Raw genomic sequence first — 63,090 nt, 5'->3', positions numbered from 1 at the left:
AAGGGTAGCTGTACTCGTAATAAAACTTGATGACAATAAAGATAGTACATGCCTACGCTTTCACATGCAGTCACAATGATGAAGAAGTAGATCAGTTTTATGTAGATGCTGAATTAGCGATGAGAAAGGTGCGCACTCAGTATACTATAGTATTGGGCGACTCCAATGCAAAAGTCGGGGAAAAGCTGGCTGGTGAACAAGCGATTGGCAACTACGGCGTTGATTCTAGGAATGCCAGAGGAGAGATTCTGGTAGAATTCGCAAAAAGGAATAAGCGTCGAATAATGAGCATCTTTTTCAGGAATCGTAGCAATAGAAAGTGGACCTGGAAAAGCCCTAATAGTGAAACAAGAACTGAAATTGATTTCGTAATTTCTGCTGATCCCAGCATAGTGCAGGATGTAGAAGCGTTAGGCAGGGTAAAGTGCTGTGATCATAGGCTAGTGAGGGCTGGGATTCACCTGAGTTTCAAGAGACAACGAGTAAAATTGATCATGAAGAAACAGGTCAACGTAGAGGCACTAAGGGTAAAAGCAGACAAATTCTCTTAGAACAGAAAGAGATGAAGATGACATAGACGTTATGAATGAAACATAACTAGGCTGGCTTCAGAGGCAGCAATTGAAGTTGGAGTCAAGGCACCAAGGCAACGAGTAGGCAAGCTGTCCCAAGTAACTAAGGACCTAATAAAGAAACGACACAGAATGAATGTGTCCAAATCAAGATGCAAGATATAGTTCGCGAAACTGTCAAAAATGATCAACAAGGCGGAAATAACTGATATTCGAAACTATAATGTGAGAAAGACTGAAGAAGCTATAAAAAATGGATGCAGCCTGAAATCAGTGAGGAGGAAACTTGGCATAGGACAAACCAAGGTGTATGCACTGAAAGACAAGCAGGGCAGTATCATCGGCAATCTTGGAGATATAGTAAAAGCAGCGTAAGAATTCTATACTGATGTGTACAGTGCACAGAGGAGTCAGGATCCATCAATAAGAAACAGTAATGAACAGGATACGGAAACTCCTACTATTACTAGCGCTGAGGTAAGAAGGGCCTTGGAAGACATGAAACGAAGAAAAGCGGCAGTAGAAGATGGAATAACAGTCAATTTAGCCAAAAATGAAGCGGACCTAACGCTTGGAAAACTGGCGGCTCTTTATACGAAGAGTCCATCGAGTGCAAGGATCCCAGAAAACTAGAAGAATGCAAACATTTTACTAATGCACAAAAGGCGAGACGTTAAAGAATTGAAAAATTATAGGCCCATTAGCTTACTCCCATTATTATATAAGATATTTACCAAAATAATATCCAATAGAATAAGGGCAACACTGGGCTTTAGTCAACCAAGGGAACAGGCGGGCTTCAGGAAAGGATACTCTACAATGGATCACATGCATGTCATTAATCAGGTTGCTGAGAAATTAGCAGAATGCAATAAGCCTATCTACATGGCTTTCATAGATTACGAAAATGCATTTGATTCAGTACAGATACTAGCAGTCATAGAGGTATTACGTAATCAAGGAGTAAAGATCGCTTACGTAAATACCTTGGAAAATATCTACAGAGGTTCTACAGCTGCCTTAATTATACAGAAGAGCGGGAAGACACCTATAAAGAAAGGGGTCAGAGAGGGAGACACAATCTCTCCAATGCTATTCACTGCGTGCTTGCAAGAAGTATTCAAGCTATTAAACTTGGAAGGCTTAGGAGTAAGGATTGACAGTGAATATCTCAGCAACCCTCGGTTTGCCGATGACGTTGTTCTATTCAGCAACAATGCAGACGAGTTACAACAAATGACTGAGGACCTTAACCGAGAGAGTGTAGGAGTGTGGTTGAAGATTAATATGCAGAAAGTAAAGATAATGCTCAATAGATCAATAGCCGGGCCAGAGAGCAAGAGTTCAGTATCGCCAGTCAGCCTCTAGAGTCTGTGTAAGAGTAAGTTTACCTAGGTTAGTTAATCACAGGGAATCCTGATCAAGAGAAGGAAATTCCTAGAAAACTAAAAATGGGTTGGATCGCATACGGAAGACATTGTCAGCTTCTGACTGGACGCTTACCATTATCCTTGAAAAGGAAGGTGTACAATGAATGCATTTTACCGGTACTGACATTTGAGGCAGAGACTTAGAGACTGACAAAGAAGCTTGAGAACAATTTAAGGACCACGCAAAGAGCGCTGGAACGAAATTGCTAGGCATAACGTTAAGAGACAGAACGAGACCAGTTTGAATCATAGAGCAAACGGGTAAAGCCGAGATTCTAATTGACATTACGAGAAAAAAATGGAGCTGGGCAGGTCATTTAATTCGCCAGTTAGATAACCGTTGGACCATTAGTGTTACAGAATGGGTACCAAGAGAAGAAAAACGCAGTCGAGGACGGCAGAAGACAAGGTGGAGCGATGAAACTACTAAATTCGCGGGGGATAGTTGGAATCGGTTGGCTCAGGACAAAGCTAATCGGAGATCGTATGTAGAGGCCTTCGTCTTGCAGTGTACATAAAGTCGGCTGATGATGATTACAGATGTGGTCCTTCATATACAGCAACACATATTTAAGTGCTCTGCATCGGTGCATTTCTTCACATCTGTAATTATACAAATCTTCTAAGACAAAAAGATGGCACGGCTTTTTAATTGTCGTTTTATCAACAGGTTTGAATACCTGTTGGAATTTTCCGGAAGCTTATTGCTCCCACGAGTATTTACTGGACCTATCGGCATACCGTCGCAACGGTTCATCGCTAGATGATAGTTACAAATGACGAATAAGATGTCATTGCTTAATCTTTATTTTTTGCCCTGAACACGTCTGTGAATTCGTGCAGCTGGTCATTGGCATCGACGTATCCTTCAATGCAACTTCCTGCAGAGTGCAATAGGCAATTAGGCGCCAGTAATCTTTTTTAACTCCCACGAGATCGGCTACAACATTTCCCCGTTCGGGGAACACCAACTTTGACGAGTGACCTCCGATAAGAACAAAGACAAGCTAGAGTAAGGGCTTCAAAAAATCGCGTCCCACGCCAAGTAGGCACCCTTATCGCTCTTATCAGCGCTCCTCGTTCTGTGTAGCTGAGTGGCCTTTTGTTGAATGGGCTTTTGTTTCAGTGATAACTCATTACACCAAAAAACCACGTGCTTTGAGCACATAGCCTTATGCGTTCATGCCAGCACAAAAAAAAACAGTTATGTGGCGCGCATATCTCCTGCTGTTTTTCTTTTCTCAACTATGTTCCTGCATTTCTTAACATGACTTCGATGTCGAACACAGCGATTTACATATTCATCTTGGCGTTCTTCAAGAGTGGTGAGTACTGTTTTTGCATCAGTTATAACCACGAAATGAAAGACCTACGGCGCATTTTAATTGACACGCTTTTTGGCACTATTTGCTTGACACTTTTGATGCTCAAGAATACTATAATGGACGTAATAAGAACACCTTTGCACTTTTACGTTTTCCCACAGAAGAATAGTAATGTTCGCACCAACATGCAAGCATGTTTTCCCCGAAAAGCGATATTCTGGTACATTAGGCTCAGTCTTCACTACGGTTTGAGTTTCTCACGTACGCGAAAATTGCTCAACTTGAATATACTCATTAAACACTACGCTTTTTCCAACTTTACTTTTACTGTACAAACTTTGGCAATGTAGATCACCCAGCCGACATTGGTGAGTTATTGTAAAAAGGCCACTTAGACTTTACAGCAAAAGTGACCAAACATCCTGACGGCTACTGACGCTTCTGAGCAAATACAAAAGTTCGCTAACCTTAAAGTGCTCTAAATAAACATTGATGTGCCGCTGTCGCCCAGTCGCTAATGGCGTTGCGATGCTGAATTTGAGGTCGCCGAATCAATCAAGACTCCCGCATGCAGATGGGGACGGAATGCAAGAAAGCTCGTGTAGCATGCAATGCATGCACGTTCAAAAACCTCAGGTGACCAAAGTTGATGCCGAAGTCCCCCCCCCCCCCCTCCACTACGACATTGTTCATATAAGATCGTCATTTTGGTACGATAGACCCCCGAAGGTTAAATATTTAGTTTAAGTAAGCATTCTTGGAAATCGCGCGTTCGTCCAACTTCTGAAGGCTATAATGGATATGAGGCGTCATATAGCGAACAAAAATAACAAATTCAGAGACATGCGCATATTATATATATATATATATATATATATATATATATATATATATATATATATATATATATTCTGAACGTAATTTAACGCACTCGTATTCAATAAGGCCGCACTCATACGTTACATTGCTCATACTCCGCAGAACGTAAAATATACACGTGTGTTTCACAAGTCAAGACTTTCAATAAAGCGAGCGTGTTTCTTCTAGAGGTGCGCAACTGCGAGAGCATCCTAGGCGGCCCGCGTCAAGATGGGCAAATAAAGAAAACACGACCTAGGCAAGGCCACATAAACAAAATCAAAAAGGTATAGGTTTCTGAAAAGAATACATATGCCTCACAACCTAGGACAAATGGGAAGGATAAGAGTGGGCACATTTCACAAACACGCACACATATATACACATAATGCAAACAATACACAAGCACAGCTTCAAGAACAATCACGCCGCTTCTGACAGCAACGTGACAAGATAAAGCGATGGCAAGCATCGAAAACAATGATTGAATAAAGTGAAGGCTGAGGGGCCATAGCTTCTGCCAGGCTAGCCCTCCAATAGAACTGCCGATATCATCGCGGAGTCATCTTTGTCTAGCTCTATGAACCCAATAGGGATAATTTTACATGGATTTGTGATATCATCGTTCACATGATGCGTTACTGCATAACTGACCAAGTGTGGTGCCCGCACTAAACATAATGCTTAGCTCATGCAGAGTCGATGGTAATCTTTTTTAATGTTTTTCAGGCTAATTCTTCCTGACTTACACGCTTGAATAAAGAGCAGCTCTGCTTGGAAGACAAAACTGGCTGAAGCAGTATATTTAGCACTTACGGAGCGGTCTGTTTCAATACGCTCAAATGGACAGGCTGAATAGCCAGAACAACTATCAGGTGTGTAAGTTAAGATGGAGCATAGGCCGCATGAATAGTAAGACTGTGGAATTTTCGCCGAATAGTGGCACTATATATGCCTGCGTGCTTTTAAATAAAGTGCGACGAAAGGGCCATGTCTCGCTGCAATTTATACAAAGGCATATCTTCGAATTGGCTTGGAGCGTTTCGGGCTGGCGGGGAGGAATAGCTAATCAGGCTGTTTTATTTTTTAAATACTAAACGAGCAGCCCACTCAGTGACCAAGAACGCCGCAATCAGTGGCTCTGGCGTTATGTTGCTGAGCATGAGGTCGCGGGTTTGATTACTTCTTATACAGTAGGTTGATTCTTGCTATGATCGCCTGGAAAAGAAACGCTCTTGTTTCAGCTGCACGTTAAAGGACGCCCTGGGTGGTCGCAGTCAATGCAGAGTCTTCCACTAACGCGCGTTCCTCCTAACCCACTGTGCTATTTTGCTAGTGTGAACGTCATATTTGAAATTTTGGGCGGCTAAATATTACAGGAATCAACTCAATAGCAAATAGCACCACATAAAATTTTTCTAGGAGACAGTTTTTTCAGGATACCATAATATGAAGATAAAGGAAGTGCAATTGGCGGGCATTCTTCCTCCGGTGTGCATGGAGTGAACGATGTAGTTTCCGTGTTACTGGAAGCCAAGGCACGGCTTATACGCTTGGAACCAAGAACAGTTTTGTTCAGCAAGTGGTTTCATAATTGCCCGTAGCGTAAAACCTAACATTACGGACAAGACAAAGAAGGGACAGAGCTAAGTACACTTGGCTGACAGTGTCACATGTTGCGAGAAGCAGCCAGGGATCTTGTTAGCTATTGATCTTGCGCGTAAATTTATGCTGCCTTATACAAGCAAACATTCATACCCCACAACCTTCCTTATTGTATTCTTTATTTATTTCGTTTCTTCCTTGCGAAGCTGTTTGCCAAGTCTGCCGGCCACATTCCATCGAAGCCTGCTACGGAGCGATCGCTATGAGCCTTCTGCGCGATTTGGTGAAACCGCCGTTTGGAGAAATTGAGCTCGATGCCAGTATGCAAACAATCTGCAAAAAGTGAGAGTCCTGAATGCTATGTGTACAGTGATTAGTATGCTAATTATATATTGAAGAAGTGTAGGTATAGATTTGTTTCTAATAGGCTGCAGCCTATCAGCGCGCAAAGAACAACAAAACTATGAAGTGCCTCTTTGTATCTGTGTCGTGGAACATTCATCTGATTGTTTTTCTTTTCTTTTTCGTGTTCACTCATAAGCCCAAATGAAGATCATTTTTTCAGCATGAGTTGATCATGGGTAACGGTGTGTCGTTTTCATTAGCTACATGACTTCTGGTCTGGTTCTTCTTTTGCTGGCTATGAACCGTAAGTTGAATACCTGAAAGGAACTTATAAAAGTGCAATAAAACGTACTTAATTTAGGGTGTGCAACGCCAACATATTACATTGTTTAGTAGCTGCAATAATATCAAGTTATCTGGTGAGGAGCTTTAAGAATTGCGTATGAATTGGCGCTCCAGGAGGCATTTCAACAAAGGTATGTAAATGTGAATATTTTCAAAGCAAGCTCCCTTTTATTGAGATGCAGTCTTTTGCTCACAGAATCCCCTGTGACGCGTTTCGTACCAGTGAGCCATCTAAAAGAATACCTAGCTTTTCGCTCTAGAATCGTGTGAGTGTTTGCTAATGCTGAAGGAAATTTACAGCCGCTTCTTGAGTAGACTTCAGTCATGTGTCCTACGACAGACACTTCATGAAATGTGGCAAATTAGTTACGACAAAATTGGATGCTACTGTCCGCTGGACGGCATTTCTTTTCTTTCATTACTCTTTCTCAGCCTGGTGGATATCTACACAACGGATTCGTGATATTTCTTTGGCCCTGTCCTTTGATTGGTGGAATAATCCGACCTAGCTTTACAATCTGCTACTTTGCGGATGACTCGGGTGGTCGAGTGAACAACATAGAAAGGCGCTGGTTCCATGTTGGATCTCTAGACCATAACGTTTGTTTTATATGTGAAGCTTTCTTTCTGAGAAACCGTATAAGCTGTTTCAGTCGCTTCATGATGTTGCATGATGGATGACACTTTCTTTTCTTACATTTGATGAAGGAAAGCTTTACCGGAAAATAGCCAACATCATGCACCTTCACACTTCTACGTTTGCCTTGTTTGGTGCCGTGGGCTTTATTTTGCTCTAAAGCTGAGTTGTAGGTGTATAAGACACATTGAGAGCATCTCTGCAGCTCAATGTCTACTATGCTCACTCTCAGAAAGTACGACCTGTTTCATTTCGAGGGGTTTTGATCGCACGCTGTCAGCTCGTGCTCACATGATTCATATTTTTGCCAGTTTAGTACACGAAAGAGAAGAAACAAGCCACCACAAGTTATCATTCAGCCGCGCTAATGATTGTGTTCACTGTTGTCTAAACTTTTGTCTATGTCGTACCACGGTGAATTCTACTTGCATTGTTGGAGATATTGTGAGAACACATACAGAAAAAAACATTTGATTTGTACAGAGACTAGAATAGGAGGGCAGCTTCTTTTTTCGTCAGTGTTGCTTCTTTTTCAACGATAACTCTATCTGTTTGCAATTATATAAATATCAATACTAGGTGCGATGTGAACTACCACTATTTATTCAAAAACTTTTTCCAGACGTTTCCCCAGTGTGTCCCGATGCAAGTCCCTTGTAAATGACTGCCCAAAGGAGCAGAGAGAAAATTTCACAAATCTAGAAAACATCTACCGGGGTTTTCACAACGCTGTCTGCACTCAAGATTCTTTTGACGGTAAGGTAATTTCTTCCTCGCTATAGGCAAACTTAGTTTCCTTAATTAAGACGTCATCTTTTTACTCGACGGATCTCAACTCATGAATAAAAAATAGTGTGCACTGTGGTTTTCTATGAATGCTACCCAATGATCCTTTTCTAATACGTCAATATTGAAATTGCAAGGTTTCAGAGCCGCAAATGATGCTCACGCAAGGATCGCTTGGTTGCATACACGTACTTTGGTAACGGCTTCATTTGCACTGGTCAAAGGTAACTGGCATTATGCTCACTGCAATATCCATACGTCACTGCACAGTCTGTATGGGATGGTTATTGCACATTTCGCCATCTTTTGAGCATCGCATGGGTTTTCAAACTTTTTCATGGCACCACGGGTTCTATTTAGTTCAAGCAGCATGAGTGCCCTTGATATCTATGGAGCTCGACGAAGCTGCTGACAATTTAGCTTGCGTACCAATGAAGATTAGTTCGAAACACTGCTAAGCAGAAAAAGAAAGGCGAGAGTGATGTATTTTTAAAATCTTGATGAGCCAGAACAAAAATGGGCATATTCTTTATAATGATTTTGCCGCCCTGCAACTCGTTCCCTGTACAAATATTATTGTGCAAACATGCTGACCCTGTGGAGCGTTTGCCCCTAAAATTGGGGACACTAAAAATGTACTGTAAAATAAAATATCAGTGATACTTGGACGCCATGGCCTCAGTTCCAGTCAACATGCCCAGTGATTCTGCTGCACACCTCGCTAACAACGCGTCGGTATTTCAAGATTTAAAGGGGTCCTGAACCATATGACAAAAAAAGAAGGATCGCATTGTGTAAGAAATCCTTCATTAAATTTCCATGAAAGTGAATTTGTATTTTTTAAACAACTTCATAGTGTAGCATTACATTACAGGCTTTTGCTGTTTGCCTGAGCACTCATAATGACGTCATCGAAGGGAGAGCACGTGGGTATAGGTTGTAGTACTTAAGTTTGTGTATGCCTACTAATTAAGTTAGTTTTGAGTTCAGCGCTGTCCTGTGTGTTTCCTGCCTTCTGTCTTTGTCGTCCTGCGCTATCCCTTTAAGATGTTCAGGCAGATAATCACCGGAACGTGCGAGAGTAAGTCCAGAAGTGTCTAATTGCATTAAAAATAAGGAGACATGTTAGAGGTCTGACTGTCTGAGGGGAGACCGGGTGACATCACAGGGCATTAGCCATATAAACTTTGTTTTGCATACTATTAAGTAATGCGGTTGCAATATGTAAATTCGCAGGTCTCCGCAGTCTGTGGGATTGCCTCGATCGGCCACGCAGAAAAAGATGCGACAAGGACACTGACACCTTATTCAGTACCAATTCTCTGTTCTTACACTGCCAGTAAGTTCTCTTTTCTTTTTAATGCGTAAGCGTTTCAATGGTTACCCAACGAGAAAACAGTCCGTCCGTCCCTCTTTTGCGTAAGACAATTGTTTTCGAGATAAAGCCAGCCTGCTGTGGAAGAAGACGACGACGAACGCACCAGCAGTGGCACGAGCGCGAGGGGCAGTATGGGAACGCTTCTATGACAAGTGGCATCGGAGCCAGCTGTGAAAGACGACAACGACGAACACGCGAGCAGTGGCACGAGCGCGTCTCTGCGACAACGTGACGTGTGCAATCAGTCATGTGTTATTAGGCACACCTTTAGTAAGCCGGAACTGTGGAGCAGTCGGGGCTGCGGATCATAATCATCAGCGCACCCGGCGCCAGCACCTGCAGTAGTTTTGCGTGCCGCATCAGTTCAGGTTGCAACGCCTTCCGCAGCAGTTCGTGTTGCCGCAGCGCCGTCGCATTTACCGCAATGGCGCCAAGACAACCGTACCCACTGATCAATGCTAGAATGACCAGCATTGTTGAGTGTGAGCCCTCAACACCGCGCCATTTCTACGAAATGCTTACGCATCATTAACATAAGTTCCTGGGGAGATTCTACATAAATTCTTTTGGTGAGGCTCCGGTGTATGTCTTGGGTGATGGTCGTTTGTAATTTTAAGACACGAGGACTTACGTACCCAAAGGTATCGAGCCTATGTTTCGTAAACGAGAACTTTCGCCAAGCCGCATAAAGCGCGAGACACATGGCGCAACCTTGTGTGCGATCGGTCGTACGTGACTACCGTGATTTTTTCTTAGATACGTAGATTTATTGGAGACTTACTTATACGTATGTTTAAATATCTTGTTGCGAGGTTTTGTGTATACGTGCAGTGAACTTCGTTTCCAGTGGCACTTTGTTGCCCTTTATCAATCTGTATCTTCGCATTTGTATATTCCATTGAATCTTCGCATTTCGAATGTACGAGGGCGAGTCAAATGAAAGTGAGCCTACCCACCCCGCGCAATCATGGTTCTGTTCATTATCTGCAAGGCCTGCGCGTAGCACACATGCATCTCTCATTTACAAAAGTGACACGCAGGTGCGAGGATAAATGTTCTTTAATGCTCTCATACACTGTGTTGAACATGGTTGCGTGCCGTATAGGACTCTTCAGAAGTTGAGCAGCGTGGTGCCGTCAGGTTTTTGACAGCTGAAGGTGTTTCCCAAAAAGAAATTAGTCGCCGTATGGCTGCCGTGTGCATGAAATATTGCAGTTCATTGGCCACTGTGAAGCGTTGGAACAAACGGTTCAAAGAAGGACTTGAAATTAGCAAAGACGATCCCAGACCGGGCCAAAGCCATCGTGCAATCACCCCTAACAAAATTGCAAAGGTTGATGAGCTGATGAGACAAGAACGGAGGATAAGCATCGATGAACTGGCAGAGCGTGTGAACATCAGTCACGGTTTCGTTCACGCCATAATTCATGAACATCTCGGTTATGGGCTCTTGTGTGCGCAATGGATGCGCAAGATTTTGAACCACCGCCAGAATACGGGGAAGGTCAGCGCTGACTTTACTCATCTGATCCGGTATCCCAATAAAGGTGAGGATTTCTTGTCTGCAATTGTGATCGGAGACGAACCATCATGTCACTACTAAGAGCCTGAAACATGACGGCAAAGCTTACAATGGAAACATTCAAATTCACCTTCCCAAAGAAAGCAAAGGCCGTCATTTCCGCCAGAAAGGTGTTGTTGACTTTTATTTTTCGATCGTGAGGGGCCATTACTGATAGAATTTGCTGAATTTTGAGAGACTATCAATTGTTTCCGATATTGTAAAACGCCGGATCGGCTGCGTGTCGCAATCAAGAACAAACTACGTGGAAAATTGACGAATGGGGTCATCTTGTTCCACGACAATGCCCGTTCCCACGTCGCTGATGTGGTTAATACAAAACTGGCAAAGTTCAAGCTGGAAACGCTGCAACATCCGCCATACAGCTCAGACCTGTCGCCTTGCGACTTCCACATTTTGGGGCAACCGAAAAAACAGCTCAACGGAACCAGATTCGTCTCGGACGATGTCGTGAAAGTGAGTTGCAGACGTTTTTAAGCAGCAACCCAAGGATCTTTATGAGACGGGAATTGCGCGACTCTTTAGTCAATGGGACAAATGTCTAAATGCTCATGGGGGCTACTTTTAATTAAAGTACTCCGTTTGTTATGTATGCACATTGGCTCACTTTCATTAGACTCGCCCTCGTATATTCTGCAGAACTCCTGCTTTTTATACGTAGTCTCTGTTGCGACTATAATTTCGGTGCAATTGCTCACGATACACGACCAGTGACAGCTGCTGCTGCTGCGTAATACATTGGAACAAATGGCAGCGTCATTGAGATTTTTCACTGGCCGTTGCAAGTGCACAAGAATGTAAACAAAGATGTTGAATGACAAAGTGTCATTAACATATTTGTCCTCAACTTGTTCATTTCATGGCCTTTACATTTTTCATATCAGCGGCATGCACTGCTTTGCTGGCTTCGAACTGGTGTAGTTCTAAAGTTCGTGTGATATTTTCTTTACTTATTAAATAGCCAAAATACATGGAAGCATTGACATCAGTTATGTTGGGCACAATTTTTGGCACATACGAGTATATTCTTTTATGAAAAAATACATATTTTACTTGTATTTACAGTGCGTAGCGTTCAACAATTCGTTTGCAGCATCTTTGGCAATGACAATGCAGTTATTATTCGTGTATTTGATCCCTAGGCAAATTGTTTAAGAGGAAGCTTTAGCTCGGGCCTAACTCCGACGCGGCCTATTCAGATACGAGTAAAACGCAGAAACGGTTTTCTGAGATAACTCCTGAATTGCTTTTAATGAAATTTCTTGCATTTGAGAGAGTGTGTTAAAGTCTAGTCTCTGTTGGAAGCGGAATTACGATTTAGGGCCTGAACATTGTTTAAAATATTTTGAAAAATTCGACAGTTCGAAAAAAATAGAAGCACGAACTTTAAATAATAATAGCTCTGCATCAAGAACAGATATCGCGGTTCTGTAAACGGCATCCATTACACCATTCAAAGCGGACAAATTCGATATGTCAATTTGTACCTTACGTGAATTGGTTATGTTATGTACAAGGGTTCTGCAAAAGCCGTATTTCCATAATACTTAATTTTTTGGGACTCATGTGTAATATATCAATTTTTTTTCGCTGTAGATGTACTATTATGTGCAATTCACAGAATTGTAATATCAATTTTCATTGCTGATTTACAGAGTTGTAAACTTAATTGTGTCGTTTTCTGAAAATTTTCGATTTTTGCCATGTTTCAATAAAATATTGACGACCTAAATCGAAAATTCGAAACGAACAGTCACTAGAATTTACGTTTTCTTTTAAGTGCAACAAGCCTCGTCAAATTTGGTGCAGTGGTTGCCGAGAAAAACAAATTCTCCTTCTACGTGTGTTTAGATAGGAGCATCTGACCTAATGTTTCCTCTTAAGGAGGAGGTCCACCTGGAACGTGAGCCGCCCCCCCCCCCCCCCCGAACGAAATTTCTCGCTACGCCACTGATTGGATGGTACCGTGTTACACCTGACTTCGTAACCGTAGTTCTGGTTGCCTTTCGCTTATTCTTTGGAAAAATTATTGCAGTGCGACTGACACATCCCGGCGCGTTTTCAATTGTGCAAATGTTTCAGGACTTTGTCTAGCGCCAACGACATCATGAAAGAAGCGCATGTCATTTACATAAGTGTCTTGAAGAAAGCTATTGCCCTCAAGGAATGCTAAGGATTGTACAATTAGCTGTCGTATATCTTACGTCATCCTTTCAGTCACTTTTTGCAAGACAAAATCTGCTTATATAGTAAACAATATAACAGATCGGTAGACTTCATCGATACAAAACTGTTGAAAGGCTTCATGCTTCTTTTTGCAGCGAGCTGCGTAATGATCCAAAAATCTGGCAAAATCGCAATGCAAGGCAATTATTCCACCTCAAACGCTGTCTCTTATGCTTTCAGTGAAGTTCAAAATATTCTATAGCCTTAACCAATCTACGCCATAACCTGTTCAAATCGAGTAAGTCCATTATTGCCAGCTTTGTGTGAAATTCAACAAAAGCACTGGCTTTCTGGATTAATTTCATCACTCCAATCTTACATTATGCCAATGAGTATAAATCTAGTTTTAATGCCTACAAATTAGCCACCGCGGTCGCTTAGTAGCTATGGTGTTAGACTGCTAGGCACAAGGTCGCAGCATCGAATCCTGGCCACGGCGGCCGCATATCTAGGCGGCGAAATGCGAAAACCCCCGCGCACGTTAAGAACCCTAAGTGGTCAAAATTTCCGAAGGGCCCCACTACGGCGTCTCATAATCAGATCGTGGTTTCGGCATGTATAACTTTATAATTAAATTTTTTTATGAGTACGTATTCTTTGGAGTGCACCCTAGCAAATCTGTCACACGAAACGTGTAATGCCATGTATCTGCACAAGAATTTGTAATTTGCGAAGACATTCAATCGCTATAATGGTGTAAATGTAGATGGCCGGTAGCTTTATAAGCCATAAGGAACAATTGAAAAAGAGAATAAGAGACAATGCCCATATGATCAGATTTATCCATACCATAGAGAGACAGTAGAGCTGACCTAACTGAACTTTAGGGGTGGGCCAACTTTAAATTGGGGGATAGACCAACTTAAGATTAAGGGGTGGGCCATCTGTAGTTCGAGGGTTAGACGACTTAATATTTCCGGGGGTGCGCCGTCTTAAGTTTGTGGGTGGGCCAAATTGAAATTTGCGTGCCCATTTAAATTTGGGGGCGCGCCAACCTGAAATTGAGGGATGGGCCAAATGAAATATGGGAGGGTGGGCAAACTTGAAATTTAAGGGTGGCCCAGACGAAATTTTTCGGCGGGCCAAATTCAAATTCGTTGGGAGTGCCAGCTTGAAATTTCAAGATTAGGCGAACATGATATTTGGAGCAGGGCCAGCTTCAAATTTGGTGGCGAGCCTACTTGAAATTTGGGGCTGGGCCTACTGAAATGAGGGGGGGGGGGGGGGGGGGGGGGTACGCTTACGCATACTTAGGCAACCCCTGTGGAGTTTCAGCATAATTTTTCGGTAAGCTACAGTTTCTCAAAAAGTGTCGATATGCAAAATTAGGCGCTAATGAAGGGAGAACTAACCCACGCATCTAACTACTACTGAATAAAATGTGCGTGCTATATGAAGGCCACTTTATTTGCAGGACGGCTCGAAACTACAGCGCGTGTCTCGAAGAAGTCACAAGAGACTGCCCTCCGAATTACGACGAAGGTAAAAAGGCGCTGAAGAGGATAACGAATGGAACGGTGGATACTTTGTGTTCGTCGTGGAGAGACCTCCAGGCGACACCTTCATCACTACCGGAAGGAAATACTGCAAATTTTACGGATCTCTTCGAACGTCAACATACACTTAAAACGAGCCGCGGTGATGCCACCACGGTACATTCCCTGTTCAACGGATCAACAACGATGACAAGCGAGCTGCCGCACATGTCTGTAACATCACAAATTTCCTCGGAAAATGTCACTGCTGGGAATCCATCCTTGTGCTTGGACGCAGCAGGAACTTCTGGCACAAAGTGCAATGACTCTAACGTCGTGGCGCCGTCAAGTGCTACATCTGTGTCGGCCATCGCTTTCATGTATTGTGCATTTGTTTGCGCATCTTCATGGCTTACCCTACTAAACCTATGAAGCAGTTTAAAGGCATTATTTACTTTCCTTGCCCTGGCACACGCATTACGCGCTCATTGTGCATCAGCACCAGTACAGGAAGACATCAGTGGCAGAATATCGAAGGCTGCACAAACCTTGTAAATGCCTTTCTTGCGATCCTGTAAGAGCATTTCTGACACCTGTACTGAATCACGAAATTTGGCGATTGCATATCGAACACTAGGCTACAATTGAGAGGGGTTCCCGGTACTTCAGATAGGATCTTCAACCTTTCATTATTTTTATGACTGCTGTTGCAATTACCCTAACTCGCATATTTAACCGAATGGGTGGCTTTTCACGCTTTATTGTAGCTTGCCTTTGATGTAAAAATGTCCATGCTGAAGTTTTTCGGCTACATTAGTTTTGAATGTAAGTTTAACTAAGAACTGTATTATTTTTTTTTTATTTTTCTGATTATTAACAAGCTCTGGTCCTGACTCCGACTGGGTTTCTAATAGCGTTGCGTGCAAATAAGCAAGGGTTTATGGTTCGCTGATTACTTCTGCACGTTTCCCTTTTACTGTACTTTTAGATGCCGTAGTAATAAAGTATTCAAGTCAACCCTTTTTAAATATTGGTATTCAGGCGATTACGGTATGAGCACTGTTAGAAATATTTAATGCCACATGTGTAAAGTTTCAATTGCTTTAATTTCCCATCATGTGCGTTACACCACACGTAGGCTTTGAGAAATATTTATTTAATGTTTCTAGACTCCACACGGAAAAACCATGGTTGTCTTGTTGTCGAGTGCGAAAATTGCGGCAAGAAATTATATGAAGCCGGCGGAGACAGCTAGGCTAGTGACTTCTTTTACAAAATGCCTCTGTTTAGTGGAGATATAAAAAGAACGGTTGGCGCAATTATTCGGCTTTCTGAATATGTGATCATCATCATCAGCAGCAGCAGCAGCAGCATCAGCAGCAGCCGAGCTACGTCCATTGCAGCGCAAAGTCCTCTCCCATACTTCTCCAACTACCCCGGTCCTGTGCTAATTGTGGCCATGTTGTCCCTGCAAACTTCTTAATCTCATCCGCCCACCTAACTTTCTGCCGCCCCCGGCTACGCTTCCCTTCTCTTGGAATCCAGTCCGTAACCCTTAATCACCATCGGTTATCTTCCCTCCTCATTGCATGCCCTGCCCATGTCCATCTCTTTTTCTTAAATTCTTGATATAGGATACGTTTCTATAAATATATAAATTCTCGTGTACCTTTAGTACTGTGCCGTAACAAGTTACCTCTCTGCGATGGCAAGTAGCTGCAGCTCTCAAACATTAATCAGCCAATTGGCTCATGACTTTATTTTGATCGTGCATATCGGCCACACGAAAAGGGAATCAAATAAACAAAACATGTATGATACACCACTCCTATTTATTTATTTTTTAAATTTTTGCTGCCACATTAACGAGCGAGGGATCCCTCGTGTTGGTTGCCCAGTGGCTTTGGTGTTGCGCTGCTAAACAAGAGATCGCGGGATCAAATCCCGGCCAAGGCAGCCGCATATTGATGAGGGTAAAATGCAAATATGACCGTGCACTGTGCATATAGTGCACGTTAATGAACCTCAAACGGTCGAAGTTAATTCAGAGTCTCTCCCTAAGGCGTGCCTCATAATCAGAACGTGATTGTGGCACGTAAAACTCCAAAACATAAAGAGCGTGTGGTGAGCGAAAGGAAAGCTGATTTTTTTTTAACAGCTGGCCATTTGCTTTTGAAGTTTTGCTGGTCCGTAAAACTTAATGTGAACAACATACTTTAAGCCCTGCACCAGCTTGTGTGTCTTAAGCTTTTGCGGTTATGTCCAGTTATGTCCTCTTGCTATTCTGTTCTGCTCGTTACGTAAGCACCTGAGATACCACAACAAATATGTCCCAACTAGGCCAGTTTCGAATCGTTTCTAAACATGGCCTTGTAAGCTGATGAAATCAAGTGTACGTTCTGAGTAACCTTCTGAAAAAGCCTACACTTTATACTGTGTCCTTAATAAGCAAATATTGCTGACTAATTACCTATATCTATTTGTTTGTTATTATTAACGTCATATACAGCCCATATATGTTTGTACAGCACATCTCAGAACATGTCCCGCTTTCATTTTTGCTGTAGATCTTTTACCACAGTTTAAATGAAAAAAAGACGACAAAACTTGTGAGACCGCGTGGCCACGCGCTGCCAATCAAGTGCGACTCTGCCACTGCTGCTGTCAAACACACCGCCGACGATAGAGAAGCACAGCTGTTGCAGCAATCTGACGGGCTGTTTTATCAGTATGTGACCTATCAGTGCCTGCTGGCGGCGAGACAGGAGCGTCTGGCAGTTTGTGATAGCGATAAGTGGTCTCCGACAGGCAAGTTGCCAGGAATCGTCGCGGCACGCACTCTGATAAGCCGCACAACACGAATCTGAACCGGGTGCAATTATGACGGCCGGCTCGAATATAGCTGGCATGTCAGGTTTATAAGCCAGCCTGTCCAATGTGCTATGCACGCCCTCTTCTTCTTTTAATCATTGCTTCCCCTTTCTCTGTCTCAAGTGTAGGGCAGCAAACTGGGCTCAGTCCTGGCTAACCTCACTGCCTTTTATTTGTCATTTGCTCTCTCTCTTTTTGTTACGCACGGGTCCACGGCGCCGAATACTGGACCAAGTTTTCCATCCTTGCAAGTGATGGTGCCTCAGTCGTCGAGTATTTGACACTCGCCAGAGGTAGCACTTCTCTTGCAAAAAAAAAATAACAATAAGATAGGCCCCTGCCTAGCGCCGATACCATATCTACCTTTCTCCAGAAATTTTTGTCTAACTTAGAACAGTAATACCAAGGCACATGCTATTTAAAACACGCTCACCCTCTTTGGCGGCGTGTAGCTTCGGAGTTGCGCTCCTAAGCCCAACGATGCGGTCTCAAACCCCGGTCGTAGCGGACACATTTCAATGAGGCGAAATGCAGAAACACCCAAGTGCCATTTAACGCACTTGCTGCGAAATATGCAAATTCAAGAGACGTTAGAGAAAACTGCCTGCAAAAGAAAAGGTTCCTCTATTTGATTTTGCTGTTAGGGGAATAATTCCACAAAAAAATGTCATGAAATATATCCGAAATCGAAGCAAGGTTGTATACGACGTATTCATATTGGAGACCAAGCGCGAAAAAACGAGGCGCAATGCTTGTATCTTCTTTAATTATGCCTCGCCTATCAACGCTTGGACCTCAAGTTAAATACATGGCGAGGGCCGGAGACACGACCTACTGAACAAAGCGCGCTCAGCTGAAAAGCATAACATGAGATTTCCGGCCGTAAAGGCACTGTTATGGCGGTATTTTGCGACGCACAGCTGTCGTCACGTCAGGAGCGTCCGTCCCATGATGAACAATCGGCGTAGTGCCACCTAACCCCATGTGTTCACAGCAATATCAGTTTTGTCGACAAAGCATCTAACCACGGACCAACTTTACAAATTGTTTTGTTCTCAACACTTCAGCCCTAGCATTATATGACGAGTCAGTCGAAAAATTCCGTGCGAAGCCAAAAAACCCCTCTACCAAAGAGGGCGAGGATGCGAAGTTTGAGCCCGTTGTCCACGATAACAAAAGGCGTACCAGAGCAAAACATTCTACGAAGCCTTCGGCTTTCGTCGTTCCCATACGCGATACGTTAAACAAGACGTTAAACTTAGGCCAGAAATGCCTAAATCTATACTGATCTGTTCGAAAAGAGAATATTTTCTTTGCTTCTTGGCATTTACATGAAAAAGTCTGCTGGGCCAGATTTCATTCCAAATGCATTTTTACAGCTCTATGCAGAATGGTCGCGAAGTCGACTTTGCAAAATCCCTTGACAAATCAGGAGAAATCGACGGAATTCGGCTTGACATCTCTAAGGCATATTATCGTGCTCATAATGAACTAATCGTAAACCTTTTAGACTTAGGAGTTAAACTGAAAATTGTGGGATGGATAAAAACGAACCTGTCTCACAGAACAGAATTCCTAGAACTGAACAATGCAAAATCAACTGCTTTGTGCATAACTTCAGGCGTTTCTCAGGGATGCGTGCTGGATACAGTTATGTGTTTGTGCGACATAAAGGATGTGGCACGATTCGTCATATTATTAGTTTACGTTTATTTGAGGAATATTGTTTATATTTACTCGGATGTAAACTGCGGCCAGAACCAAATTGCACTAAATTCTCTGCTACAATTGTGGCGGCCTGCTGCGCGAGAAATCAAATGAAAATTCAAGACATAATAAATTCAGCTGAGTAAGAGAACTAAAAGCCTGTTAGGGGTTTACTATGACATTGCGAAAATGCACAAACAGCAGGAATTGAAAAAACAGGGCAGGTCACCTCAATTAAGTAAACTGAAAAATGATTAGGCATGGATTTTCGTCTTCGCGAGATTTTAATCTTCCACTGCATGCCAGATATTTGATGTGGCATTGGCCTCTCCCCAGACAGAGCATCGTTTCTATGCTCACCCAGTGGCAGGAAGATGCCCTATCGGACGAGGTTTAGGCACTTCACTTCATTCCGAACAATAGGGCTTCATGTGCGCGACTTCTGGTGGACGTTACCTCGTCCCGGAGGAATGAAGACTATCAGTGATAATCTCATAGTTCACGTCGCTGAGGCGTCGTAGAGTCTTGTACGTGTCAACGTACCTCCTGAGTAAGTTTTCTGAAAGCCCTGGCGGGCCGATGGGTCTCACCTGGCTGAATCGTGACGTTTCGGTGCCGTAGATTGTAACGTCGAGCGTCGTGTTTTTGTTTTTCGGTGATTCTGACGCGCGCGAGCTGTCTCACTTTTTCAGCCTTTTGAACGATAACTTTCCTATTTATTATTCCTCTTTGACTCGAGCCAGTGTTCGCGTGTAGCCGAGGTGGTCAGGTGTCGGTTCATCATGACAGGCTTGTAAGACCTCATGACGAATAGAGGTCGTGACAAGTGGGCGGCTGCTCCCGCTTGAAGAAAAGTTCTTCTTGTAGAGAACATTATTACGGAAGCAGAATGATAGCTTACTGCAAATGTTTTGGGCGCGCATGTAATCCGGCCTTCTAAGAAAGCAATTATTAGAATGAGCTTGGTGCCTTCTCGCTGCTGACGAGCAAAGGTGACCATGCGTAGATTTTTATAAGAGCCCTATCTTTGACGCATTCTGTGACTTTCTACTTAGCCGGTGACCTTGAAAGGCAGTTGGCGTCTGAGCCTTCTCGTCCGGACTTGTACACTACTTTCATATGGAATTCTTAAATCCTTAGGCTCCAACGTGCTGGTCGACCGGAGGAATCCTTCCAGTTCATCAGCCAGCGAAATGAGTGATAATCTCTGACAACACTGAAGGAAGGCCATAGAGCACCCGAACACATTACTTTCCTCTGGTTGGGTAATTAGACTTGGCACTCGACAGCGTCCCGCTTGCGTATCCAATGACTCTCTCGGATAAGTATTGCTGGATGAGTCTGGGATTAGCACCGCGCTTAGACCTATACTGTTAACGTATGCCGAGAGAAACCACCACCAAATTAGGAAGATCCACTAAGCTTCAAAAAATACACTTCCTCACCACAAAATGAATTGGCCTCCTTGGTGCAGTATTCGGTCACTCTCTCCCAAATGACTCGTTCAATTACCCTATGGCCCTCAGTCGCCAGCAGCTGCGGAGTACCTCACCACGGCGGCGCTAAGACCTGCAACGCAGCAGAGGGTGCTAAGAATCACTGGACCTGAACATGCTGCCAATGGAAACTGGCCCTGGCAACTTTTTAGCAACCGAGCTCTGTCGAGCGAGGCTAGATAGCAGGACTCTTTCTTTAGGAACTATCAGCCATTATTTGGGATACCATTGGCCTTAATGGCATTAGCAAAACTGGCGAGGCTTATACAATGCTGACTAACGGCCATGTCCTCTGCTATAGAGGTCTCCCAGAAAAGAAACAATACGGAGTAGGATTCCTAATCCATAAGGACATAGCGGGCTACATTGACGACTTCTACAGCATTATGAGAGGGTAGCAGTAGTAGTAACCGTGCTTAGTAAGATGTTATGATAATGGAGTCATGATGATGATGAAGTACATTAGCTTTATGACGATGTTGAATAAGCGATGAGGAAAGTGCAAACTCAGTCTACTGTAGTAATGGGCGATTTCAATGGAAAAGCCGGTGAAAAGCAGGCTGAGGAACAAGCGATTGGCAACTACGGCGTCGATTCTAAGAGCGCTAAAGGAGAGATGCTGGTAGAATTGGTAGAAAGGAATAAGCGGAAAATAATGAACACTTTCTTCAGGAACTATAGCAACAGAAAGTGGACCTATAAATGCCCTAATAACAAGAACATAATAGAATAACAAGAATAATAACAGCAAGTTAAGGACCGCGCAAAAAGCAATGGAACGAAGAATGCTAGGCATAACTTATGTTAAGAGACAGAAAGAAGGCGGTTTGGATCAGAGAGAAAACGGGTCTAGCCGATATTGTAATTGACATTGAGAGAAAAAAATGGAGCTGGGTAGATCGTGTTATGCGCGGCAAGAAATGAAATAGATTTCATACTTTCTGCCGATCCAACCATAGTGAAGGATGTTGAAGTGTTAGCTAACGTGCAGTGATCATAGGTTAGTGAGTTCTAGAATTCACCTCAATTTCACGACAGAAAGAGTAAAATTAGTCTGGAAGAAACAGATCAACCTAGACGCGTAAGGGTAAAATCAAACCAATTCTTTCTGCTACACGCAGAATGAATTGGTCGATCCAGAAAGATCACGCACTCGTGACGCCTGTGGCAGAAAAGATGTTCCAGATCCGACGTCAAGGTTTGTGAGTGGTGGCGCTGGCTAACACTCCCAAGGTTAGTTCTGGTAGTAACACATAAATACCCAAGAAAGTGGATGGGCAAACGGCGCCGCGGTAGCTCAATTTGTTAGAGCCTAACACGCGAATGCGCAGAGGTGGGATCATTACCCACCTGTGGTAAGTTACTTTTTCATCAAGTTTCATTGCCATTAATTTATTATTTCTTTAATTCAGTTAGTGAGTACAAGTGATTTCCCCTATGTTGTCCTTGCATGGTGCCTTTGTTTGTTCGCTTTAAAGAACGGAGGAGACGCAATCTCTCCAATGCTATTCATTACGTGCTTGGTAGAAGTATTCAATTTATTAAACTTGGAAGGCTTTGGACTAAGAATCAACGGCGAATATCTCAGCAACCTTCGGTTTACAGATGACATTGTCCTGTTCAACAACACTGGAGACGAGTAACAACAAATGATTGAGGACCTTAACAGGGAGAGTGTAAGAGTGGGGCTGAAGATTAATATGCAGAAGACCAAGATAATGATAAATATCCGCGCAAGGGTAGGAGAGTTCAGGATCGCCAGTCAGCATCTAGAGTCCGGGAAGGAGTACGATTACCTAGGTCAATTACTCACAGGTAACCGTGGTCATCAGAAGGAAATATACAGAAGAATAAAGATAGGTTGGAGTGCATACGGCCGGCATTGTCAGCTCCGGACTGCATGCTTACAATTATAATTGAAAAGAAAGGTGTAGAATCAGTGCATCTTACCGGTGCTGACATATGGGGCAGGAACTTCGAGTCTGACAAAGAAGCTTGAGAACAAGTTAAGGACCGCGCAAATAGCAATGGAACGAAGATTGCTAGGCCTACCTCGTGTTACGAGACAGAAAGAAGGTGCTTTGAATCAGAGAGCAAACGGGTCGAGCCGATATTCTAATTGATATTAAGGGGAAAACATGGAGCTGGGCAGCTCATGTAATGCATAGGTTAGATAACCGGTGGACCATCAGGGTTGCAGAGTAGGTGCCGAGAGAAGGGAAGTGGCAGTCAAGGACGACAGAAGACTAGGTGGGGCGATGAATTTAGTAAATTCACGGGCGCTAGTTCGGATCCGTTGGTGCAGGACTGGCGTAATTGGAGACCGCAGGGAAAGGTCGTCGTCCTGCAGTGGACAAAAAATAGGCTGATGATGTTGGTGCTGACGATGATGATGACAACGGGGATGACGATTATGATGATGATGAATACCTGCCGTTGTTTTCGGTACAGTGACGCCTTAGGTTATGGCACTGGAAATTGGTAACAAAAGTAACAATTTTGTCCAGATCACCCATATTTGGTGCCATCGCTGCATTTGCGATAAGGATACAAGCAGTAAGCAATGTCAAGCGAACAGTGCATACATTCTTTCGAATCACCCATACGACGTGCAGAAACACGGCGCCTAGTCTAGTCGTGCAACAAAGAACTGCCTGACCTTCTCCATTGCTCATGCACCGTAAGCAAGCAAAAAATTGCAATGACTGATATCCCCGTAAGGCTGAGGCTACACAGGCTCTCAGCAAAGTGAAGCGAACAGCGCATATATTCATTGAAATCACCAATACAACTCGCAGAAAAGCATACGTTTCACTCCCTTGCTGAGAGGATGCAAAGTAAAGTCAAAGAGACACGTCACTGGCACGAGTCTGACCACGCTATACGAGCGTGCAAAATCACAGATAAGCGTCGTAAACGAGTCAAAGAAGCGAAACTGCGAAAAAAGCAGCGCGATGATGCGAGACGGCGCGTTACCAAGTGAGCCGCAAGCTTTTTCCTTCACGGGGTGCAGGAGTCTAACATGCTGCCGAACTTTTAGCATTTCACTTGACCTTATTATTTACAAATTTTAAATAAAAAAACAGTTGTTATCTCTCAAGCTTTCCATGGAATTGTTCTCCGTTGGCTTCATATGGTTGCAGCTAATAACGTATTGCACTGCCTCCGTCTCCACCTCGCTTGCCCGGGAAAATGAATATTTCACTCAAAGATCACCTGAAACAAACACCACTAAGTTTCGCTGATGAGCCCGTTCGCGATAATACAGAGCAATACACGTTAATTGTACGTCAAGAAAAACTTCAACGCGTCTTGTTGTAAATCATATGTGTGTTTCATACATGTGCTCTTCATTGTCACGCTCAGCTTTCTTAACATAAACGGCGCCTACAGAATAAAGTAGAGTATGTGGCCTGTAGGACAATTTGCGGTATAAATGTGATGTAATATAAGTTTTACTCGTATCGTTTCCATGTCCCCATGACGCATGTTGTAAGTTGGTGTCATATCACTCATCGCCGATTTTCAGTGGCTTTATGCAATGGATGACAGTCTGGAAGCGATCAAATAATGAGAATGGGAAAGCTGGCTGGTTCGCTATCGTCCTTCACCGGTACCTGAGGTATGCCCTGAGTTTTCGTGCGGGAATCTTTTTATCTCATTATTAAATGACCTCGAATGTATACTACTGTCATAGTTACGCTTTTGAGGGAAAGGAGGGTCTGTAATTCCAAGGTTCAGTGTTAAATCAGCAAGTTATCGTGAGTTCTGTATCAAGCGAAGAATAGAAATTTTATTATGATAACATTGGTTCCAAATACCGCAAAAAATATACGTTTTATATGCCTAACTTCAATATACAGACAGGAAAGCCTGCTAATCTACTGATGTGCCTCTGTCGAAAAACTTTTACAATTCCTGCCACGATTTGCGTCATTAACATTATATTTATGTAAGCACTGCTTAAAATTCACAAATTAGGAATACTGTATTTCAAACCTTTTTTTTTTTTGGGGGGGGGGGGGGGGGCGAAAATGAAGCCGTCATAGCTACGGTTTATTTAGGCCGGCCAGCCATGGTGCAGCGGTATCTCAACAGCGGCCAACACTGTGGCCGCTCAGTTCAAGCGCGCTAGTGTGTTCTAGACGAACTAAGTGCCCATGAGCCCATCTTATTCGCTTGCTTTGGAGGCGACAGTAGCACCACTGCACTTTCGTTAATATATCCATACAATGTGTGAGCATAACTTCTATTTAAATCATCTGGAGAATAAGCGATTTCACGCGCTTGAACTAATATATTTATCTGCTTTTGCATGATAGAACAGTAACAGTTTACACAATTTTCTAAGGTTCCTCGTGCAGACTTGGGAGGCATGGGATTTTCGGTTCAATTTTCTTATGACTTATCGAGTCCCTCGTTTGCATTTGTTTAGTTTTCAAACTTATTTTGGTTCAGTGCAACACATTCTGTTGAAATTGACTAAGCGGTTATGTAAAAGAGAATTTCTCTCTGATACAGTTATTCAATTATGAAAGTCTTAGAGTTATCCTAGAATTCAGCTTTCCTCCTAATACTTCCTGCAGTGAAAAGAAAGTGCCTGAAAGATGTTGCACAGGTCTTTGCGAAATTACTGCGACCCCGTGAAACAAAGTGCCGTTCCTTTCCTTTGCAACGAACTCCACATAGGATGTTTCCATTTATGGCAGTAGTGGCGTGCTTCCACCAGTTACACCACACGTCGGGACATGGTCCAACCTCTACCACACAGAAATGCGCAGGAAAGCCTTTCCTGAAAACTGGCACCATTACCTGTTAGGAACACTCAACTTCATCGACCTGAATAGCATAGTAAGTATTTGCAGCTTTTCTACTTGCACAAAAGAGTACCTTCCGGAATGACCGTACCTCATTAAATTTGACTGCGGCAAGTATTGTCTGCCGTAAGAATACCTACCGTAGTAGCTTAGTTGCTTAGTTGCAGATATTTCTGCTGCTGAACATGAAGTCGTGGGTTCTGCGCCTATCAATGAATTGTCACCACGGCTAGTTAAACTTCCATACTTATTTGTCCGTTCACAACGGCCGCAGTTCAGTGGGAGATGAATGCAAGAACAGCGGTGTATATTGCGTTTGGTGCTCAGTGAAAAAAGACAGGTGGCCGGAATTATTCAAGAGCGGCCTCGTGTAAGTGTCGATTTGCCCCTGTGTTGGTCTTGAAGTTAGGCGCCATCAAATAACCAACTCTTACTCAAGAAACAGAAAAAAACAAGAGTAGACATTCTGAAATTGTCTAGGTGTGAGGCGATCAGAGAACAGAAAAAACATAAAGCATAGTGCTTATGTACCCACCACGTTATTCACCACTAGCATCGGTGGAGTGGCTTGCAGGTAAAACCTAGCTTGGTGTGGCCAACTTGTGAATGCGGAATTCAAATCTTCGCGGTGCACTGGGGATTGTATTTGTTGTAAATTTCTTAATCAACTTCTTACAAAGCACGTTAAGATCCTTGAGACGGTCATCGGCGCACACCTGTGTGCATTGAAGTGACCAGAAGGTTAGCCCATGACAAATACTGCTGTAGAGCAATTCGTATGTTAGAATTATTTGTATACTAGAGAAGGCGGCCGGCGAATGAGAAACAACACTTACAAACGCAAAGCTTTGTATACTGAGCCCGTTGTTCGTATGTGCAGTCCGTTACCTGTCATCGTGGAGGGGTTATCCGTTATCAGGGTATCACCACTCACATGAGTAGAAAGCCTCCGAATGCCGACCAAACAGATAAAAAGTGTTACATTAGGAGAAATTTTGCAAATAGCTATACTGCTCTGTATCACTTCCGGTAGTCGCAGTAGAGAAAGGTGCGCTGTGAGCTCTCCTACTCTTGCAGTCATCCCTTTGACTGCGCATCCCATCTTCCTTTGTGAACGGAACCTGTGAAGAGATTATCCTTAGTAAAGCCAACGGTTCGTAGTAATCGCCAATTAACGATGAATCACGTAAAAATATCGCACGCACTTGACCCGTAGGTCGGATCTCGACGACCTGCGACTGTGCGCGCCGCTATATTTGTACTTTGAGTGTTGTCTGTTCTAATAGGGAGAAGTTCAACAAGCGTTCGGTTGTTTTCGTGGGCCTTTGGCAGTTCTGCTCGTTATCATTACTACAACATGAAAACATTATCCATCGGAGTACAGCCCTCATGATTGGTACATATCGGCGGACTTCCAGTTGTTTGTGTTCATGCTGTTCCTCATAATAAGGCTGAAAAGGCAATTGAATTTTGCTAACCTTTATGTTGCATTTCGCACTGACCTTTCACATGCATAGAAGGTAGGAAAAAATAGAATTAAAGCATCAATTTTGTTAATGTTTAGAAAAAGCTCATTTGTCTAATTTTTAGGAAACAATTGTTGAGATTATGACGAGCAAATTACACGAATAGCCGAAAATATCACAACCTACGTAGTGCACTGCAAAATAAATGTGATGTTAACGATACCCCACCACAGTGGGTACCTAACCTGTACCTGCGCTATTAAATATTTTTAATTGAAGTCACCAAGAGAGAGCTTAAGCATGCATTCAAATACCTGGTGAGACGTTTACTGCTTATATTTAAAATGGCTTCGCCCTTTATAGCCACATTGACTCCGCCATGAAATGATCCGATGGTGCTCGCCACATTATAAAGGACATCAAACATTTAAAGCATTCGTGATCCAGGATCCGACTTGCCTTTGCCGATGCTACAGGGATTTGTCCACATCTAGACGGACTGCGGGCCTTGCGTTTGCAGTCAGACTCCCGTGAGACGCCTAACCTCGGATATTAACCTGCCTGTGCAGATTGGGGCTCTAACACGCCAACAGCTCCAGGCACATGACCTATCCGGCTTTCGCGACATTATCAAAGAGCTCCGCCAAGGTCTTCACTGCGATGTGTGACTCGTCAACCCCGCCGGCGACATATGCTCAGGTTGCTGTCATGCAATCCGCTTTCGTTCAGACAGCGCATCGTGTTCCTGCACGTGGCCATCCGGCGCTTATAGCAACTCGTGCATCTGCCGCTGCATTTTATTCCACCTGGCGCTCGCCCAGCACCATTTCATATTCTTGCGGTATTCGCAGACATCTATCGCGGCTTTGTCGGTTACGCCACGACGAACGCTGTGGCTACGATGTTTACGAAAAAGAACCGTTGCCTCCACGGAGCCACCGTTTTCCAGGCTGCCACCGTTTCGGCGATCTGCTCTGACGTGAATATTCTGCGCTCTGCAACTAATAAGCGGCAGCGACTATGATAGCTCACCAGGCCTTGTTCCAATATTCGCGGCAGTGGCAAAGCTCACACGAACAATTTTATACGCTGTGCAGAGCGTGTAATTAATCATGCACCTTTGTGATGTGGTTCCGCCTAATTGGGCGAAACAGGTGGATGCGCGAGCGCTCGCTTGAGGTAGCACCGGAGTAACGTAGACAAGAACAATGACGTTTATGTTGTTCTTCATTCCACAGTTATCAAATACAGAACACATTTTTATAAAACCAGTATGACTGGCAGTACTCGCAAGATGTAAATTAAAGAAACGTAGCTGAAGAGCCAAGATTACTTGATCTGGTGAAAACTTTAGTTCATACCATGAACCACGCAGTCCGAAAAACAACACGAATTTCTGAGAGCTTGGCGCATGAACTCCTTGAACATGGGCTAGCGCACTTATATAATCGCATAAAGCTCACGTCAATTAGTAGTCAGAAGTTATCTCTACGTGTGTACCCTTCATTTTGTACTCGTGTTTGGTGCGCCGCCTACTTTAAAGCACGCAGTGACGAACAGACGAAAGTAATATATTATGGCAGCAACTTCACTGCAGTGTTGTGTCGTCTTCTTTCGTCCATAACTTTTAATACATTCCAAGTGTCATTATCAAAACACAAGCAGGACTCACAAGGTTAACCTGAAGTCATAGCGAGTCTCTGTTAATGTACTTCACTAGAACTACACGGTAAATGGTCAGGGACAGTAAGATCGCGCTCAAAGCTCCATGTTGGTCATCCGAATTTCGTACGCATATTCAAATCAAACGCACAAAAAGGTAGAGTGCATCCCACGCTGTGACAATCGATGTAAGTTAAACTTTCTGGAATGTTTTCTTTGATTGACAATAATTAGCGTTGATGTTGGCTGCGAGTGTTTAATTTCTTCAACATCGAGTGTCATACGAGATTGGCGAGTTGACGTTAAACCTTACTATGCGTACACCACTGCTGCTTGTCGGCGCAGTACAGAGACTATACTGAGTTTGCTTCAAGCGTTGTTGTGCGGCATTGATCGTAGACTCCAATTAGGTTAGCATTGCCTAACAGGACACATCGCGTCATGTAAAAAGTGCTAACCTTTAACTGAATTACGGGGATGTGCTTGCCAAGACCATCATGGTATTATGAGGCACACCGTAGTGGCGGACTTCGAGTACTTTTGACCCTGTGGGGTTCTTTAACGTGGAAATTAATCTAAGTACACGAGTGTTTTTTACTTCGCCCCCGTCAAAACGCGGCTGCTAATATCGGTATCGAACCCGCCATTTCGAGGAACGCCACAGCCACACAGTTACCGCGGCTGGCACAGAAACGTTGATTTACGTGCGGCCGCTTCCGTAGTTTTGCCTAGGTACTATTATGCTTTATTGAGGCTTTGCGTCAGCGCGCCCTATGTCAGTTGTCTGCCTGACAAATTTTCATGGTGATTAAATTCAGAAGCACCAGAAACGTGCCCTGCCTTACCTTTAGCTTAAATTTATTGACTTTTCCCGCAGCCACTGTCGTATCTAGCGGTAGCGTTTCTTAGCGTTCTTACGTCTTCTTTTCCCCTCTCCCGCACATCCCTCATATATGAGAGCTGCGAGCTAAATATGACCAGGCTGATATTCACTTGTTTTGTAACTACGTCGGTTCTATGCATTCGCTGCCTCCCCTCACTAATTCCTCTCTACTGTGATATCTACATTCCCTCTTAACTGTAGCACGTTAGTACAAACATAAGTGCTGCAGCTTCGGCAATGCTTTTTGCGGGTGGTGACGGGTAATTACAGCTGTCAATAGGGTATTAATCCGACGTCCAAGGAGCTTTAGAGAGCATCGAGGCAGTGGGGTGGAAAGCGCCAAATGAGTTTCTCGCGTCGCCTTTCCTCTCTGCCGCGCTCCTTCCATGCATATGCACGCCCTGACCCATCTCCCGACGTGGCGTGAAAGACAGCGACAGCAGCAGCTGAGGCTGCCATGCAAAAGTCGAAAGACGAAGAAAGAAAGGCTCGCTTTTAAAGGCGAGGATACACTTAGGTGAAGGACTGACATTTGCTTGAAAACCTGAAACAGAGCGCCGCAATTCGATGTCGACGTTTCGCAGAGCAACTCCGCATATTCGAACTGTTTAGCACCTCAACGATTTCATTGTGACCGATGGTTCAATTTCGTTCCAGGACCAGTAGCACACGGCCTGTTCTCATTGCTATGGTACTGACGATGTTGTTCAGCGGTGTTCGAAACTATGTGCTACAATACCCACCGAGAAATATTTACTTGCCACCTATCAATCGGTACGGGACACCATTATTCTGCTGCAAAAAGTAACCGTTTAGTCATTCAGTAGTTTCAGTGTCTGAGGTCACTACGTCAAAAGGTGTTACTAGAGAATTCGTACAAGTGGTTCAAAACGACTGCTCAAGGCGAGCTCAAAGTCTGCACTTACTTATATGCCTTGTGTTTAGGAACAGCGGAGGCGATGTACAACAAATGATTGAACTACCCAACCGAAAAGCTGAGGACAGCCTTCAAGATGAATGTGCAATAGATCTAACCAATGAAACTAAAGAAGAGTGAAAGAACGTAGCCGTAATCACTGACGTACCTTTTCTTTATTTACTGCATGAAAAAAAATACAGGAGCTGAAACACCACGAAGAAAACGCATTAATGTTTTATGTACAAGTACGCCTATTTCTCAGGCAAATGGGCACATGTATTTAACAACGACATCTTTTCAGGCTGCGGCTTTTGAGCCACTACATAGGTGCGCCAGATTTTAGGAAAAAAATTATTATATTGGTCGGGGGCTTTCGCCACTCTATGTAGATCCATTAGCAAAACATATTGTATAGAAGATCTTCAAACTTTCGGATAGCAGAAAAACTAATTTTGCAAGTTTTTACAGAATACTGCCGTTGTGATCACTGCAGCTGTTCTTATGAAGTTAATTATTGGTGGAAACTTGATATGCAAATTGACGCACATGCAAAGATGTACGCACCAATTTACTTCTGCTGCGTGAGCGACATGATGGCGTTAAATGCTTTGGAAGGCTAGGTCCCGCAGTATAAAGCCAAATACCGTGAGACAAATATTATCTCATATGTTTATGTTTTTGGTTTATTTCGCGTTACAGGCATTTCAGGGCAGTGCACGTGTATGTGCTGCAGCTTGCATTACTTATATGTTCTATGTCTGTATCAGAGATAGGCGCGCGTTCTGCAAGAACTACGAGAACGATTTAACACTCAAGACGAAAGTTCCTTCTTTCATGGTGTTCATCAGGTACAGCGGTGGCTTCTATGTCTATTACATGCCATACAGTCATGTTCCTAGCTATTGCGTCGGAATCATTGCTGGTTTCTGGTACACAACAAGGGTACCTCGGCAACTATCAAGGGTAAGCAATAGCATTATTCTGCTTGGCAAGGCTTATCGTAACCAACTTACCGAAAAGTACTTTTTATTTAGGTGTGTGCAAGCTTAGAGTATCTAATGTGAAACGTGCGACGTAATCAAGTTTAAACCTTCATTATGTACGGAGATCGTAGAGCCAGTACATGTCAGAAACAACCTGACAGAGTTTGTTCGTAGGGATGTAACGTTCCTGTCACTCTCGCTGGATGTGCAGTCAGGCATATGTCCAATGAGTCCAATGAGCCTATAATTTTTCAATTCTTTAACGTCTCCCTTTCTGTGGATTAGTATAATGTTTGCATTCTTCCAGTTTTCTGGGACCCTTGCAGTAGATAGACACTTCGTATGAAGAAGCAGGGTTTGGGTACGGGCTAGTTGGTATTCCATTGTTTCAAACGTCACTTAAAGCACATACATAGACAGAGACCAAAAGAACGACAAAGACAAACCCCACTACGTCTTCGTCGTTCTTTTGGTCCCTGTCTATATATGTGGAGTAAGTGATGTTTGAAACAATCGTATAAAAAGCCGCCAGTTTTTCTAGCATTATGTCTCCTCCATCTTTTATTAAATCGACTGTTATTTCAACTTCTCCTGCCGCTCTTCCTCGTTTCATGTCTTGCAAAGCCCTTCGGACCTCATCGCTAGTTATAACAGGAGTTTCTGTATCCTGTTCATTACTGTTTCTAATTGAGGTATCCTGACACCTCTGGGTACTGTACAGGTCAGTATAGAATTCTTCCGCTGATTTTACTATATCTTCGAGATTTCTGGTGATATTGCCCTGCTTACCTTTCAGTGCACACATCTTGGCTTGCACACATCAAGACCCGCCGTGGTTGCTCAGTGGCTATGGTGTTGGGCTGCTGAGCACGAGGTCGCGGGATCGAATCCCGGCCACGGCGGCCGCATTTCGATGGGGGCGAAATGCGAAAACACCCGTGTGCTTAGATTTAGGTGCACGTTAAAGAACCCCAGGTGGTCAAAATTTCCGGAGTCCTCCACTACGGCGTGCCTCATAATCAGAAAGTGGTTTTGGCACGTAAAACCCGAAATATTATTATTCTATGCCAAATTCTTTTCTCACCGATTTCAGGCTGCGTCTACTTTTTACTGCTTCTTCAGTCTTTCTCCCGTTTTGATTTCGAATATCATTTATTTTCGCCTTGTTGATGAGTTTTGACAGTTCCACGAATTCTTTCTTATCTCTTGAGTTGGACACTCTCATTTTTTGTTGTTTCTTTATTAGATCTTTTGTTACTTGGGAGACCTTGCCTATTGGTTGCCTCGGTGCCTTGCCTCCCACTTCAACTGCTGCCTCTGAAGCCAACCTAGTTGCGGTTTCATTCATTAGCTCTTTGTCATCATCATCTCTCCGTTCTAAGGCTGCATATTTGTTTGCAAGTACCAGCCTGAATTTGTCTGCTTTTACCCTCACTGCCTCTAGGTTATCCTCTTTCTTCTGGACCAATTCAGCTCTTTCTATCTTCAAATTGAGCAGAATCCTAGCCCTCACTAACCTACGATCACTGCACTTTACCTCACCTATCACACCTGCTCAAACAACGTAGCTGATGGTGCGCGTTGCATGTTTGCACAGTCAAGAGAAATTTATTTTTTATTTATTTGCGCTCAAGCGGACAAACCACTATAGATGGGAAAAGAATAACAAAATAAAACAAAATAAACATAATAAAAATTAAAGATATAAAAGAACACCTACAGGCGCATATGAGGATGCAATTTGAGAATTCAATGCTAATGAATATGCAAGGCCCAGCCTATTTTTAAAGAGTAGTTATAGGATTAAATATTAATATTATTGATAATTACACACAATCGTTTTATGCTGCTCAACCCGTTGTATTTTTACTTTCAATGAAGCATAAGTTTTTATGTTCAAGAGTAATTCTTAAAGGGCCCCTGAAACGGTTCAGACAAATTCTGTGGATGCGTAGGGTGCAGCTTAAGTAGAACATTAGCACCACAATTTAAGTGAAGCATTATGTATTAATGGAAGTACAAGCGTTTACAAGTTACCCTCCTCCCTAGCCATGCTTTCCTCCTCAACTCGTTCGCCGAGCGATCAGGGGTAAGCTCCGCCTTCACTGGTTCTGCGTCACGATGCGACGTCACATCGTCCACTTCCGGTTGTTTTGAAGCCCGCCCGCGTGAAACGCCTCCTCTAACGGCTTGGCCGTCAACCCCAAGCGAGAGCTATCGAAGCCGCGTGCGCTGCGAGCATTCTGTGGTAGCGCCGAACGTGTCTGGTATTCCGGTAATCACACACTAGCAGAACGTTTCAACGGAACGGTGAAGGTATAAACTCAAGCTAATAAAGGAACTTTAGCGTAGACGTACGTGAGCTGCCTGATCAGTCTCCACGGTCCAGCCACCCGTTGGCACAGAGCTTAACCAGCTAAAGAAAGAGCTAATATTGCTCTAACCAGGTGTAAAACATTTTAAACATTTACAAAAACAATGTGTTAACGATTACACTCCTGCGAAAAATTTACACCAGCAGCATAGAAGAATACATTTTGTTACTGCTACTGTGTGTGGTTGAGCTCTATGCCACCAGGTGGCTGCACCATGCAGACCATTCACATTTGCGCTTCTGTTCATCCCCTGAAACGACACGCAAGGGGACACGGCCAGGTCCCGTCCCTTTGCGCTTGCGTTTACCCTAATACCGGACTCGCTAAACGCTATTGCGGTAGTAATCTTCTGGTGTAAAGTGACGGTCGCAATCGCGCAAATCCTGGCGCCCATCGGATAGCGGCAGTCCAATGCGCTGCAGCCAGTCCGCTCGTCTACTGGCTTGCAGAGGGACACGATGTCGCAGGTTGACATATTGCCAGTCGCTACGTTTGCAGTCCACAACGCAACAAAGTCGAATCATAGCGCTCGCGAAAAGACATATCGACACTGACGGTGGAGCTCTCGTCAAAGACGGAGCACGTTGTAACACAAGCAGACGACACTTGCTGTGTGCCGGAAGTGCTTAAGTGTACTGAAAAATTGTTCTTGTGCATTTTCTTTATGTTAATTTATTTAAAAACAAATGAACTAACATTCCAACTATTACAAACATGATTTGTTTACCATAAAGGTGGAAAAATTATCGACCACACACCCTGGTCAGCCAATCAGATAGCTCGCCCCACTGACGTCATATGGGTGATTTCCGTCATATGGGTAGGGGCGGCTTAAAATTCCGCCGAGCAGTGTGCTCGGACCGGCAGCGAAGTGCATTTTCAAAACCTTATAATAAATTGCACGCTTTAGGCGGAGCACTTGGATGCGTCAATTAATGATCAGAAGGACCTACTCTAACGACTCAGTACGTTTGTAGAAAATCGTCAAAATTGTTTAAGGGTCCCTTTAAAAATTTCAGGCAACATGGTTGGCAAACCGCCAGTCGTTCTATAATCGCCGTCACCAGAGTAACATTTAGGCGGCAAAGTATTCCGCCATAAAAATTGTCTTTTCACTGTATAGTTAAACAAGATGCATTAATAATGACTGCTTCTGGAAGTGAGACCACATCGTTGTGTTAAGGCATCAAGAATACGCAGTCGCATATATAATGCGTGTAAGTATTCTTAGCCATTTCACAAATGCATATTGAAATGCGTGATATTTAGGAGTCACTGGGGCCATTATTGGGGGCTGGTTACTCTTTTTAAGATATAATAAATAAATATACAACAACAAATGATGAGGTGCCGCTTGACCAAAAAAGAAATGTCGCAAGATGACTATAAGTCAGCCCGAGTTGTGCGGATATTCAAGAAAGACCACCGTCAATTACTACAATATAATCGCCCAATCTCCTTAACATCTTCGTGTTGTAAACTTATCGAACACATAATAGCTCAGAAATTAAATCAATTCTTAGAAGAACACTCAGTTTTCCAGTCGGTGCTATGATTTCTGTCTCAAGTTATTTGCTTCAAGATATGGCGAAATGAAAGCATAAATGCCTATAACAAATGTGTGCGCGTACCTTTCGTTACGATGGCCACCAATCAAGACAACAAGTGTGTTCGTATGTTAGATCAAAATTCTGTGTCACCTCTTTATCGTCTACTACACAGCTTCGTTGATCATCCACCTTCACAGAGTGTAATCGCTCATATTTTCTCTCCTCTCCGAACTCACGCTAACCAAACGATGCAAACGCTCTGTTGCAGCCGATGCATTGCTACTTTGTTCCAAAAGAACAACCGTGTTCAGGAATGTCTCGGTCACCAGAAGACGGCAGGCTTGCTGATTTGCACAGCTATTTTTGTGAATCCGACCTCTGAAATTTTTCTTGTAATAGCACACACTCTCTCTCTCTCTTTCTTTCTTAAAAGCGTGTTTAAGCGTCCTTCGTTTGCGCTAATAGCGGATGCTCAATTTTTCTCCGCTTTATGCGAGCTACTACTTCTCTAACAAAGCCGTTCTTGTCCAATAAACGAACAAATTTCTATTGGTATACACGTGACTCAAACACAGCTATTTTTCCGAAATAACAGAGGAACAGTATATTTAAGGCTAAAGATGTGTAGGCCTGCGTGCGTGTGCGTGCGTAACGTCAACTTTTCCCGTTGTTGTCTGTTACAATTAGTCGGCAAAAATGAATAACGTGTGAAGGGTACCTGCAGTAGGTCAACCATATGTTGGCCGACAAATTGGAACAGCGCTTCTATAGGTTGACAGCCATTGGCCACTTCACAGGTTGACGCCAGAGAATTGCCCATGGACGACAGCGTCATCGGGAGAGCCTTGCCCTAGCCACAGGAACAATGAAGCGAAGCGCTTCATAGAGGACCCAGACTCGAGCGGCGCCCCATTAAGTGACCACAGGCGGGTGAGCAAGCTGTTTGCACGCTAAAACACAGCATTCCTCTCCCGCGAACACTTCGAGCTAGTTGTCAGTGTCGTTGCAGGTGCCTTCTCAAATAAACGATGGAAAGTTACCGAAGAAACTTTTAAAAAGCAATACTTTGGGACGATTTACCAACGTGTTAAGGGCTGCAGAAAATAAAATTAAATTATGGCGTTTTACGTGCCAAAACAATTTTCTGATTATGAGGCGCGCCATTTTAACACATTGCCTAAGTTATAATTAAGGTCACACTAATCACTAAAGCAGGTAAGTTCTCTAAAGAAAGCACAATCGATTTTGAGGCACGCCGTAGTAGCCATTTCAGGCTCGCCATTTTAACACATTCCCTTAATTAGAATTAGGATCACACTGATTACTAAAGCAGGTAACTTCTATAAAGAAAGCACAATCGTCAGCAAATAGACGAATTTGAACTAGGGTGTTAACCACATTGGCAATGTCATCTGTATTGACACGTACATTTGCGTATCTTTTCCGGTTGACCACTTGTCACCGCCTAACAAATGTTATAACACAGCGCAGGACGCACCTGCATGTATCGCAAGTTTCTGCATTGTTGTCAATGTTTTTATTCGCTGTCTGTTACCGAAGATTATGCACTCAAATTGCATGTATGCGCGACGCGAATAGTGTAGAACTTTGTGGAAGACACGCGGATCATAGCGATTACTCTGGAACATTCGACAACTGATGTATAAAAGCCGACGCGCTTGATCCGCTGACCAGATTTTCTACGATAGCCGAATGTGTTCGCCGCTTTCGTTGAGCTTTGAGTGTAGCCCTGTTTTTGTGGGCGCAGGTTCGCCCAATAAAGTTAGTTTCGCCATTTCAGTTTTGTTGCTGTGTCCTCGACCGTCACTAGCACGTGACATCTGGTGGGGCTGTTTTCGTTCATGTACCGGACGCCCCCACAAAGCCGTGACCCAAGCCCGAACCTGGAAGACGACACCAAGGTAGCCAAGAACCAGCGAGGTAGGCGCAGGCTGCAAGGACTGCCCCTGGAGCACGGATTTGGCCTGAGACGACAGGGAAGGTTGTCGCCAAGTCAACCCCAATGGCAGCCCCAGCGTTCCCCATCGTGTTGCAACAGCCCAGGGAGCCACCGACCTTCCGTGGAACATCGTCTGAAGACTCAGAAACTTGGCTAGGGACCTATGAACGAATCGCCGCTTTCAACAACTCTGACTCTGACGAGAAACTGCGGCATGTATACTTCGCTTTAGAAGACGCCGCCAGAACGTAGCTTGAGAACCGGGAGTCAACCGTGAGGACATGGAACCTGTTCTGTAGCGGCTTCCTGCGGACATTTATGAGCATCGCGCCCAAGGAAAGGGCTGCAGCTATGCTGGTAGCACGAGTACAACTACCCAACGATCTTCACCGAGGAGAAGATGCGCCTGTTCCGCCACTCCGACCCGGATATGCCTGAGGAGAAGGAAACTCGGTTCCTCATGCGCGGGGTAAAACAAGATGTCTTCGCCGGATTGATACGCAACCAGCCCAGGACTGTTGCTGAGTTTGTTTCCGAAGCAAAAACCATTGAGAAGACGCTCGATATGCGCACAAGGCAATATAATCGCCGAAACTAGAACGATGTTCAATCCCTCGGCAGTGAAGACATGCGAGAGTCCATCAGAGCGGTCGTTCTCGAGGAACTGCAGAAGCGCTTCCCTAGGTCCCAGCCTTAGTGGCGTCAATCGCCGACATCGTCAAAGAGAAGGCTCAGCGATCCTTTGGGGTTACTGAAGTGCAGCCGTCATCGCCACAGCCCCAGCCGGAAACGATGACCTACACCACCGTCGCCCGCCATCGAGGTCCCCCTGCAAGATCGCGCCAGGGCCCTGTAATATCGCAATTCCGTCGTCCACCGCCGCCGACGCCAGCCCTTTCACCCGTCGCCCAGCGAAGGTATGTGAGGAAGACGGACATTTGGCGAGCCCCCGACCACCGCCCGCTCCGCTATCACTGCTATGCAGCCGGCCTTGTACACCGCCGATGCCCATACCGCGACATGGGACTGCGACGGTTCGCCGTCAACGCGCCGCAAACGAGTGAGAAACTTACAGTTGTTCATTGCCATATCGCCAACGCGGGGGTAATCAGTTTTTACATTCATTGGCAAGGGAAACGCAGGCACTGTAGCATTGTTGGTATGCGGCCGCATCATTTGTATATAGCAGCGCCGACCTCCAACCACATTTATTTGCACCCCTGTGATAAAGAAGCAGACCAGAATCTTGTAGTTACCCTCTGGAAGACGGTGCACCGGATAGACGTCACTGTTTCCAAGCGCAGCATACGTAAAGAGCACGCGAAGTCAAACTACCAGCGCGCTAGCGCCTGACTACGGCAAAGAAGGCGTGAAGTAATAAACAAAGGACAGTGGCAAAAAAAGAAACCATTCCATCCACATGGGGTGGCAGCATTTACTTACCAAAGAAGCGCTAAAAAATGGCGCAGTTTTGAAAGCCGCAGACGAGATAGTAAATTCATTGACATAGGCCACTTAGGACTTGCTCGCGGCTCCGTCCAGTCACGTCTTCGACCATCGAAGAGGTAACGGCTATTGACCAAAGAGGTGTGTAGACAGGATACCAATAAAAAAAATTCAATCGCGATTACGATCTTCCCTAACACAAAATTTGAGCGCGGCTGCATACGTGTGTTCGTTTCGCAAAATGTACACTGGCGGGCGCGGACAATCTCTTTCGTGCGGCACGTTGGAAACGGAGCGATGTGTGGCGCGACTTCCTATAATCGAGAGATCGCTAGAGGGAGCGAGTGCGTCACATGGGGTAAAGGTCACTCCAGTGTGGGCACGATCCATAGCAGCCTGACAGGCAGACCTCCGCTCATTAAACGCTTTCCTTAGATACAGACGACGTGCACTACTCTGGCGCCATGTCGTCGCAGAGACAATCTTGAGGGGCACTGCGATTTTGTTCTCGCGCATTCGCAGTTCCTTCCTCCTCCGCTTTCCCCATCTTGGTGCCGCTGCAGCTTCCTCCCCCGCTTTCCTCCTTGCGCTCTCTCCGCTCTCGCAGTCCTTCAGCTCCCGCTGCGCGCCGCTTTCACTTTCATCCTTCGCTGTGTTCGTTAGCTCGGTTACGAGGGACAACGCCGACGCCCTCCGCAGGAACGGGCGCCGAAGTGCTGCGCTGTAAAAACACTCAAGTCAAAACACTTACAAACGTGTCGTGAGTAGCACTGTTTGCGAACACCAGCGGAGATGAGTCACATAGCTAGTGTGAGCAAATATGGCTGCGCCAGCGGGGTTGTCTCCACCCTGTACAATGCAAATAGGGCATGGAAGCAGCATATTTAGGCATAAATTCATAGCGTCATCTGTCGGTAAAGGGTGTCGAACAGTCGTGTCTCTCAATGGGGTACGAAGTTTACAAAATTAACGATGGGGCAACAATTCTTCATGCACTGAAATAGCAAGGAATTGCCTAGTCTGGCTTTATTGCAGAATGCCTTTAGCCATCCATGACCGCTTTTATAGACGCGTGAAACGCTATATCGTGGTGCTTATTATTTTTAAAGCTAAGATTAGTGTAGTACGGAATTTAATGTTGAAGCCAATAAATACTGACGTAGCCAGCACGATACGCTCTTCGTATATAACCTTGCGTGCTTTGACTCGGGAATGTCGCCAAGCCGACCAGCGTTAGAAATTGGATTTTTAGCGAAGCTCTGCATTGAAGCAATATTACAGAGCCATGTACCTTTTACGCGACTGTTGGCTGCCCAAGCACAGATTAGCAAGTCTTCTTGCAGGCGCCAAAGAGCAGCTCGCCAATGTTTGACAGCAGTGTGGGAAAGGCACTTTCATAAATGAGAGATTCATCATCAAGGCTGCTTCATCGCGTGTTGTGCCTGAACTAGAATGGTTTTGTTTTTCAGTACATTGCGTCCGCTGCGGCCCAAGCTGCACAGTGGAGCAGACATTACGGCATGCAGCTGGCGACTGCATGTTCTCGCAGAAACACGAGTTCAAATATCTGGGCAGCACTTGGGAACGAAATCATGACGCTTTCAATTGATTATCGTCCATTTTATTTCGGTAACAAAGCGGAAATAGAATAACGTCACCGGAAGTAAAGAAAGAAAGAACACGGAAATCACTTGACAAAGTAATTTCACTTCTCAAACGGTGCGTCAGCTCGACCCAACAGACCGTTGCCGGTGCTGTAACGTTTAACTTAGTCCGGCCCGAATAAAACGACGCGTCTCTCTGGCGCGGTCGCTGTTGAATTCCTAGCGGTCTTTCATCCTGGCTAGGCAGGTCCCCACTGTGTCCACCGAGCGACACCCGGACGTTCTTGGAACGTGAGGCACAGCTAATAGAAATCGCCTCCGAGGCGCGTGCTGAGGCTCACTTTCTGCAGCCGGTGGTGGAGCCTCTGTTTTCTCCTTCCCAGTCGTCTTCGCTGCGGCCACAGCGCATCGTTGCCTCGGTACCGCTGGCTCTGGAACGCACGCCGAGTGATCTGGAAGTATCCCAGCCTTCCTTAACCTGGCCGAGCGTGGGCGAGTCAATGACTCCGGTGGCTACGGTATCACGAGGACCCGATGGCCCACTGCTGGGTACCGAGGCGGCCGAAGGCACCGGGGCTGTCATCTGGTCCCTGGCCATTCTCTACCTGATGGCGGACGCTCGTGGGCAGAACTGGCCCCGGAAGAACAGCGCGTCAACTTTCTCTTTATTTTTCCTCGACAGCAAATCTCTCGTTGGCACAAGTAAACAACAAGTAAAAAAAAAAGATTGATGCTTGTTTTAAAGGAAAAGCATGGCCAGGACCGCTCAGAAATCCTTAGAGATTGAGCTACCCATAGTGATCATCAAAATACGTCCACCGCGGATAAATCAAGAAAGTTTTTAGGCATGTAAGACTTTGGAAATGGGTCGGAGAAATTTCCGTAACGCGCTGCCGATATGTGTCTACTGAGATGGCCCCCTTTTTGAGATCGAAGCGAGCGCATCGTGCACGCCATTATTATTTTAAACGAGAATGGGGGTTTGGGCTCTGTGTCGTAGTACAATGACCCTTTAAACTACAGCAAACGAGTCTGCTATCAGTCACAGATGGTTTGTACACTTCGAGCGGGGAAGAATCAAAATGGGTTGGAGCGCATACGGCAGACATTGCCAGATGCAGGCTGGAAGCTTACCATTATCATTAAAAACAAGTGTGTACAAAAGCATTCTACCTAATATATGCGGCAGAGACTTGCAGATTAACAAACAAGCTTGACGCCAACGTAATTACCGCGCAAGAAGTAATGGAACATAGAATGCTAGGCATAACGTTAAGAGACTGAAAGAGAGCGGTTTGCATCACGGAGCAAACGGGTGTAGCCGATATTCTAATTGACATTAAGAGAAAATAATGGAGCTGGGCAAGTCATGCAATGCACAGGTTAGATAACCGTTCGACTATTAGTGTGACAGAATGGGTACCAAGAGAAGGAAATTGTAGTCGAAGAAATGTAGTCGAAATATAGTGTAGGAAATTTGCGGGAGCTAGTTGGAATCGGTTGGCGCAAGACTTGGAGATCGCAGGGAGAGGCCTCTGTCCTGCATTGGGCATAAAATATGATGATGATGATGATGATGATGGTGGTGGTGGTGATGATGATGATGATGGTTGTGGTGGTGATGATGATGATGATGGTGGTGGTGGTGGTGATGATGATGATGATGATGATGATGGTGGTGGTGGTGGTGATGATGATGGTGGTGATGGTGATGATGATGATGATGATGATGATGGTGGTGGTGGTGGTGGTGGTGGTGGTGGTGGTGGTGGTGGTGGTGGTGGTGGTGGTGGTGACGATGATTTAATGAGGTATATTTATCGAACATTAAGTTATCCTAAGTAATAGATAAGGTCTCAATGCAAAAATTGTGGACGATGTCGAAAGATGACAGCGTTTTAAGGAGCCCAGATCTTCCGTGGTACTTAAAAAAAATCCCGACTATCTTAAAGGAACTCTGCGACCATTCAATACCAGTAAAAGTTGGTATCGCAACGCGTTTTTTTCAGATGCGAACGTTCAATGAAGTTGCCCGCTACTTCTTGGAAAACAGGTTTCACGTTCTTGCTACTATGATTTCCTTTAAACAAGCATCAATCTTTTTTTTACATGTTGGTTACTTGTGCCAACGAGATATTTGCTGCGGAGGAAAAAGAGGAAGTTCACGTGCTGTTCTTCCGAGGCCAGTTCTACTCACGAGCGTCTGCCATCAGGTAGAGAATGGCCAGGGACCAGATGACAGCCCCGGTGGCTTCCACCGCCTCGGTGCCCAGCAGTTGCTCATCGGGTACTCGTGATACCGGAGCCACCGGTGTTATGACGCGTCCGTGCTCGGCGAGGCTAAAGAACGCTGGGATACTTCCGGACCATTCGGCGTGCGTTCCAGAGCCAGCGGTACCGAGGCAACGATGCGCTGTAGCCGCAGCGAAGACGACGGGGAAGGAGAAAACTGAGGCTCCGTCACCGGCTGCAGAAAGTGAGCCTCAGCACACGCCTCCGAGGTGATTTCCATTTGTTGTGCCTCACGTTCCAACAACGTCCCGGCGTCGCTCGGTGCACACTGTGGAGACCTGCCTATCCAGGCTGAAAGACGGCCAGGAATTCAACAGCGACCATGCCAGAGAGACGCGTCGCTTTATTCCTGGCGGACTAAGTTAAACGCTACAGCACCGGCAACGGTGTGTTGGGTCGAGCTGACCCACCGTTTGAGAAGTGAAATTACTTTGTCAAGTGCTTTCCGTGTTCTTTATTTCTTTAGTTCTGGTGTCGTTATTGTATTTCCGCTATGTTACCGAAGTAAAATGGAAGATGATCAATTGAAAGCGTCATAATTTCGTTCCCAAGTGCCGCCCAGATATTTGAACTCGCATTTCTGGAAAAATGTGCAGTCGCGAGCTGCTTGCGTTAACGCCTGCTCCATTGTGCAACTCGTAACGCGGCAGACGCGATGTACTGAAAAATAAAATCGTTCTAGTTCAGGCATAACACGCGATGGAGCAATCTTGATGGTGAATCTCTGATTTATGAAAGTTCTTTCCCACACTGGGGGGGGGGGGGGGGGGGGGGGGCTGTTGAACATAGGCGAGCTGCTCATTGGCGCCTGCATGAAGGCTAGCTAATCGGTGCTTGGGCAGCCGACAGTCGCGTAAAAGGCCCATGTCTGTGCTGTTCTACTTAAATGCAGAGTTTCGCTACAAAATCCCATTTCTAACGCTGCTTGGCTTGGCGACATCCCCGAGTGAAACCAAGCAAGACATTTACGAAGAGCGTATCGTGGTGGCTTCGTCAGTACTTAAAGACTTCAACATAAAATTTCGCACTACACTAATCATATCTTTAAAAATAATGAACACCACCATAAAGCGTTTTGGTCTTATATAACAGCGGTCATGGATGCCTAAAAGCATTCCGCAATAAAGCCCGACTAGGCAATCCCTTGCTATTTCAGTGCATGAAGAATTGTTGCCCCATCGGTAATTTTGTAAAATTCGTACCCCGTCGAGTGACGCGACTGTACTGCAACCTTTACCGACAGATGACGCTAGCAATTTATACCTAAATATGTTGCTAAATATGTTGGAGAAGTATGGGAGAGGCCTTTGCCCTGCAGTGGGTGTAACCAGGCTAATGATGATGATGATGTTGCTTCCATGCCCTATTTGCATTGTGCAGGATGGAGACAACACCGCTGGCGCAGCCATATTTGCTCACACGAGCTATGTGACTCAGCTGCGCTGGTGTTCGCAAACAGTCCTGCTCACTACGCACTTGTAACTGCTTTGACTTGAGTCTTTTACGGCGCAGCTCTTCGGCGCCCTTTTTTGCAGAGAGCGTCGGCGTTGCCCCTTGTAACCGAACTAACGAACACAGCGAAGGATGAAAGCTAACGCGGCGCGCAGCGAGCACTGAAAGACTGCAAAGCGGAAAGAGCGCGAGGAGGAAAGCGGAGGAGGAAGGTACGGCGAATGCGCGAGAAGAAAAGCGCAGTGCCCAGCAATATTGGCCCTGCGACGACATGGCGCCAGAATAGTGCGCGTCGTCTGTAACGGAGGAAAGCGTTGCAAGAGCGGAGGTCTGTCTGTGGGGCTGATTTGGATCGTCCCCACCCTGGAGTGACCTCTACCACGTGTCACCCACGCGCCGCCTCTCGCGATCTCCCGATTATAGGTAGTCGCGTCACACATCGCTCCGTTTGCAACGTGCCGCACGAAAGAGATTGTCCGCACCCGCCAGTATACACATCCCGAAACGAAAATACGTATGCAACCGCGTTTAAATTTTGTGTTAGTGACGATCGTAATCTTGGGTGAATTTTTTTTATTGGTATCGTGTCTGCATATATCTTTACTCAATAGCCGTTAATGCTTCCATGGTCGAAGACGTGACTGGACGGAGCCGCAAGCAAGTCCTAAATGGCCTATGTCAATGAATTTACCATCTCGTCCGCAGGATTCAAAACCGGGCCATTCTTTAGCGCTTGTTTGCTAGGCAAATGCTTCCCCCCATTTGGATTGAATGATTTTTTTTTTTTGCCACTCACTTTTGTTTATTACTTCACGCCTTCTCTGCCGTAGTCAGCCGCTCGTGAGCTGGTAGTTTGACTTCGCGTGCTCTTTCCGTCTGCTGCGCTTGGAAACACTGATGTATATCTGGTGCACAGTCTTCGAGAGGGTAACTACAAGATGCTGGTCTGCTTATTTATCACAGGGGTGCAAATAAATATGGTTGGAGGTCGGCGCTGGTATATACAAACGATGCGGACGCATACGAACGATGCCCCAGCGCCTGCGTTTCCTTCCTCAATGCCCGTGAAAATTGATTTCCCCCTCGTTGGCGATATGACAAAGAACTACTGCAAGTTTCTTACCCGTTTGATTTTTCTGACGCGCACACGACCACGGAGTTTTCTTGCGTGCGCTCACATGCACACTTCACTTGCGAGACGGACGTCGGCGCCGGTTGCTCTGATACAAAAGATTGGAGCAGTGATTCCACCGTCTGCGAACAATATTCATTCTTGCATATGAATTATTTGTAGTTATGGTATTCTTGCCCACCGCATTCATAAATAAACCATGCATGAATACCTGCATAAAACATTTTTTTAATTGAATGATGCGTAAAAAATTATAGTAATCTCTTTTGTTGCGTTAGCGATTATATGGACACTCCAGGCGCATTTCCGCCGTTGGCGTCGGCGTTATGTCCCGTATAAAGTGCAAGTGAGATAACATCGTGGCCCCCGTGCAGTGTGCTGTGGGTGCGAGTGATAGCGTGGAAGAGTGAATCGAGGATGGTTGCTCGATCTCGCACGCGGGAGAGATGTTGGCCGGCAAGAAGCGCACCGCCTTCTATTGAGTGCAAGACACAGGGAGCAGAGAGGGCGCCTTCTACTCCGCCGCTTGCTGCTGCTGCCGCTCTTCCTGGCGCCAGTGTTTTGACAGCGAGTGTCCGCGGTCATCGAGTGAAATATACTTGTTTGTCTCTGCGCATGCTTGTCAATGTAGTTAATAAGCGAACGCTTACAAGTTTATACGGCTGATAAAACTGCTATCCTTATTTCGTGTAGGTGTGCAGTAATTTGATATCGCAGTCGACGCCGAAATTTTTCAAATTCGTGAAAATAACTTTATTGGGCGAACCTACGCCCACAAAAACAGGCTACACTCAAAGCTCAACGAAAGCGGCGAACACAGTCGGCGATCGTCGAAAATCTGGTCAGCTGGTCAAGCGCGTCGGCTTTTGTACATCCGTCGTCTAATGTTGCGGAGTAATAATCGCTGGGATTCGCATGCCTTCCACAAAGTTCTGGAGTATTCGCGTCGAGCATGCATGTAATCAGGTTGCACAAGGTTCGGTAACAGACAGCGAATGGAATCATCGATAACATTCCGGAAACTTCCGATACATGCAGGCGCATCCTGCGCTGTGCGATAACATTTGTTAGGCGGTGACAAGTGGTCAACCTGAAAAGATAAACAAGTGCACGTGTCAATATAGATGACATTGTCAATGTGGTTAGCACCACTAGTTCAAATATGTCTATTTCCTGACGATTCTGTTTTCTTTAGAGAAGTTACCTCCTTTAGTGATCAGTGTGACCTTAATTCTAACTGGGGCAATGTGTTAAAATGGTGTGAGCGATGGGGAATGCTTAATGCAACGAAGTGCGCCTATCTCCCCAAAGCGCGCCAAAAAGTCCCCTTCGACTGCACTTACAATTTGGCTGAAGCACCCTTGCTTAAAGCAGCCTGCTGTAAGTATTCAGGTCTAATATTAATGGGTGGCTTATCTTGGAACTTCCATATAAAGCCATCTGCTCTACCGCTTTCCGGAAACTGAGCCTTCTACACCACAAACTCAAGACTGCCCCGCCTAATGGTAGACTACTGTTACTTTTCGTTAATTAAGCCCAAACTTGAGTACGCTTCCATATTATGGGGCCTTCACTCGGAAATTAACATAACAAAGAAATAATTTAACGAAAAACAGCGCCATCTGTTTGCAGTAATAGTGGGGCACTGAATCCGCCCCTGCATTACTAACCGCAAACGCCTTTGAACTATTACAGATTCGAAGACAGAAAAGTCGACTAACGTTTCTTTCAAACTTAATTAATCATAACCAAGCCTTAGACACCGCAATATGCGTACCCACCTTCATAAGCAGACCTACTTGACACCACTACCCTCATTCTATCAACACCAATTTTAGCAAGGAGTCACACTTTTCGGTACTCTTTTTTTCCGCCAACAATGGCTCACTGGAATAAACTAACTGAAGCATATCCCCAGCACCTGTGACATGTATACCATTTGTGTAAACAATGTTATTTCGTATATTAATTATAGTTGTAATATAACCAAAATGTTAAAATTCTTCTTAATAGTCTAGCTCATCACCAAAGAATTTCTATCAAAAACGTGTTACAAACTTGTTTCATCCTGCTCAGTCTGGTTCGACTTCTTGTCCCCAGTATTTCTTCATAAATAAATGTCACAATTGACACCATGTGGCACAAAGGCATATAATTGAATTAACATACTTTACTTTCCATGAAATGAGTCAGTGGTTTATATATTAACAAATGCCGATATGGTTCAGCAATTCAAGTTCTAGGTCGCGTTAGCCCTCGGACTTTGAAAGAAAGGCGCACCCGTCTAAGGGCCCCTTCACACTACTACAAAAATTTGGCGAGTGAAGCGGATTCGTTTATCGGAAAAAATAGAGCGTGCTCTCATACGTTGACGCGCGCATCGGCGGATCCGCCGCCGCTTCCCGCTTTTCCGCGACGACAGCGAGATCTCGTGGCAGTTTCTTTTTTTTTTTGGCTTTGCGACTTCGCGAACGAGATGAGAGTTGACGTGAGTGCCTCTCGTTCGCAAGCTTTTGTTGCGTCTGCTCACCCTGGTTTCCATCCAATCCATAAATAATCTTCTTATCCTACAAAAAGGGCCCTACGTTCTGTTGCAAACCTAGCATTTAATGCACATACTTCAGAACTATTCGTCAAATATAATGTAATTAAATAAGTGTGCTTTATGAATACCCTTTATTAGTTTCCTTTAGATCTGATACCGCCAGAAATCGCGGTTATGTTCACGGTGTTGCTAACTTGCAACTAAATCCTTCTTCGCGCCTAAACAGACACTCGGAAAAATGGTATGTGCCACGGCCGCTCACAAATTATGGCTTTCAAACATTAAGTTAATGCTTGCCGAAGGCATTAAATAAATTCCAGATTTCTTATGAAAACGTTCGCATACTAACACTTCTGTTTTAAGCATGATGTGCTAAATATGTTGAGTTAAATCTCACTTTTTGTAAAATATGTCTTCTGTGCATATCGTGTTTTCTCATTAGACACCGACGTTGAAATGCATTTTTCTCTTATTGCCATGCAGCCTTAGCGAACCGGGGACGTGGGGTCGGTCAAGCTGTTTTTAATGCAGCTTTTTTTTTCCTCGTTCTAACCACTTATGTGAAACTCCATGTATATGGTAAATAAATGAACTTGAACTTGAACTCGAACTTGTATTGCGCCGTTGCTGGGCTTCCAGCGGCGAGATACTGAGCACAGCACGATGGCGAGCTTTTCAGAAGACAAGGAAATGTCGGAAGAAGAAGAAATTGTCACGATTCTCCTCTCAAACTCAATTATGGCGATGCTTCAAGAGCTGCGATGGGTTGAGCAACCAAGATGGCGGCGGCCGTGACGACGGTGGTGGGTCCGCCCGTCCTTGCAGGAGCGGGATAGGTTGGGACAGGCGAACAACTTCTTGCCACTGCTTCGCGATCGAGACGTTCAGTACTACAGAGAGTAAGTACACGTGTCTGTACATGGTGTTTTCTCAAAGTTTGACTATGATTTTTGCAGCGCTAAACGCACTGCAAAATGCCTCACTCGGTTTAAACTGCTACCTATTCGCGTTATTTGACTCAGAGATGGCATACGATAGCCTTGCTTTTTAAGTACCACGTTTGGGGGATGTACTTGCCTGAATCGATCAGAATTGCTTAGAAATCCGTGTCGCCCACAGCATCGGAGACCTTAAACAAGCAGCTGTCGCGTATACTGGTGGTGCCTTCCGAGTAACGCTTGTTTTGTCTATTCTGGAACGATTTACCCTTGAAGCTGCAATATGTATAGGCACCAAATGGCACTACCGGCATCAGCTTTGCGTAAGCTGACTGTTATAGGTCGCCGATGCTGCAGAGGGGCCGATTTCTGAGTAATCGATGAAATCAGGCAAGTACATCACCCATACGTAGTATTGAAAAAGCAAGACTGTTATATGCCATCTCTGCGCAAATTAAGCGCCATTAATCGAGCGGTTTAAACGAGAGAAACATTTCACGGTACACGTTCGGCGTTGCAACACTCATGATAGAGCACACAGGGGCGTTGTATGTGCTTTCTTCTCACTGCCGGTTCTCTTTCGGCAGCTTCCTGCGCATGTAACCCAACAGCTTTGACGCACTTATGGAGCTCCTTGGCCCCCGCATCGCAAAAGAAGACACGCGGTTTCGCAAGGCTATACCTCCAGACCACCGCCTGGCGCAAGTTATTAGGCGATGGGAACATATGTTTTGCTGTTGTGCACGCCCTGTTGTACACATGTTGTAATATTGCTTTGCTTTTTGTTTGGATCCGAAAACAGACTACTAGTCATATCAGGGATCCTGTGAAGCTCGTAACGGATACAGCATAACTTGAAAGAATGCGAGGAATTTAAAACACATTTCCTTTCATTATTTCGGCGCCTGATTTGTTGGTTCTTGAACTTCATGTGGATTACGGTTGGTGTTATCATTTTATCCAGTGAAAAAGGTGCTGGAACTGGAGGCGATTGAATCCATGGCTTTGGAACCACAGTACACATGAATTTGTTTGTCCCTTCTCTTTCCCTCTTTTCAGATTGCTGGCTGTTGGCGATGCCCTGCGGTTGTCTGCCTTTAATTTCTTGGCTGGCAGGTCCACAACGTGTAACTTTGTTTCAGAGGTGTGCCTGGCCATTTGGAAAGTGCTTGGCCCTATATACGTTATAACACCATCATCTCCGGATGAATGGTTGAGGGTAAGTTCTTTGATCTTATTTCCTTGCACATACTGCATAGAGCGTAAACCACTGATAGTATCGATAAAATGTAATTTAGGCACTGAACTTTGTGACCACCGTCCTTGTAACTAAAGCGACTAGTACAATAAAGTCTGCATAAAAGCATAATTGTCAGAATAAGTAATTTCAGTGTCATTCTCGAAGGTACAAATCACTACTACGACATCTAGGACTGATATTCTACATGGAGCATGTTACATATCCCCCGCCCGAGGTTATCTTCGAGGCTTGTGCTTAACATATCAATAGCGTTTTTTTGTCTGCCTTAAACTTAGGTCTCCGAAGAGTTTGAGTGCATCTGGAACTTGCCACACTGCCTTGGCGCAATAGATGGAAAGCATGTCAGTATTGAGTGCCCGAACAATTCAGGCAGTGCGGACAGAAACTATATGAATGCTTTCAGCAAGTCGATGCTTGTGATCAGTGATGCACACTACAGGTTTACAAGTACAGTTGCTTTACTTACAAGTGCTTGGAGCTGTTGTATATGCTGCGTCTGGCTGATTTTCTTTTCTTGGTAATTGCCATCTTTTTGTGTATAGTGGTGGGTCTCAACCCCAGAGAGCACGATGCCATGTGGTAGATGCATAAGAATCATATACGGTCTCTAAGCAGTCATCTGTAGGGTTAATTTCAGAAAACAGCCAGTAAGGGATGCTTTCTTAAGAACTTGTAATGAAAACAGAGATATACTTCATGCAACTTTATTTTACAAAAACACCTTTCAAGTAAAGTTTAAAACCGCTTTCTGCTTTTTACTAACCACTGTAAGTCACTTACGGCTAGACTTTCTTTAGCCACATTTATTTGAAATGTGCAGGGGTCATGGTCAAGGTGTCATTGCTTCGTGTTCTTCACTAAGTGCGTGGATCCCACTAAATGGAAATCGTTGTGAGCTAACCTTTCTTTGATGTTCGCGAAGACACTTAATACAAATGTTATGCAATACCGAACGCTAATGATGGAGACGTTTCTACAAACTGATGCCATAAAATGTGCTTTTGCACACTTCTCTGTACATGACTTAATTTTCTGTTGGCGAGTATTACATTTCTCTGTTGGTCAACGCTCCCCGCTCAATGCAGGCACAATTAGGACAAGAGGCAAAACCAACAAATCCTAATCAGCGCGCGCTCAAGTTCCTGTTTTCTAAGTGCAATTCTTTGCCCACACTCAGCTGCTGCTCTTGCCGACCTATTCCATTCTTGCCTCTTGTCCTGCTACTATACTCAGACATATGCCCATTCTGGGGCATTACCCAATGCACATACTCGGTGGTCCAAATGAGCTATTGAGGCACACAATCTGTGGCACACATCAAGTCTCTCAAAATGTCTATTCCAGCACGGGGTACATACCCACTTTCACAGGCCCAGTGACCCTATTTGTAGAACTGGTACGTACATATATCCCGATATTGTCACTTAGAAGAGCGCGCGTTCTCACTTTTATCAGTAAAGTGTTGACATGCAATGCGACTCTCGTATGAAGCGTTTCAAAGCGCTTTGGGTGCAAGAAGCTGGCAAGAATGTTAGGTGGGATTTCTAGACATGTGTCCATGGCCTAAGGGGTGAAGCATCGGACTGCTGTTCTGAGAGAAACGGGTTTCAAATCAAAAGTCAATTCGTAATCTTTAAGAAAGTTTTCCTATGCTCAGGACCACTGTTTCAGCACTTAGGCAACGCAACGTACTTTTTACCGAAGAATATTTACACCTGCATGTTCCTATTGTCCCTCTTCATGCGCAGGTTTCCTCAGCAGCCTACTGGCATGGCCAGGACGGGCACCTTTGAGTAGGCTTTCGTTCTTCACATATATGCTTCATGACATCATGCTTATGCACGAGTGGACGAGTTTTCCTTGCAGAGTCGACGGAGGCTATTACTTTATGGTAAGTGTTCCTCTCTTAGTTGAATGTCAGTCATTAAGTCATAAATACTCGTAAGTTTACTGGGTAGACTGCGTGTTAAACACTGCAACTCTACTCTGCCGAACTATTATTGTAAGAAGCTACCTTGTGAGAAACTGCTATATGCTATCTCATCGATTGATTGCCCCCTTTTAGCTCAATTGTGAGCATTTGGAATATACCCAAGTGACCCACGTTTTCCGAAAAGCTGTTACTGTTGTACTTGTAAAATTGCCTTTATTTGGCATTGCAAGTGAGAACATTCGAGCAGAACGCATCTCGCAATGACTATCGGCGATAGGCGATTAGTATTTAATCAATGTAGCCTCATATTGTATTCCTAAGAGACCTTTTTGTGCAGTCTAACGTGGACTTCCCGCGATTTTCGCTACTTTCGACGCATGCGACATGCATTATCTCCGGGATCGTCCCTATTTGCTATCATTCTCGCTCGCCAGCGTCGCCCATGACAATGACGGCATCTAGGTGACTGTATGACAATGACGAGGTGACAATGGAGGGATTACGAATAAATGAGGCGGCTGCAACGACGAACGCGGTATTACGACGAAGGTTTGGAGATAATGACATCACGATTTTGAAAAAATTTTTTTTTTTAATTATGGGGTTTTACGTGCCAAAACCACTTTCTGATTATGAGGCACGCCGTAGTGGAGGACTCCGGAAATTTCGACCGCCTGGGGTTCTTTAACGTGCACCTAAATCTAAGTACACGGGTGTTTTCGCATTTCGCCCCCATCGAAATGCGGCCGCCGTGGCCGGGATTCGATCCCGCGAGATTTTGAAAAAATCACCATCGTATAAAAACCATAGCGCGATGAAGATTGCATGATGCCAACGGGATAAAATTATGAAATAATGACTATGGTATAACGATGATAAAGGTTCGACGATGGCATGATGACGATAGGATCACGCTTCTGAACAATGTGGTACAAACGGTAGCACAAAGATGATAGTGCAAAGACGACGGCGTGACAACAGTAAGATCGCGATTGCTAAATAATGATGATGGTATAACAATGATAAAGAGATGAAGATGCCCCGAAGAAAATGCCATAACAGCGACTGTGTGATGCGACGACTGTGTGATGAAGACGGCATGACGATGACGGTATGAACATAATCGGATGATGAAGGTTGAATGACAACCATAGGTGACGATAGGGCTATTAATGCCTGAGGACGACTGAATGACGACGATAGCATTACAACGGTGGCATAACGATTGACTGATGACAGTATAAATAATGATTGCAATGCAATGACATCGATGATATAACAAAGCCGCTATGCCGACGATGGCATGATGACAATGGCATGATGATTTTCAGGTGAAGATGATATGGCAACGGCAGCGTGACGTAGGTGATATGACAACGAATGCAGGACGACGTAATGATGACGATGGCATGCCAATACCGCAATCGTCAAGGTTGAAAAAATTCCGAGTTCACCTAAGCGCTTCTTATGAGTTGTGAATGCGGAAGCGTTATTGTCCAGTTGAATGCCGTTGAGCGGTCCTTCGAGTTTGGAGCTGCGAGTAATGTTTTCGAGTTTTGCTGTAGGGTATGTTATCCAGTTTTGCGAATAATTTGGTGAGGGTTACGTTTTTTAAGTTTCTACGTTCGCACCTACTGCGTGGTCCAATATTTTAAGCGCATCAAATTCCAACACAGGAGCAGTGCGCATGCACGAGTTCTGCCATGGCTGAATGCAGCACCTGATGAAAAACTTGGCACCCACTTTCAAGCCGCGACGGAGCATAGCGGGCGAAACGGTACACCTGCTGTCGAGATAGTGCGCCAAGTTTTGCGTGCGAAGAGAGTATATCTCCGCGACGTACCTCTACCTCTCCGCTCGTTTTGCCGCGTTCTTCCTGTTCATTACTTCGTCTACGGCATACTGGCGTGGACGGCGACGTTTCGGTATTGCCGAACTTGCAGCCGAAGACGATGTGGACGCTTCCGACTCTATAGCGCTACGTGCTGCCTGAGCCTGCAAGCAGCAGCAGCCTGCAGTGCCAACGCCGCATGCCACCGACATAGTGCGCGGCGAGAGACCGAGGATGCAGCAGCTGCCACCAAGGCAAGCAGGTGCGCGCAGCAGCTAAGCTCAGTGGGAGGGGGAGAGAGAGAGACACGGTACATGCGGCGTCTTCCAAGAGCGAGAGCGAGGGTGACGTCGCGTCACGGCGATGCCGTCTCCCCTCACGCAAATGATGGCGCGCTATTGCTGGAGCAGGTGTCCCTTTCGCCCGCTCTGCGCCGTCGAGGTACGCGCGCTCGTGACGTGGCGGGCTCGTGACGTGGCGTCGCGGCCAATGGATATTTAGGGGCAGTTTCGCTGCTACCAACGCCTGCTTTTTCGTTCAATTGGCCATTTGAAGCTTTGGTATCATTAATGACTGCATGATCCCGATGAATTCATTATGAATGAGTGAAGTCTATGGAGCTACAAAGTTTGTTTGATGACTTTGGCATAAATAACATGGTGCGACTCTCTGGAGATGACGAAGATGGTACGATGACAGCGTTACTAGGCCGGAGGATGAAACGACCACGGCGGCATCACGACGACGGTATGACAGTGAATAGTTCATGATGTCTGTATGACGACGACGCAACAACGAAGATGGCATGGCAACGGTGGCATGATCACAATTTAACGACGAGAACGTGACAACAGCGGTGTGATGACGACAGGATGACGACATGAGAGCTTGGATGGATGGATGGATGGATGGATGGATGGATGGATGGATGGATGGATGGATGGATGGATGGATGGATGGATGGATGGATGGATGGATGGATGGATGGGTGGGTGGGTGGACGGACGGACGGACGGACGGACGGACGGACGGACGGACGGACGGACGGACGGATAGATAGATCTAACTTGGTTCACCCGAGTGTAAAGGACTGATTTAAATGCAGCACATTCAATGAAAAAGCGTGCAGAGACTCTCCACAGACACGCAACTGATTCTTTGTACGCATCACCTTGACTACATCAGCGGCACTAGAGTTAATCACTACAAGTTCTGAAACAATCGTCTCACACACTGGTACTATGGCATCAGACATTGGCAACCCCTGCCTTGTTTTTCTTGTTCTACCAGCTACCAGAAGTTCACAAATGCGCAGCTCAGTCATGTTTTACCACCCAATAGAAAGCAGATACTGCACTAAAGTCTTCCCAGTGCGATATCGCTGCATACGAATGGTCGTCGGTTCTCACTAACAAAAAACGCAGGCTATGTTTACTCTGAGTGTATCCCTATTTTGCGAACTTTTCCATTAAAGACTTTTCCGGTAAATCATTTCGGCCGTCTACAAGGACAAGAAAGCCGTGGGTCACTCGTTTACATGTCTGAATCATAAAAAAGCAAAAATAACCTTTATCACTGTTCTCTGCGTACACGAACATTAATGGGACTCAATTCTTTTAAGGAAGCGCGAAACAAATTGAACGCAGAACTTCATCAATCCAAAAAAGCATATTAGGAGCAAACATTTTCTGATATAGCTTCAAAGCATCCTGAAAGCGCTTGGAAAACTATAAACGATGTATTTATTGGGTCGGAGGACTCTAAGTCTACCACGAAACCAAATCATGTGTTAAAACACAGTGCTGAGTGGCTAAGCAATGGCAGAATATTTTAACCACCATTTCATCAATATTGCCGCAGCACAGAATGCTTCCGTACGTAAAGTGAGCTTAGCTAGACGTTACGCCGAAAGAGCATTCCATGAACAAGCAAATGAGCTGGAAGTACACGCAACAGTTATGAACTTGAAAAACAAGCAATCATTAGATGCAGTTAATATTCAAATAAAACCTATCATGCATGTACGGTATTCTCTCCTTCGAGTACTGGTTCACATTTTTAACTTAGTCTTGGAGAGTGGAACGTTCCCTAGCGCGATGAAAAAGAGCAGGAGTAGACTTTAATGAAGAGAAAGGATGAGAGGTTGACCTGGAGAGCGTGTAAAGAGCAGGGTAGCAGTAATGTACATAGGCGGAGGTGGAAACAAAGTAGCTAACTCTAGATCAGTAAGTGTTGTTTCCTTTTTCTCAAAAGGACTGGAAAAAAGTATATTAAGCAGACCAACAAATTTCCTTGAAAAGCAAAAAAATATATTATCAGATGCTTTACATGGATTAAGAAAAGACAAATCAAGCGATACCGCATTATTAACCGTAAAGGAACGTTTACTAGGCAATATACATAAGAACCACTGCACTCCAGGAATTTTTATGGATTTTACAAAAGTTTGTGATTGGGTAAACCATAATATTTGAATACAAAAGCTTTCACTATGCGGGATGCGCGGTACCGCTCTTGTACTTTTTAAAGACTGTTTGACGAACAGATGTCAGACAGCATCAATAGGTGAAAACCGGTCTTCTTATCTGACAGTTAAGGCCTGGGTTCCACAAGGCAGCGTTTTAGACCCGATCTTATGGAATACTTTCTTAAATGACATTCCCGACATCGACACTTCACTTAATTTCATTATTTACACTGAACAAAGCACTTCTTTATTTTCTGGCCCAGATGCAGACGTCTTGTTAGGAAAATGAAACATTTTTTCCCGAGAAGTTGTTTACTCATCCAAACAAAATAAACTTCAAGTTAATTCATCCAAAAGCAATGTCATTGTGTTCCGCACAAGAAACAAACCTCTGAGGATCAATCGCATCTTTTATTATGCAGGGCATGAAATTGAATTTGTCGACCAACCGAAAATACTGGACGTCACATTCGAGGCCTGTTTATCTTGGAAAACTCACGTAAACCTAATCTGCAGAAAGCTATCTCACGCATCTGGACTGATGCACTGGCATGCACACGCAAACGTAATCTGCATAAAGCTATCTCATGCATCTGGACTGATGGCACTGGCATGTGCAAGCAAACGTAATCTTCAGAAAGCTATTTCATGCATCTGGACTGATCGCGCTGGCCTGGACACGCAAACGCAATTTTCAGACAGCTATCTCATGCATCTGGAGTGAGGCCGCCGGTATGCACACGCAAACGTAATTTCCAGAAAGCTATCTCATGCACCTGGACTGATGACACGTTGTCCTACAATTTTTACAACATCTGTCACAATTACAATGTATCACGCACTCTTTCAGGCACGTATCAACTACTGCAGCCTAGTATAGTCAACAACTCCTAAGACAAACAGCATCAAAACGGAAGTGTTAAAAAAAAGATAGTTCGATACATTGCAAACATTCCGGGCCTTATCACACACTGGCGTTGGATTTCATTCCTATATTGTTATGGCCTCGCATAAGATATACAACTTTCGTATTTTCTATTCGTTCTATTATTCGGCCAGTTTCTTTTACAATTTCGTTACACACGCAGTAAGTCACATACGCACGTGTAACACCGACTTGTGGTTTATACCGCGTTTCTGCACGAACTACAAGTTACAAACCATCGAACGTATTTTAACTTGTATAACAAACAGGTCCAAGCCTACCAATGACTTTACTTTGAAAGAGCTAAAAAAATGCTTTCGAAACAAGTAGCCTTATATTACTGTGAACTTTCAGGAGGCTATGCCAATTGTACAAGTGGTTTTATTTTCAACCTTAACTAAACTTCGAACCTATATTATCGTTGGAAGGGGATATGTTATGCATTTTACTGTAGGTATATCTGCGCGCTATTCCAGTGCAAAGTCTCTTTTTGCAAAGGCTCTTTATTCCAGTGCAAAGTCTCTTTTTTTCCAGTGCAAAGTCCACAGGGCCGCCTTGTTGACACCAAAAGACAGATAATCAATATGCCTGAACGGAAACTGCTTACTCTCGACTTATTTCAAGGTTTATCGGATGCATCACATTTCATAAAATCCATCATCCAACTAGATAAACGTCAAGCGTATGATATCAAAAAACTACGCAACAAAATAATAATAAGGTACTTAACGAAGCACTTACATTGCACGAAAATTATTCGTGCTAAAATAAATGCAGGTCTGCAGAAGGCTAACTACTCCAAGGCCTTCTTTTAAGCGTTTCATCACATTTCATACATATTGAACATTACCAACATACCTCACATTCCATCCATAGTACGATATACCCACAGTAGGACATATATTGTTTTTTTTTTCTTATGGAAACCTCGTTATTCTCGAAAAGCAAACGAATGCGCGGCATCAAAAGCTTGAATTATGGCCACAGACGAAAATATTCGAACCAAGTCAGAAAAGAACCAAGCTGCTGGAATTTTTCTTCATCTGCGAAAAAAATCCTGTACACAGACCATGCTCATACAACAATATATTGGTATTACCCCAATTTTAACAGGTGTCTGCTTCAAGAGAACGTGTCAATGGTCTACCCATGTCTACAAAGTTTGAGCTAGTCTTTTATAATTCATTTGAATAATCTGCAGGTTAAAACATACTACACTGGTGGGTTAAAGAGTAATTATACTACACACTCGAACACCCCAGTCTCCATTACTGTCTCTTTAGGAAGTGTAACACGGACAAATCCAACCTGTGTTCATTTCAAAAACAGCTGGTATGTTTCATAAAATATGAAACCTACAGGAGCGATACTGTCCCATTAATTCTTAACTTTCTTAAACAACCAAATATTAAGCATTGAAAGTAAACTTGATAAAAAGTAAATATTATGTATTTTAACAAGGAAAAGGCAAAGCAGAATTATCACTCCGTAGTTATCCCCAGAGGCCGCATAGCTATGGTTTCCGACATACCAATTGTCTTACGCGCAAAATATGGACAAATCATGGCGCTCAAAAATTTAACTACAAGATACTTAACCTTCGTAGTGCCCCTCCCACACGAATGTCCATGACTCAAAGAAGCCGAAATGCTTATGTTTTCAGCACTGCACTGCATGCTTGTTCTTTTTAAATATAATTTCCATTGCCCCCAATGTTTCCAAACTTGGCATTCCTCTCCACTACAACGACTCTGCTCCATTCAGCGAATTTTTCGTATCTACATACTGCATGCGTGTTTCAGAGGTTGGTGCTTGACTATAGGGCAATTCAATTAGAGTTTTTGAATGTAGGCAATCTAGTACCTACTTATGCAATGCCTGTGGTATGCCCATACTTCTTGCTGCCACTCTCTCACTGCTTGTTACGGGGCATCAATGAGTCTTGACACATTGTCATGCATTTATCTGCCTTTATATCAAGCGCCTCAGCCAATGTTCTTATTTTTATGCTTCCCAAATTAACTTCAATTTCACCTGCATAGCACTGGTGCTGTGTGCAAAACGTACGCACATGCATTTTTTTTTTCTGCAGCTTTCCACGGCAATTGCCTCAACGCATCCGACGCCAAGGCTGAGTAGCCCAACACGGCACACTGCCGTTGTACCAGCAAATGGACACGCTTAATCAGGCAAGTTATTGCTCTTTATGTAGACAAAAAATACAAAAGAATGTCGTCCGAAGCTTTGAGCGACGCCAATGCACGCAACATCTGTACTGACGGATCTAGATCCGCTTCAGCGGCTGGTTGACAGCTGGCGCAGAGGCTTGAAAGGGAAGTCTGCGTATGCGTGTCCCCGTGAAAACACCGCGTGGCCAAACGTAGCGCACAGACTGTATTGTTACTTTGTGACTGCGAATTGCAAGGGAACACCGACACCGACATTGGCTGCGACGAAATGACACGTGCGTGGATTCGAGTGGGCGCTGGGCTCCTTTGTCTTTTGCTGAATTTTCAGCTATGTGAGCCCCTCGAGATATGTAAGTACAGGAGTCCAATTTCAATTACTTCAGTAGGTACCTTCGATTGTTCGAAGAAGAATGGAGCAGAATGGCGAGCAGGTAGGGCGTAGAGTACCAAGCCCGCATCAAAAGCAAATTTAAGCCAACCACCTAAAGAGGAAGCTTTAGCTGGGGCGCTTTCATCTATGTACATGCCAGCACGTGAATCGTTCTTCTCGGCAGCCACTGCACCAATTTCGATTTGTTTTGTTGTATTTAAAGAAATTGCAGAATCTATTGAATGTAGCAAGTATATTGAGTACTTGGGCTGTGAAATTTCTAGAAAATTTTCAAGATGGGTAGATTTTAGAAACCGCCACTATTAAATTGAAGATTCCGTAACTCAGCAATAAAAAAGTGATATGACAATTCTCTAAACTGCCCTAAGTAACGCGCGTGAAGATGCCAAAATTGTGTTTTATATACTGCTCTCAAGTATACCACAGATTTCTCACTAGGAGTTTGCAAGACCCTCGTAAACATTGTAGAAATTTGCAACAATTTCACGTAAACTATACATTCAAACAGTAAATATGTCTGCGTCATATGCTCACATAGATTATCTTTTTTAAAACTTCTTTCTGGGCGAGTTTGTGCATACTTGACTTAAAAAATTGTTACAGCGCAAACAAATACAACCACAAAGCATCCTGATACTTCGTGGTTGCATGTGTTTGCACTGTAAGAATTTTTTAACTCATATAGATGAATTCGCGGACCTACGATGTCTGGTTCTGATGAAATGTAATGGATATGTGAACTTCGCGCTTCATTTTTCTTGAAACCTTAGAATTTTAGAAAATTATAGCCATACATATTGGGGCAAGATCAAAATCCTGCTGCGCAGAGTCACTACAATTATACTTTATCTTTTAATGCAACAAATTTAAATCGGTGAAAGCGTGCCTCCTAAAAGTGTTTCTGAGTTAAAAATGTATTCGATCATGGAAATCAGAGTTCCCCTTAACGTCATCAGATAACAGTTGTCACGTCTTCAGGTACGGCAGCCTTCCTCGTAAATGTTTTTTTTTTTTTTTCAGACAGCCCAGCCCCTCTAGATATTTCACGAAGCGTTTAGTTTAATGAATGTTCATGGGCAGCTTATCGACATTTACGGTACATTTAGTCGACTATGTGGAAAGAATTTCTGAAAGCGATGCTCAATGCACCAAAATATACAGAGTGATACAATTCTTCAACAACATCTTTGTCAGGGCAGATTCAGTACTTTGTTGCAAAAGGACTAACTTAATAAAAAAGGAAAAGCAGGCCACTTGAAGGGAGCTGCGAATGTGAAGGCTCTATAAAATACAAGGGCGACTCGTCTCATGAAAACGACATGCTTCCCGCTTTAGCTGGCCCTAAATGGGCTGCGAGAAGTATGAATGAGTACTTTTATGGCACGCTAGGTAATGAATATGTTATGTTTAGTGTGCTACACATTGGAATGCATTCCCTAACGAAAGCCTCGCAGTGAAGCAACTAGGTGCATATATATCTTCAATAATACATCATCCGTGTATAAGGTAGCGTCATGCGAATTTCTATATCATAAAAAATACAGCAAACAACAAACGAACTAGGAACGAAACCAGACAGGATGTGATGGCGCCTTCCTATCTATAGAACCTTTGACTATGTTCATGCTCTTGCAGTTGATAAGATCATCAGCACCCGCCGGCTGGAACTGGTCAAAATGAAAGCTACGCAGTGGGAACCATTCCTACAGCGCATCGACAACAGCCTTCAGAGGAACCTTAGTGTGAACACCAAATGCCTCAAACACATGCAGCTGTTCGTCGACTCCATGATGCTGCAGGATAATGCCGGCCTTGAACGTAAGCCTTGTCTTGCTTTCAAAATAATAATCGAAGAGATAGCAATAGCACGATGTCAAATATTAAGGCGAAGGATGTCATTGAACTTGAACATCTGACGCTGTTGAATATGGTTTACGTTGGGAGATACCATACAGTCACTCATGGGCCAGCAGATCTGTGCTTGGGGGCGGGCGTCGTCGAAAAATTTGCCCTTCCGCAGAGCATGGCCCGCAGGAGCTTGGTGATCAACTGTTACCCAACCACAAATGCACAAGTTAGCAGCGAGCGAGCGCTTTTAATGCAGTTAGAATTCTTAACCTCCTCCCTCCAACTGGGCATATGCTGCTGCATGCTATATAGCTACTGAAACGCTGATCTCGCTGGCAAAATATTAGCGAATACGCAAGGTCACAGAGTGCAAAATACAACGTTTGCACTTTTCCCCCACTACAACGCCGATGGGGACCACGCGTCAGCAGACTCACTCTGAACAAATATTTTTCGCTTAATGCTCACTAGGGCTCCGACTCAACAAACTTCTATAGATTTGGGGTCACTCAGACTCAGACTCCTGAGAGTTCTACTGAGTCAGTCTCATTAAGACTCCAAACAAGAAGGTTTAAAACCGCCCTGATTTCGACTCACCGAACTTCTAGTCAGCCAGGCTCACACGTACTTCGACTCACTCAACACAGGCCCAGCCCACCTCAATCGGACTCATACTAGTCAAGAAAACAATACTCCTTGGGAGGCGTCGCGGTAGAGGTCTTGACACCATCCTTCCAGGCCTACCGCAACCCCCCCTCCCCCCCCTGTAGCATCAGCGATGACGGGCTGAGACCTCCTAGTTGCGCAGCAGGAGCATTCCCCGGTAGGCCCGTGAATGCTGAAGCCAGTGCTGATTAGACTCTGACAGGACACCGTTGCGCTGGAAAATGAACACTGAGTTCCTAGCTATAACGCCCAAGCTCAAATCAGTTGTAGTCAAAGCGCCGAGAAGTGACGCCCGTAAAGCGTTCGCAGATTTGTACCCCTCCTAGCTGGTCTCTAAAGCGAAGCCGGCTAAACGTGACCTTAAAGAATTCGGCAGAGTAACTTAAGACTGCTTAAGTGTGGGAATGCAAAAGCATCGTGTTAGCTTTGGTGAATTGTTTTCGCATACGTATTCATCCGCATGTCGTCTCGCACGTTGTAAACTTGCACGGCGTTCTTTTGAGACATGATGGCGATGTTAGACCTCACATTATACACTCATGCTTTGACGTCAAGTGTGTTATTGTTGTTGTTTCCTTCCACGTAGGTGGGTCCTACCCACGATGGCGGATTAGCCAAGAAATATATACGCAAAGAGCAGTGGTCTGACTTCGTAGTGAAGAATCGTTAGCGCGGTATAGAAGACGATGACGACGGTGACCCGCCCACCATCAGCAGTGGGGCGCGTGCTTTTGCACGATGCTGAGTTGTGTAAAACACTGAGGGGTTTGACGTGAATCCGAAAATTTATTGACATGTTTTTACTCATTGCGATGTCGACTATTTTTAGTACTATGTATTGTTCGCGTGACATGCATTGTTCGCGAAATGGGGCATTGTAATGATTTCACTTTAAAAAATTCACACAGAAACTCCTC

General features: G+C 44.5%; 1 protein-coding gene across 1 annotated transcript; it reads left to right on the top strand.

The window, feature by feature from the left end:
* The first annotated feature begins 3,202 nt into the window (after window positions 1-3,202).
* LOC126528356 (uncharacterized) lies at window positions 3,203-15,457 on the top strand. Its single transcript, XM_050176256.2, has 5 exons — window positions 3,203-3,327; window positions 5,997-6,132; window positions 7,740-7,873; window positions 9,140-9,242; window positions 14,504-15,457. The coding sequence occupies exons 1-5, from the start codon at window positions 3,270-3,272 to the stop codon at window positions 14,994-14,996; spliced, it is 924 nt and encodes a 307-aa protein (XP_050032213.1). The 5' UTR covers window positions 3,203-3,269; the 3' UTR covers window positions 14,997-15,457.
* Window positions 15,458-63,090: the final 47,633 nt, after the last annotated feature.

The sequence above is a fragment of the Dermacentor andersoni genome, chromosome 9 (genome assembly GCF_023375885.2).
Source record: "Dermacentor andersoni chromosome 9, qqDerAnde1_hic_scaffold, whole genome shotgun sequence".
In the NCBI taxonomy this organism is placed as follows: Eukaryota; Metazoa; Arthropoda; class Arachnida; order Ixodida; family Ixodidae; genus Dermacentor; species Dermacentor andersoni.
The sequence above is the reverse complement of the archived record's forward strand: the minus strand, read 5'-3'. Positions and strand labels throughout refer to the sequence as shown.

Excerpts from the sequence above, each read along its gene's own strand:
- LOC126528356 (XM_050176256.2), top strand. The coding sequence starts at position 3,270 with ATGACTTCGATGTCGAACACAGCGATTTACATATTCATCTTGGCGTTC. Across the intron at positions 3,328-5,996 it reads CTTGGCGTTCTTCAAGAGTG|CTGTTTGCCAAGTCTGCCGG; the intron begins GTGAGTACTGTT and ends TTCCTTGCGAAG. Across the intron at positions 6,133-7,739 it reads ATGCAAACAATCTGCAAAAA|ACGTTTCCCCAGTGTGTCCC; the intron begins GTGAGAGTCCTG and ends AACTTTTTCCAG.